The sequence below is a fragment of the Camelus ferus genome, chromosome 7 (genome assembly GCF_009834535.1).
Source record: "Camelus ferus isolate YT-003-E chromosome 7, BCGSAC_Cfer_1.0, whole genome shotgun sequence".
NCBI classification, from domain to species: Eukaryota; Metazoa; Chordata; class Mammalia; order Artiodactyla; family Camelidae; genus Camelus; species Camelus ferus.
Window position 1 is genome coordinate 32,169,018 of NC_045702.1, and position 72,089 is coordinate 32,241,106.

At 34.8% G+C, this 72,089-nt stretch overlaps 1 long non-coding RNA gene across 1 annotated transcript; it reads left to right on the forward strand.

Annotated features, from left to right (window-relative positions):
* The first annotated feature begins 22,914 nt into the window (after positions 1 to 22,914).
* Positions 22,915 to 47,569, forward strand: LOC116664876. The gene is made up of 3 exons (XR_004321376.1): positions 22,915 to 22,929; positions 23,155 to 23,157; positions 47,507 to 47,569. It is a non-coding gene; the product is annotated as an uncharacterized LOC116664876 (long non-coding RNA).
* Positions 47,570 to 72,089: the final 24,520 nt, after the last annotated feature.

The following is a 72,089-nucleotide window of genomic DNA, read 5'->3' on the forward strand; positions in this document are numbered from 1 at the left end:
TCGGGCAGCTCAAATTTTTCACCCTTTGTTCGTGTTCACAAATGACCATGAAATTGTTACCTCTATTGATTTTGCTGCCACAAATAAATTTTAACAAGAAGAAGAATTCACAAACACAGAATTCACAGATAATAAAGATCAACTGTGGTGATTTAGCTGTATTCCCTCAGTTCTAATAATATTTTTAAAATTTTAGAATATACAATAGTGAGTACAATTGTGAATGATGATAGTATTTTTGATCTTTCCAGTCTATTAAGTTTTATTTCTTTATCTTTTACCTTACTTCACTAGATAGGAACTCTTGTGCAGTGTTAAGTACAGGTAGTAAGAGCAGGCATCCTCTTCTCAGTTCTAAACTCAGAGGGAAAACTTTTAATATTTTACAGAAAGTAGTGTTTTCTGTAGGGTTTGTTGTATGTCCTTTTACCAGTTTAGAAAAGTTCCCAAGTTCCCTTTTACTTTTAGTTTAGAATTTTGTTATGAATGAGTGTTAAACACTATCATATTTTCTGCAACTGAAGAAATTATATATGTGCAACTGTACATATGTATGTATATGTGTGTATATAAAAATATATATATTTCACCTCTGGAATAAACCAATTTGGTTGTAATGTATAACTTTTCTTCATATAACTTTGGATTTCACTTGCTAGTAACCTCTTTAGAATTGATTTACAATGTTGTGTTAGTTTCTGGTGTACAGCACAGTGATTCAGTTATACACATATATTTTCTTTTCATATTCTTTTTCATCTACATGTGACTGTCCAGCTTTCCCAACACCATTTGCTGAAGAGACTATCTTTTCTCCATTGTATTTTCTTGCCTCCTTTGTCAAAGATTGATTGACTGTAGGTGTGGGAGTTTATTTCTGGGCTCTCTATTCTGTTCCATGTCACTGTTTTTGTGCCAATACCACACTGTTTTGATTACTGTAGCTCTGTAGTATTGTCTGAAGTCTGGAATGGTTATGCCTCTAGCTTCTTTCTTTTTCTTTGCTACTGCTTTGGCAATTTGGGGTATTTTGTGGTTCCATATAAATTTTAGGATTATCTGTTTTAGTTCTATGAAAAAATGTCCTGGGTAACTTGATAGGGATCACATTAAATCTGTAGATTGCTTTCAGTGGTATGGCCATTTTAACAATATTATTTCTTCCAATCCAAGAGCATGGGACTCTTTCCATTTCTTTAAATCACTTTTAATTTCCTTTATCCATGTTATATAGTTCTCAGTGTGTAAGTCTTTCATCTCCTTGGTCACATTTACTCCTAAGTGTTTAAGTTTTTTGGATGTGATTTTAAAAGGGATTGTTTTGTTTTTACTTTCCTTTTCTGATATTTCACTGTTAGTGTAAAGAAAATTGCAACAGATTTCTGTATGTTAATCTTGTATCCTGCTACCTTGTTGAATTCTTTTATCAGCTTTAGTAGTTTTTGTGTATATTGAATATATAAAATAGTAATAATATCTGTAGGATTTTTAAAACAGTAATTCATATATCATGATAAAAAGACTCCAAATATCAATACATATCTGAATATTTCTAATTGCAACAAAATTTCCTATTCAAGCAGACACTTTCAGCAGAGTATTACAAACATATGTTGCAGCACCATCTAGCAAACTCCTAATGTATTTACCATATCACAAACATTTTGTCCTTTTTCCAGTAGTGAACATATTTTTCTGAATATCTGCAGGGTCATGGAAATTTACAGATTTTATGAAACATGGAAAAAAAGAAAAACCTCAAGTATAATACAAAAAATACCCCATATTTACACTTTTAAATTCTGTTTATTTTACATATATATGTATATGTATAAAATATACATATATATGCTTGTGGGTTAAAATAAAATTTATGTGCTTTTATTCTTTTAAACAAAACTCTTTGGATGTAATTTTAAAATATGCCACAATTTGACATTTTTCAGTTGTTTATTTCATTGGTGGATAGACAAAATAAAATTAAGGCTTGGTTTATTATCTAGGTAATAATAATAATAGTAAGGTACATAAATAAACTTCAAAAAAATCACCATTTCTGATGGCAGTACAGACAGATTAGTAAATGGAAGATAGAATTGCAAGTGGGAAAGCATGAGATTAGAGATAAATCAACTTACTATTTTTATGACCCTAAGCAAATTATATAACCCCCTGAATCTTAGTTTCCTAAACTTCAGTGTGCCAATGAGGAAAACAACATTAATAATAGGGTTATTGAGAAGTGCTGTATACAGCATATAATTCAATAGATTATTTTTCATAATTTATCTCCCAATAAGTTTATTTTCAACTATCTGACAAGTTAATCAGTTAAGAGAGTAAACTGAAAAATAACATTTACCAATTACCCAGTTTGTCTTGGCTGGCTTGACTCACTTTGCCTGATCTCAGACAAAAGTTCAACATATTTTGCACATCAATACCCCAACATAATCATGGCAAAACAGACATTTCTGACAGTTCAGTGAATTATTTGCAGGTCTTTGTCTAAAAAAAGAAACTATTTGATTAATTGAATTTTTCCAGCTTTTCAACTGGTCTGAGTCTAAAATTATATCTAGATGAACAAGTCACTTGGAAACAAAAAAAGTTGCATTCCAACAGAACATACTGAAAATTGCCAGAACTCCATGAACCTGTTTGAGTGGCCTGATTTGTAGACATGTAACTAGCTACTAGGTTAAAGAATTTTTTCCACTAAGCAAACATACAAATAAAATAACCGCCAGGTTTTTATGTATAGAAACTGTTCTCATTGTGTAGATTGAGAGCCGATTTGAAGCTTGGGTCACAAGCATCGTAATGTCAGCCTGCCAACTATCACATTTCTCAAACACAGCATCCGGTTACTTTGGACAGGGACTGGCCTGCTGGAACCTGACAGTTCAGTCACTGCCAGCAGTTTTAATAGCTGAAGGAAACTGCAAACAGTAACCTTTTCATTTAGCACTGACAAAAATTCTGCCCCAAAACCCAAAGCCTGAGAGACACCAAAAAAAATTTAGCTCAAGTCAAAGTTAAAGTTCTCGTTTAATTTTATCTTATTTTTTGGTCTTTTTTCTTTTTTAAAATTAATGGTTGTTTGCAACCAAGGGGACTGTTTACAAACAAAACCACTAGGAACACTGAAACCATGAGTCTTTATGATTAAAAGTCTTGTGTCACCTGCTTTGCCTCCGGCATTAACATCTAAATAACACTATTCTGATGACATAGGAATGAAAGGGTACCCTTTTATCACTGGACTATATAAAAGTGACAGAAAGAAATTAGCAGTAAAGGCTTTTCGGAGAAGGTTAGCCTCCTGGGTATAACTAAGCAACCTCTGAGAAACAGACAGTGGTATTTCAACACTTGAGTACCATGCTTTGCTAGGTGATTTCAGACATTACAAGTAATGTATTGTTTAGTTGTACGCATGTACACCATTAAATGCATCACAGTGTGGCATGGATTCAGCAAGTTTTAGTCATAACATGCCAGCTGGAGAATATTAAGGGGGGAAAAATCCGTTTCCAATTTCTGCTTAATGTTCTGGTGAAAATAATGTAAGTCACTTCTGTGAATGTATTTACCTTCCAAACACTTTAACTACTCTTCAATACATAGGTACTAAAAGAGAATTTTCAGTAATGCGGTGTTTGCTCACCCCCTCTTCCTTTCTCAGTTTTTGCATTCCTTTCTTACTCTTCATTGATGCATATAAATTTCAACATGTTTCTTTTACTTCTAGAGTTAATTAACCTTAACGCTAGACTGACATTGGCAAGTTTACGGAGCAACAAAAGTGTCTTTGTAGGCAAGAATTATACAAACACCGTGACTGTATTTTGCAATCGTTTTCCTGAACTTTTTTATGGCTATTAAAGCCTTATGGTGGTCTTCCACAATAAGTACTGTGGACTATGAAAAAAGATGTGTAATTTTCACTTTTGCTGTTAAAAATAATTTTCATTTGCTTTGCTGCCCCAATCACTAAAATCTACCCAGAGGATTCCTCCTTTTTTCTGAGCATGTCTACTAAGTACTGCTCCATATTTAACTCGCTCTTAGATCACACCATGGCTTGAGAATTCTTTTAATCTCTTTTCCATTTATAACTGTACTGCTTGACCTTTTTTCAGCAAGGTGTCTTGTATATAAAATGTCAGTGAGAGGATTACAGACATGGGACAAAGATATAGTTTAATTAAAAAAGGTCCTGTGAGATTGAAAAAGGTTACTGGCCTAGATCACAAATATTTAATGCCAGATGACTATTTATGAGGCTAAAATTAAAAAAAAAAAAAAAAGATTTACTGGCTATTTGTAATTGACCAACTATTAAATTTACAATAATTATATTATACTTCTGATGAAAACTTTTGCTTTGTATTTATAGTAAATTAAAACATTTAAACTATGAACTATGCCAGTTACAAAATAAAAATTAATTCAATTTCCCTGTAAGTGAGACAATATAACAGAGGTTTATAGACCTGGTTATTTTTAATGTCAAGGTTTGAATATTATAAAAATTTATTCATTGTTCAGAAGCCACTATATGAAGCTATGTATGGACTGATTAAACCAAATGCATCCATGCAACAAATGGCTTTCCCACTCATTTATCCTTCCAACCAACCTCATGTATATGCACATGTATAGAAGTCAAAATATTGAACACTAAGCTATTTAACCACTGATTTGACAAAGATGCCAGTTATTCAGAAGGGATACCCAAACAATCAAAAAAGAATACTATTATTAAAATCTAGTGACTAAAATGTGTGAGACCAGCAGAACACACACACACACACACACACACACACACACACACACACCTATCAACATAAAGCTGAAGCTGATATGTCAACAACTAGGAATCCAGCAAGGAGGAGCCTTCTTTGACTCCAGAATTTGGTACCTAAATTTATACCCCTTCATTACTATCATAGTATGTGGGGATGTCAAAAAATGTTAGAGAGAGATACTAGAAGTTTCATTTAAACCATACAGTTAACAGTCTCACGATGTTCTAAAACCAAATATGGAAACTTCTATTTGTTATTTCTCTGAAACCCCAAAGCTTCCAAGTACCAGACATCTTACCTGAGCATTAAGAAAATCCTGGGCTGCGTCTTCCAGCTTGAAATAAAGATTAGGTTTCCTAAAGCCATGAATTAGGGATCTCATTCTTTGCAACCATCTCATGGTATTCACTCTGATCAAACATTTCTTCAGGTGGAGGAGAGTTTACCATTCTTCTATTAAAGATATTCAAATGCTTTGTGGACTTATAAAAGGCAACTTTTGGTGTTTTTACATGACTTCAAATTCAAAACTTCAAAAACTCCGATGAAACTCTGTAATTAGCATTACATCTGTATCTGGATGTTTCAGGTACTTTAATGTTTTAGCCATAGCAGCACCAACAATAGCAACTGTAGGAGAAAACAAAAAAAATTTCAATAAATCTGATCCATTCAGTATCTGCATGAAATACATCCAGGAGGAAATTTCTCATGCTAGGCAGGATAAAAGAATGTATCTAGTCATTCATTTATTCAACAAACAGATACTAAATTTAATTGGTAACTACTATGTGTCTGACACTGTGCCAAGTGTTAGGGATAAAACAGTGAACTGCAACGTATGTATTTCCTGTTCTCATGGAGCTAAGAGTCTATTGAGGGTAAAGGAGTGACAGATTGTTGTCAAATAATCATAGTAACAAAAACATAATTACGAACTCAGGTAAATGACATCAAATAAAAAGTACTCTATGAAATCCTGTGATAAAGGAAGTTGATTTATATATGGTGTGAGGGGAGTGCAGGGAGTCAGTGGTCAAAGACGGCTCAAGGGTAAGACATTTATCTGAAAACCATGGAAATTCTTAAGACTTCAGGAGGAGCAACCTTTGCACAGATATTTTTACAACTTAAGAATCCCAAGTCTTCCCCACCATGATGAAGTTAGCAGGGGCAGCACACAAGAAAGTTAGCTCCCCCAAATCTGGATATGATAAACAACCTTAAATGTTGTAAAATAAGTATTTTTAAATAATTTTAAAATATCAAAACAGAAACAGAAACCATAATGTATATAATAGGATACTATGGCCATAGGCAGGAAAATTTGGCCAAAAAAAAAAAGGATCAAAATTTTTTAATTCTTTAAAGAAATAAAATAATTTAATGGAAGATTAAACAGATTAGGAGCTGCTCAAATGCTGTTAGTAAACAGGAATCTGGAGCTGAAGAAATCATTTATTAGATTATAAAAGGCAGCAATTGTGGGGGCTAGTGAATCCCAAATACACAGGGTAGGCTGGCAGGCTTACAGACTTAGGGAAGAATTGAATTGCAGTCTTAAGTGAGAAGGCAGTCTGAAGGCAGAATCTCTTCCTCCTCAAATAATCTCAGTTTTGTCTAGAGTCCCTCAGCTGATTGAATGAGGTCCATACACGTTAGGAAGGGTGATTTGCTCTACTCAAAGTTTACTGATTTAAATGTTATCACACTAAAAAATACATGACAGCAACATTTAAACTGGTGTTTGACAAAACAACTGGGTACCTTAGCACAGCTAAGCTGACACATGAAATTACTCATCACAATGAATATTGAGAGATGCGGAGAGTAAAGTGAGAAAGCCTCATCTGTCTGAAAGGTGGTCTATAAGGAGAGATAGGGACTAGAAGTGAGTCAATATTCAAAGCAATATTGCCTGAACGTTTGTCAAAATTGAAAGAAGACATGAGATTTTTCAGATTGAAGTGTCACACAAACTTAGAGCAAGAAAATAAAATTAAATCCACAACTAGTCTGTTGGGGTGAAACTGCAGAACGTAAAAGATAAAAAGAAAATATTTAAAGGTTTTAGAAGAAAAGACCGACCATCTAGTAAAGAAAGGTAATTAGAATGAGAACAGACTGTTTATTGGCGTCAAGAGCTACACGGGGTAATGGAAAGATACTTTTCAAAGGCTCAGAAGAAATCAGTGAACAAATTGGCTTTTATACCCAGCTGAATGACTGGTTAAGAGAGAAGGTAAAATAAAAGCATTTATGCAAGGTCTGAGAGCTTTTTTAATCTTTGGACTTTGCTGAAAGAAATATTAAATGATGCATTTCAGTACAAAAAAAAAATGCTAAAGGAAAAGACTAGGATGCAAGAAGCAATTCTCCCAAAGTAATTTTAAATATTTTGATAAAACTAAGTAAGTTTTAACTGAAAATTTTGACCTTATTTTTAAGATTTTAAAAACAAGTAGCATTGAAAATATTAGACAACTAATATAAAAGAGGGGAGGGATGTGTTAGAAATTAATTTTCTAATCTTTTTGAGAGGTTATTATTTAATATTACTTATGATAGTATGTATTGTTAAACTTTGTTCTGTCAAGGAAAAATGTTAAAAATAAAAGGACAACTGCTATAAAAATGAAAATAGAACACATTTCTAAACTAGTAGAGGAATAAGAAGAAAATTAGAAAACTTGAGCAGAAAAATTAAGCAACAAAAGTATGTAAAATACAAACAAAATAAGGTGATGGAAATAAGTCCAAATACATCATAATATCAAAAATGTAACTAGATTGATAAAATATTAATTTTTATTATTCATATTGGATTTGTTTAATCTAGCTTTGCCTCATGAGAATATCTAAGCATGAAAACACAGAAACGCTAAAAGTAAAGAGATTGTAAAAGATACAGGGAAAAATAGTAAACAGAGAAAGCCATGGTTGCTATGCTAACTTCAAATAAAGCAAATGTTAAGTTTAGCCCCTGGAATAAACTAGCCCCTTGAATAATCCCAAGCCACTGTATTTATATTTGCTGGGAGAAAATTAGTAACTTAATTTATTAAGCTGCCAAATTTTGGAAACTCTGACAGGTTCTTAGGAAACGTTCAGGACAGCATCTTAGGGAATGTCAATCTGTTCTGAAACATTTTTATACAGGTAGAGTGTTGTTCTGGGACAGTGTGATATATTTGGATGCCTTCTCAGCTCTTTGAAACTCCTTCTTACTGGTTTATAGGACCCAGTGCTTACTCTCCGGTTTAGAAAAATAATATTTAAAATGTATAATTAAAAATAAAAGTTAAAAATAAAAAATAAAAATAAAATAAGAAAACAATTTTTGTTATAGAATGAGAGCAACATCCTCTGTATCTGAGACATTCGTATTAGTGCCTGGATGATGGGTTTAGCTGTTAGGCTCTCTGTGTGACTTCTGACTGCAATTCAGGCTACCTACCACTGGATGGCATGTTGCTTATTTGCAAAGAGCAAGCCTCTCAGATGGATCTAACAAGTAGCCACAAGAAGGCAAGTTGTTTAATAGATGGAAGGGTAATGATCATAAATATCAGAGAGATAGATAGATGATAGAGATACTCTACCTCTGTTAATAGAATAAATATGAATTAAATATTAGTTACATACTTAGAGTTAAAATCAATTATACTAATAATGGTATCAATATACTCAATTATAAGAGACTGGACTGGAGAATGTAGGCTCTAGACTCTGCAACACTACAAATGTGATTTTTTTAGATGAGTCATGTGACCACTCTGGACTTCTATGTCCTATTAAGTGAAGAACGAGGTGATTTCTAAGATATTTTTCCAGTGCTGCAATTCCACAATTTGAGGCAATATATAAAAGAAAGCAATTCAATTTATCCAGATATCTCATGAAATTTATATTTGCTTTTAAAATGCGTTTTACTTACTGTTCTAGAAAAACTATTTTAATTTTTAGAAATTCCAGATATTTGGCAACCACAGTCCAGGCTAGTCTCATCTGTGCTTGGATTCTATAAACTCTTATTTTATCTCCAAATGCCAAGACCTGCTCAAAGTCTTGTCTGAGGATGAGCTCCAGTGAGCAGCTTGATAGCTGCTGCTGTGAGATAAAAATCCTACCCTGTATTTGTGGACCCGTGGGGTGCCCTGAGGCTGTCCCTTCTCTGCAAAGATTGTGCCTTCACTGCAGTTTCCCAGGCTAGGATGTTATGCATCAACCATCTCTGCTTGGCATATGTCTGTCCTTGCCTCTTCCATTTCTGGCACTTCTGCCCTCACTGCAAGTCTTGACCTGGACAAGTCTCTTGGTTCTGCTGTATCTCTGTTCCCTCATCGGCAAACTGGAAATAACAGAACTTGCCTCTAATGGTTATGTGAGAATTAAAAGATGAAATATATGTAAAGTATCTAATGCATGGATATAGGTTGACATATACTTTATAGAATTAATTTGTTTGACTTTTTAGAGAAAAAAAATATTCAGAGATAACATGAAATCCTGATGACACAATCTCAAACAAGCCTGATTAGGAATAAAGAAGGGGATAAGTCTACTCAACTTGCTCTCAGAGGAGCCCAGAAATGAAATGGACAAGGAAAACTTGTTTCGGTGATCTTTCAAGATAAAATGAAGTTTGAAAAGAAAACAAGGAGTAAAATATCATTCAGGTGAACATAGGAAAAAGACAAAACTATTTAGGTGAAGATCAGTATTAGTTACCAGTGCGATAAAGGCTGCCCAATAGGCTGATGCCGCCTTTGACCCTGTTAACAGAAGTGAGTCTGCAATGAAGGAAGTGCTAGTCTTATTCTCTTTGGCTCAGGGTCATATCTCCAGTACAGGACTGTGTTCAGTTTAAGTATTAACACCATCAAAAGTTTATGGGCTGTCATACCTTAGAACATAGACATCCACGACCTGGATGAATAGGAGGTGAGGGGGTCCCAAAGAAACAGACCAACTGTGTTTGAGAGAGAAAGTCCACTTTGGTGGTCATGGTTTACTATGTGAAGGTCACAGTCAAGATTAGTAGACAAAATTGTGGGTAGGTGAGGTTGCCAGATAATGTTCAGAACACCCAGTTAAATTTGAACTTCTCATAAGCAAGAAATATTTTTGCATGGGACATACTTGTACTAAAATAATTTGTTGTTTATCTGAAATTCAAATTTAGCTGGGCATTTTGTATTTTAATTTGCTAACTCTGATGAACCTAGGGGTATGATATAAGGAAAGGGGTGTTCAATGGGCAGGAAACACAATGACAAGGATTTCAGAGGGGCGACAGTTAAAATCCATATTAGTGAATGAAATACTGTAGCAAAATGACAGTCTGTCAGTATTTAATTGATATTACTATAAACATTTTAATAAAATTTATTGACAATGGTCAGAATTTATAAAATTAAAAATCACTGACATTTAATATAGCTTATGTACTAAAACTTTTGGAAAAGTTCCTCTGCTGGTATCAGCCTGGCTGTGTTCATATATTCTTCAGTTTCCTGTGCCAGGGGTCTATTCCAGCTGGGTATCTGCAGAGCACAACTGTTGGGCTCAGGTCCTTCGCACCCTCTTAAGCTCCCTTGAGAGCCTTTGGGAACACTGCGCAGGAACAGCCAGTACTCTCTGACGCCTACTCAGCTGCCTGTCTGACAGCCTATCTAGCCTGGGACCTTTCTCCTTCCCTTTGCTAGAGGAGACTGGAGGGATCTTGGAGCTCAGGGTTGGCAGTCCCCAACTGAGTGACAAAGGGAGACTAGGGGAGGACGATGCTCTGTGATTAAGGTGACAGTGCCGGAATGAATGCAGAAGGGCAGGGAAAGGGGATGAGAAAGAGAGTGTAGTGAACATCTAAAGGTGAATGAAACTGCTGACTGATGCCTGGAATAAAGATTCATGCTAATAAAAGTAAGCACTACACTATTATAATATGTATGAAATCCTGAGATACCAGAGAACCAAAAACAGATAGAAATTCAGCATCAGGAAATTTTCAGCAAAGTATAAGATACTGGCAATAGCAACTGACAGCTCTATTGTTCAGAAATTTTATAGCTAAAGATAAGTGAGATAACTACACCAATAATTGCACATATCAGTTGTAGGTGATTGTATTAGTCAGGCTTCTCCAGATAAACATAACCAATCTTTATGTAAAGAGATTTATTATAAGGAATTGGCTAATGTGATTATGGAGGCTGAGAAGTCCAAAATCTGCAATGTGGGCTGATATGTTCAAGACTCAGGAGAACCAGTGGTGTGAATCCAGTTCTAAGGTTGGCAGACTGGAGACTGAGGAGAATCAATGGTATAGTTCCAGTCTGAAGGTCAACATGAGGAGACCCAGGAGAGCTGATGGTGCAGATGAAGACAGAAGGCAGTTTTCTGGAGAATTCCCTCTTGCTTGGAGAGGCCAGTCTTTTTGTTCTATAGTTTCTTCAACTGCTTGGATGAGGCCCACCCATATTATGGAGGACCATCTGCTTACTCAAAGTTTACCAATCTAAATGTTAATCTCATCCAAAAATATCCTCCAAGTTGACAAATTAAACTAACTGTCACAGTAGGTACATATCACGTTTTGTTTATCCATTCATCTATGGATGGACATGTGGATTGTTTCTATCTTTTGGTTGTTGTGAAAAACACTGCCATGAACATGGGTGTAAAAATACCTGTTTGAGTCCCTGCTTTCACTTATTTTGGACACACACCCATAAATGGGTTTGCTGGATCATATGTAATTCTGTTTGATTTTTTGAGGAACTGGCATACTGTTTTCCACAGAATCTGCACAATTCTACATTACAACCAGCAGTGCAGAAGTATTCCAATTTCTCCACATCCTGGTCAACACTTATTTACCTATTTTGTTCATTTGTGGTTTTCTTGTTTTTCGTTTTTATTTTAGAATAGCCATTTTAATGGGCTTGAAGTGGTATATTATTGTGGTTTTTATTTTCATTTCCCTAACATTGGTCATGTTGAGCATCTTTTCAGGTGCTTATTAGCCATTTGTATATCTTCTTTGGAGAAATGTCTATTCAAGTTCTTTGTCCATTTTATAATCAGGTTGTTTGTTTTTTGTTGTTGAGTTGTAGGAGTTCTTTATATTTTTTGAATATTCATCCCTTATCAGATATATGAATTACAAATGTTTTCTCCCATCCCATGGATTGACTTTTTGCTCACTTAATAGTGTCTTTTGATGCACAAAAGTTTTATTTTTTATTAAGTCCAAATTTATCTAGTTCTTCTGTTGTTGTCTGTGCTTTGATATCATACCCAAAAATGTCATGAAGTTTCCCCACTCTGTCTTCTGAGAGTTTTGTAGTTTTGGGTCTTATGTTTATGTCTTTGATCTGTTTTGAATTAATTTTTGTATATGGTGTAAGGTAAAGGCCAACTTTATTATTCTGCATGTGGCTATCCAGTTTTCCTAGTGCTGTTTCTTGAAAAGACTGTCCTTTCCCAAGGTTGGATTTTAGGAAGTGGGAAAATTAGGAATAAACTTAACATGAGGTTAAGTAAAACCAATCTCCAAATGATAAAAGATCCAACTTCTCAATTATATCAGAAAACTTTCTGTTAATTGCTTTTCTCAGTCAAAAACAATCATATATATAATTTAAATTAGTGCCAGTTTTATATTGAATATTATACTTCTGTCTTGTTCTAAAATAGCTGCAGGTGATATTCTGCATAGATTTTCCTCAATTATTGTTGTCTATTTCATACTTAACTGAATACTCTTAACTGTTCTTTTCAGAGGATTATATTTTTCAGCTTATTTTTTCAATGAATTTTTTTCTATCAAAACCATTATTTTATTTTAACTTTTTTCTAATTGAGTTATAGTCATTTTACAATGTTGTGTCAAATTCCAGTGTAGAGCACAATTTTTCAGTTATACATGAACATACATATATTCATTGGCACATTTTTGCTGTGAGCTACCACAAGATCTTGTATATACTTCCCTGTGCTATACAGTATAATCTTGTTTATCTATTCTACATATGCCTGTCAGTATCTACAAATTTTGAAATCCCAGTCTGTCCCTTCCCACCCCTCGCCCCCTTGGCAACCACAAGTTTGTATTCTATGTCTATGAGTCTGTTTCTGTTTTGTATTTATGTTCTTTTCTTTTTTTTTTTTTTTTTTTTTTTTAGATTCCACATATGAGCGATCTCATATGGTATTTTTCTTTCTCTTTCTGGCTTACTTCACTTAGAATGACAAAACCATTATTTTAAACTCTCAAGGTCAATTAGAATAGTTTTCTCATTTTAAGTAACATGCACTGAAACTCCTACCTTTAGATCATCTGCAAAAATGCATTAGTGGGTTATACTTCCTCTCTAGAGCCATTAATGAAGGTGCTAAAATCATTAGCTTAAGAGATAGATAATTCTAATGAGTGATGGATGTACAACAGCTCTTTATGCTGATGACACCTAACTTTAGCAGAAATTCTATAAAGCCACTGACCAAAAGTTGAAACTGCCTCAAATGTAATGACTGGAGAGATGTAGATTGCTTAAGATTAGTTAAATAAATTTATGCTTCAGATATTTATATACAACTTCCTTCTACAAATGAAGTTCAATTGGACTACCAGACTATGTTTGCTCCCATAACTTTATCCTCAGAAGACAAAATGATTTGCCTTATCATTAACAATGGAGTCCCACCGTGGTTAGGAAAACAAATGATTTTACAGCATTTTGCATTTTGCTATGTTTATTGGTGTTCGTGTATTAGAAAGGACAGTGAAACAAATGGAAACCTTAAATTATGTATACTTTTCCAGCTGCCTAGTTTTTTAAATATACATCCAATAAGCCCCTACACAGGAATCTTCCAAGCTCAGTTCAATATGATCCACTTGTATTTATGTTTCCAGGGTATCTATGCTTTAAACAGTTAACAAAATGTATATTTAACCAAGAAGGTTGAGGGGCAGATACACGTGTGAATCTAATGCTGCAACTGAACGAGAAGTTTAGCAATAAGAAAGGGGGCAAATTTCATCTATTCTGGTTTTTAAAATCTGTCCAATACAGAGAACAACTTAAAATTATACCAATGCAATTAGAGTTGACACTTGTATGTCAGTCTTCAGGAATGAGGATTAAAATATATTTTGGGGATAGGTGTGACCATATTTGCAAGATTTCTATTATAGTGATAAATCAGCAAGTAAGAAATTCTATACGCACATATTTAGAAGTCAGCATTACTACATGCCAAGTACATGTTTTTACCAACCTCAAAATCTTTCTTTAAAATTTTATTTTAAAAATTAGCACAGAAAGGCAAAATCTTACCCTAAAAGTTTAAGCAGCAAGAAAACTCAATAGACACATAGATAAGACTCTGAAATATGCTGTAACCCCTCTGGGAATCATAAAAAATATAAATAAATCAAATATATAGCTAGATTAATTCAGGTTATGGTTATTAACAGATAAAGTATACGAATATTGGGTTATAAAATTATTGGCACAAACATTAAAATATTTCAATAGTCAGAGTGGGATTAAAGTTAATCTGCAATTGGTGGTAATAAGGTCAGAATTAGCCTTATCACGAAAAAGCTAAAATGCACTAGAAAGGCAATGCAATATAATGAAATAGTGACACAGGGACTCCCTGCCTTAATAAATGAATTGAAGTGAAATCCTACAGGGAGAGTGAGCATTTATTATAAAAGGCTTTACCCAGAAGTAAAAGGATAAACATACCCTAAAGGTTTGTTAAATAAATAATAATTTTTTATGATTTATGGAAAAAAACTGAAAATTAAGTATTACCTTTTATCTGATTTTGACTTATATAAACTTGTTATTTCCATTGGAATGTTGAAATACGTATTTTAAGTAGATATTGACATTAAGTAGATACTGAAGTGGAGAAAGAATCAATGAATAGAGATTTAAAGTCCCATATTTAAAAGCACAAGATTATCTATTTTATTTCCATTTAAAATAATCAAGGGGAATAGCACTGTAACTTGCACATTACAGCACCATAATTTGCATATAGTTGACACTCAATAAACAAATATGTATTAATTAAATAAATGGATAAATTAAAAGCAGTACTTTTTTTCTAACACAATTTTGTAGCTTTCAGGTTGTTAATTTAGGAATTAACATGTTTTCTTAATATCTGGCTATCCCAGTAAAATAAGTAAAATTTAAAAGCGTGAACCTCTCCCCTCTCTTTTTTTGCCTCACTCCCTTCTTTCTCTTAAATCTCAACACAAGCATGCAATGTCATTTGGAAATGGATTCTCATGTTTTGATTAATTTCTATTAACTGACCATTTGACTTGAACTTATTATTATAGCTGAAAACCGAATAGAAACTGACCTATTTGCTTTTAGATCCTGACACTTGACAATGTGGAGTCGTTTTTAGGCAATAGAAGTACAGCTATGAGAGACACGTAACATTTACTATTTAGTTCCATTTTTTGGTCACCCATCCCTATTTGAACTGGCAGCTCTGAAGTGTTAGATAAGGATTACCCATGTGGGGCTTTACTTAGCAATCTGAGGTCACACAGATAGATGCATTTTCTTTGGTTGAAAAATCCAGACCAGATTAGAAAAGGAAAATAGTAGAAATCCCACCCAACGATTCCTACTTTCTCTTTTAACCCTTCCACACTCCTTGTAGTGAAATTAGTCTAGTTCTCAGGCCAAAGATACTAGCACCCCACTACTGCCAAATATTAGGTATCTAGCCTGCAGTCAAAAAGAAAAGCAGAAAGTAACTTTTCTTATATCAACTGCACGCAGAACAAAGAAGGTTAGACAATAATACAGGATAATCATGGACAAACTGTGGTAACTATGCAATTTTTTACAAATTCTGTCTCATGAAGTTTATCCTGAATTTCATTCGGTGGCAGTCTTTTTTTTTTTTAAATAATGATTTTCAAAGTTTAAGAAAGATCTTAAAGTCATTTAGATATGCTTAAAATATTTCTCCATCTTTCTTTCCTGGTATCATTGATTTTTATCAGTCAACTCAACAGAGTTACCTTCCACAGAAATATCTTAATAGCTTATTTTTTATAACCCAACCAACCAGTTTTCATGCACATGTACACTGTGAAGGACTAACTTTTGATTTTGTATGAAACTCAATGGCAAGTAAACAAAAAGACATACCTATTCTTTAAACAGGAAATCCTATGTACATTCAAAACAAAAGGGGTAAACTAATTATCAGGAACGTAAATTTGATTGACTCAGAATATGAATATTAATGTACACAAAATATGGAAAAATTTAGATTCATTTTAAAGCCAACCAAGAGAGGTACATAATTAAAGGAGTATTGTTAAAAGACTTTAATAACTTGTTATAGAAATTAAAATACTTGGAATGAAAAAAACTACTCAGTAATGCCAACTGAAATATTAGCATAAATTATCATTTTTAATTTTTATATTATACTCTAGTACTATTGTTATGAATCAAACATTCTTGAAGCACAGTTTGTCCTTATGGAGTCCTAGATTTTAAAAAAATTATAATGCATGTGCTATGATGAATTCTGTCCTCCAGAGGGCAGTGCAGTACAAATTCAGAGGGTAAAAAGTGCATGGAAAGAACAAACATTATTTTATTCCAGTGGTAAGGACAATATAGCAAATTTCTTAGTATCTTCTATCATGCCAAAACTCCTGGCTACAATATTGATAGTGTTGCCAACCATCCAATTAGTCTGACCACATGTCAATCAATTCAATTACTTTAATGGAAATTGTTGTATTTTTAAAGTAAATTAATTGACTAAATTGATCCTCTGTTGATTGAACACAGTATTGTAGATTTTTTTAAAAGAAGATAGTTGATAAAAATAGTCTTTGGACTCTGTAAGACTTTGCTTCAGGTTGTATAAGCACCTTAAAAAAGAACTATTCCTCTACTTCCTCCACACAGTGGAAGGTACACACTTGATTTTATGGACTTATTTTTTCCTGCTTATGGCTCTCCAAAAGCCTTTTCAAAGTTACAAGTTAAACCTACTCACAGCAAATTATAAAGCAAATATAATTTTTATACTCTCAACGACAGTTCTTGCAAAAACCTTTGCACCAATATTGAGAATTGTTCAGCAAATCAGGTAAGGACATTAACCAACCTCTAATATCATGCTAAAGAACTGAAATACTTGCCAGGTGTTTGTATACATTATTCCATCTAATCGTTACAAAAGTCATATGATTGGGTATTACTACTTCTCATTTCACAGATGACAGAACTGGGTCATAAAATTAAGCAACATGGTTAATGTTTCATTGCACTTTGGAGGGAGAATTAGAAACGAAATTCTGCTTATTCTGGTGCCAAGCTTTTAACCATTATGTCCTTTTGTCTCTCAGTTTGGTGTGATTAGTAGTGTACGCTAATCAGTTTTGGTAAGTCCACTGTCATATAAATTTTAAAGAGGATATGTCACTTTAGAAGTGTCTGAGTCACACGTGCTACACAAATCTGTGGTCAGAGAAATTTGTAACAGTGGTTCACAAAGGGCCATTTCAGATCCACGGCATCCTGGGGACTCATTAGAAAGGCAATTTCCCAGGCCCCATCTCATACCTGCTGATTCAGAAACTGGAGGAGGGGACTGCCTGGCAATTTGTGCTTTAATAATCCCTCCAGGTGATTCTTACGTATACAAAGTCTGAGAAACGCTAGTATATCCATACTGGTTAAGAGGGCTTTCTCTCTTAACCATATCTATGTGGATTTAAACCCTGATAATACCACTTTTAGCGATGTGACCTAGAGTAAGTATCTTAATGTTTTTGTACCTCAGTTTCCTCATTTGTAAAATGGGGTTAATAATAGTCAACTCTTATGGTTGTTAAGAATGTTGTATTCAATGGATAACACAAATAAAGCACTAGTGTCCAGCACACAGAAGGGACTCCATAAGTGTTAGTTATGGTTATTATTTAAATATAGATATATAGATAGGTAGATAGATAGATAATAGAGCGAGCTTGAAAAGACATATATGTATATCTAGCTATATATGTATACTTACACAGACAGATCATGAAAAACAAAATCCCTAAATGTCTTAGTTCCTTCCATTCATTGTATTTTTCATACATCAATTAAATAACTAACTTAGGTTTGCAGTAAACAGTTTGACTCTATTTCTGATATTTGATTTTAACAGTTTCCAAGCCCCACCCCGTCTCTTCCTCTCTTGCTCTGCATCTGGAAAGCCAATAAGAAAGCCCAGATGTAGCAAGTACAAATTACACAAGAGGAATCCTCACCCCATTGCCACCCCCTGACTACAATACAATCAAAGTTAGTGTCCTTCCTTACTACTGCAAGCCATTTTCAGACCTGCTGGAGAACTTGCTCCATTGTCCCGAGAAAGCCCCGTTATGGGCATAATAAACCCCTTCGTCATACCCTGTTGGTGTGCGTGTGCTGTGAGGCATTATCAATCTCCACATTCAGACCAAATTTTGGGTGGACAATTGACCCCATTCCCTATGGAGCAATCACAGACCAAGTCTGTGATCTGTCTTTCTGATGCACTTCTCCAAATTCATTCATGCATTTATTTGCTCCCTATGAACTAGTCCATCTGAGAGATACGGAAATTCATTTTTGATTATTGTTTTAACATAATTTTCTCCCAAACTATGAAAATCATAAAAACTAGAGAGAATTAAAAATTATAAGGCAGACTTCCTCTTTCAGTAAGAATATTTAGAAAATGTCTCACAGGAATCCATTTTCACATTTAGTCCTTCAGTAAGGTCCAATTATTCTTTGACAGAGGACTTCCACTATGATTTGCTTCCATTTTCAGAGATGTGCTTTATGAAGAAGGACTTTCAAATGCTATGCAATAGCAGGACTTAGAACCACAATGTGGAATTCTTGCTAAAACAGCTAAGAACTCAGAAAAGTAAAAGAAAATTTATTTTTCCTCCCCATACACTAAAATAGTCAAAGACGTGGAAGCAGAGTGTAATGGTGGTTGCCAGGACCTGGAGGGGAGGAGGAAATGGGGAGATGCTATTCAATGGGTATAAAGTTTCAATTACTCTGGCTGATTGAATTACAGAGATTGCTCATTGCGTCTACTGTTAAAAACACTGTGTTGTACACTTAAAATTTTGTTAAAAGGGTAGATCTCACGTTAAGTGTTTCTATCACAATTTAAAAAAAATTTTAGAGAATACAAAAAATAGATATATTTTAAGAGTTATATCAAATAAATGCAATTTGTACCTTGCTTGGATTTGAGTCAAAACCAGACAACTGTACAAAGATAATATGGAGATAGCCAGGAAAAATGGAAAAGCAACTGAATATTAGATAATCTAAAGAAATTATTACTGTGATAATGGTATTGTTCTGTTTTTTAAAGACCTTATGTATTAGAGATTCATAGTGAAGTGCTTATGGATGAAAAAATAGTACGGTGGAATTTGGCTTCAAATACTCCATTTAAATAACAAAGAGAGATGAAATAAGGATGTTAATCATTTTTAAAGGTGAGTGATAGGTATGTGGATTTTTACAGTTCTTTCTCTATTTTTCAGTATGTTTGAAAATTTCCAAAATAAAAGATTTAATGCAACAAATAAAAAAAGGCCTCTGTTTGCCAGAACTCTTTGCAAATACTGGGGAAATATTTCTACTAAAGAATGAACTATGAGTATGAAATTCATCAACAAAATATTTTCAGTATATTGTAACATACCATTCATAATGGGTAGTGAATTAAAATAATATGAAGGTGCAGGTAATTCAAAACTTAAAGCAGACTTTGTTCACAAGACAATGTAACTGAGCAAAGTACACGGAATTAGACTTAGTAAAGTAATAGTTTATTTACAAGCCATATATGATTTGAGAACTGTATTGGGAAGGACTGTTGAGTCCAAAGTCAGAAGCCATCATTGCCACAGGCAGTCTGCCCCTTCTCTTAAAAAAAAAAATGTTGGGATCACACAGCCATCTGCTCATGTCCCAAGCTGTTTACCTGGCTGTTTGCTATGCTTGTCAGAAAAGTATTTGGATATTCCCACCATGGCATGAGGGCCAGGCTACCCACCTGGTGCTAGTGACCCCAGGGTTATTTTTCTTCTGCAGCTAAATTTTTAGCTCATATCAGCTTGGGACTTGGAGAATTTGGCTGCCCAGCCTCAGCATCTGAGCCAACCAATCCCTCAGGGAGGCTTCTTCTGTGTCCCAAGTCCAGCGCTGGTACTCTTGCCAATTTAGAACTGACAGTACAAAATGTTGATTGGCATTTTACTCATAAATAACTTAGCTGGGACGTGTAATGTTTACTGACTGGCATCAGCATTTTCCTTACATCAGCCTGACTTGAAAGAACTGAAACTGGTTCTAGCTATGCAAGATTTTACTGCTGTTATAGTTACTGTTCCTGTTTACTATTTCTTTTTTGACGGGATGAACACTAATGGATATTATCTAAGACAACGTGACATTAAATTTAATCCCATGCTTCACGAAGTCTTATTAAAATGAATACCGCTGGGTTTATTTTTTGCAAGTTCAATTCAGTGAAACTACATAGAGTACCTCATACATGCCAAACTTGGTACTAGGTATATGGGAAAACAAAGATCATTCAGACATGATCTCTCTCTTGAGAGGCTTACAATTAACCTTCTTGGGGCTGGATTGATGGTGGGACACGGTGGATAACAGCCATGTAAACAAATAACTACAGTGGAATATATAAATACATCCCAGGAATAGTGCAGATGATACATAAATAAATAAACACTCAGAAGTATTAGTGTATTATAAGGGCCTATGACTTACAAAGGCAAATGATGTAAAAAGAACAAATGCCCCAAAGCCACAGAAGTCACATGTTATTCTCTTAAATACATTTGAATAAAATGTTAAAGCTCCAATGTATAATATGGTAGTCACTGGCCATCTGTGGCTATTTAAATTTGAATTAATTAAAACTACATAAAATATAGAGATCAGTTCTTTATCAGCATTAGCCATATTTGAAGAAGCTTAATAGCTGTATGTGGTTACTGGTTACTGTATTGGATGGCACAGGGCATTTCCATCATTATATAAAGTTCTATTGAACAGCACTAATTTACATTATCAAGGTCTTTAACAGTCCCTCTCAGACTTTAATGTGCATAGGAATTCCTCAGGTATCTTTTCCACACGTTAATTCTGATTCAGAAGGTCTAGGGTGGGCTCTGAGATCCTGCATTGCTAACAAGCTCCTGGATGATACTGACTGACTTTGCTGGTCCATAGACCATACTTGGCGTAGCAAAGGTCTGTACTATTGCACTAACACTAGTGAAAAGACAACGTGTCAAAGGGATTTTTCTGCCCGCTTTGCTCTGGAGGAATACTTCTTTTAATTGAGGCATGGTTAAAGTTAGATGGTTACTATGCTTTTAGTAGAAAGAGTTTTTCCTCTAAAATCTTTGAAGTTATATTCTACAATTCAGTCATATTCATAACAAGGTCTAGAAGTCTCTACATTTCAAAAACTTTAGCCTCAAATATAAAGTATAACAAAATATTTTTGCTCTACCCTTGTGCAGTCCACATCCCTCCCCCTCTGCTTTGTGGCAGTCACGAGTCTATAAAAAAGCCAAACAAGTCTCAAATCACTGTTAAATTAAATTGGGTTGAAATTCATTTATCCATCTTAAGTCTAATTCTTATGTATTTCACTACTCCTCTAATAAGGCCTCACGCAGTTGTCTCCTTTGATTACTTCATTTCAAAGCCTTACTTTTCTCAATATATATTTTTTCTAGTTATTAAAACTATAAGGGATTTCATACACACATGAAAATATTCAACTTAAATAGGGGATTCATTTTTGTTCCCAAAAAACAGGCTATTATTATTTAGGAGGGAATGAGAAATGAAAATAACCCTAATTCCTTGTCACTAACCACTTTTATTCCTGCTCCCATTCACTGTCTCATTTAAACTCAGTGAGGATGTACCATTCCAAATGTCAATTCAAAACATCCATTTCCCCAAAACAGATCAAGGATAGTATCAGTTTTTCAGTTCAGATAGGGCTCTCTGGAAAGCTTTTAATTATGTTTTGATGTTGCATAGCGCTTATCGGTGTAGCCTCTAATTCCATGATAAAAAACAAACAAACAAACAAAAAAACCCCAGAAATAAATAACACACCAAAATAAAACAGGACAAAGTGAACAAAAACTGGGCTCTTTTCATTTTTCTTTTATTTTGGAAGTGAGTAGACATTTAATTCTTCCTAAATCTCTTGGAGACATTCTAGTTTCCTCAGATTGTGCCTTATGATATGATAATATGAATTTAAATAACCTGTGTAATAACATATGCCTAAGGGTAATGGTTTTACTAACCACAGAGTCATAGGAAACTTATTAAGTCGTATTATGTGTTTCTCATCTCTACTGAAATTATCCAAATTAAAAAGTTAAAACAAGTCAGAATCATGTTTCCCACTAACAAACAAAACAGTCCATCAGCCGCTCTTTATAAGCTGCTAACTGTGACTTACTCAGAATCTTTTCAATCCTATGATTTACTGACTTGCATAGAACAATAAGAAGAGGGAAGAGTGAGTCTTTAGGGGATAGAGCCAACTATGCTAGACTGGGGAAGGTTATGGTTAGGACCTTAATGAGAGACAAAATGCTTGAGGGTATGGAGAGTACTGTTGCTACTAGGTCTTCTTACCTACTGAAGCTTGAACCATCCTGCTCTTTAGCATTCTTTCAATGGTCTAGGTCAGAAGTAGATGTGGACCAAATTTCCCATGTTTCTATTTGCCCTTCTGAAGCCATTCACAAAGAGTTCCGTTGTATTTGTTTCTCACTGTAATCAACGGACACAGGCCATGTTAGACTGAAAATAAGGATGAACAGGAATAAAGGGAAGCAAGGTGTAAAGGAAAATAGAGATCAGAAGCAAGCAAGCAAACAAACAAAAACCCAGGAAGAATCTGTCTTTACAGGTGGGAAAGAAAAAAAAAAAAAAAAAACCAGAACGAAGGTAAGGGAAAGGTGACATTAATTTAGGTTCCCTGAGTAGTCCGCTTTTTCCCTTGGGAATAGGTAGGAGAGACGGTCTGAGATCAGTAGGATTCCCCTTCTCTTAACTATGTTTGCTTACTGTTATTTTAATCTATGTTAATCATTTTATGGAACAAGAATAATTCCTCAAAGAGTACAATTTTCAAAATGATTAACTGTAATTTACAATGTAGAGAGAGATGCTCTGTCAAGTTGACTGACTCATTAAAGAAGGTAATTGTTCTTTACAATAAATTGTTATCAGAAAACTGAACCAATGTCAATATAATGTCTATTTCTTCAAGTCCTCAATAAATGCAATAAAATGCTTCCCCTCTCCTTCAATGAATGACCAGGTTTGACATCCAGATAAAACAGAACATGTGTGGATCAGCAAGTAGGATTTCCAGTATGACCTAGTAATTTTTATATTAAGGCTACCTATAAGTTACATTACAATACTGATGATTCAGGGATTGCAAATGTATTTTTCTCTCAAGAGCATGCCAGCTAGTGGGATTCATAGTGGTTCTCCTTATGCAAGTAGGTATCTACACACACACTTTGACTTGAAGGGTTTCTCAAGCATCCAGCTATCCAATATAGTTTTCTGTTGATCTATCAAGGTGCCACTGTACTTCAGTACTTTAGGGTTTCAATGATTAAAAAAACACAAATTACTTAGAAGAGAAGGAGAGAGGCCCTTCATAGATAGGATGAGACAGCCAAGATATTTGGCCAAGATCCTGAAGCCAAAATTTATATTTTTGAGGAAGATATGAAAAGGGTGGATGAAAAATCTTCCTCTTTACTATTAGCAAAGGCTTTAACCCCAACTCCCATAAGTAGATAGCTGGGTTAGATCACTTGAGAGACATATAGTTTAGATTGATTGATATTTGTTTGTTTTAAATTCATTTATTTTTGCCTGAGAGAACTAGATGGTGCTAATCTGAGTCCTGCACAACTTTCTGAAAACAGCCCCTCCCAAAAGGGAAGTAGCCCTAGTCCAGTTTACCTTCCTCTACCAAAATTGTGTATGAGAAATCTAATACGTAAAGCTTCTATGAACACTCATGGATAAATATTTTTATGGACATGTATTTTAACTTATTTAGATAAATATCTAGGAAAGGAGTTGCTGGGTCATATGGTATGCATACATTTAACTTTATAAGATACTGACAAACTGCTTTCTAAAGTGGTTGTACCATTTGATTGGCCCTACCAGCAGTGAGGTGAGTTCTAATTGTCCCACATATTCAATAACATTTGTTATGGTAAGTGATAGTTGGCAACGGATGAATTGTTATTCTATGTTAACATAATTTCCATATTAATATAATGAATAATATTCAGCGTCAAAAAGGAATAAACTACTGAAACAAAACAACATGGATATATCTAAAAAACATCCCGCTAAATGGAAGAAGCCAGACACAAAAGGATACGTATAGCACATGACTCCACATTTTTTTTCCCTTAATTAAGGTACAGGGGGTTGAACCCAGCACCTTGTACATGCTAAGCTAGTGCTCTACCACTGAGTATACCCTCCCCTCAACAGTTTTGAAGTTTCAGAAAAGCCAGAACTAAGCTGTAGAGACCAAAGCTTATCAGTGGTTGCCTGAGGCAGAAGGTGTGAGGTGATGGTGGGGGACTGACTGGGAAGGGCACGATGGAACTTACGTTTGCGTTGATAGAAATATTCTATATCTTGAATAAGATGATACTTACATAGGTATGCACCTGTTAAAATTTATCAAATTGTACAGTATTTAAATAGGTGTATTTATTTTATTGTATATATATATAAATTACATCTCAATAAAGTTTTAAAAAATGTAAAGAAAATCAATCTAGATTTGAAAGTTAAAGAAAGGGAGAAGCCAGAGAAAGGTGAATCCAAAAAAGACCAATGTCCAAAAAAAAGGCTTCACTTTGTAGCAGACTGGCCCCAAGGACTCTTGAACTCCTCCTGCTCCTTGAATGTGGTGTGGAGAGTGACACCTAAGCTCTCACTAGAAGCCGGCTGTTAGTATCAGCTGACAAGATGGGTGTCTGGCTGCTAAGGTAGGGAAGACTCTGTGAAGGGGAGGAGGGACGGCTCCGGAATCAACTTCCCCTCATTCACACACTGGCTTTGTCTGAACCTCGTGGTATTAACCTCTTCGACTGTCTTTGTTTCTTGGTTCTCTCTGGTTCTAAATATTTGAAAAGTTACACTACTTGGATCACATGCTGCTTGCATTCTTTTGACTGATTTCCTTAACCAGCCTCTCTCTTTGGTCCTGGTTTCTGTGTGAAATTTTCTAATTTTGTCTTCTGGGATATGACAACAGACCTTTGAATATCTTTCTGCCATTGGTATATTCAAATACCCATTTTCTTTGGATGCCTAATTATGCAATTCTAGTAATACCCTTTTTTTTTTAACTATGATTCATAACATCAAAATTAGGGCTTGAGTTAGAGGGGTTTTATAGTTGTAATCTTAGAATCATTTTTATGGTACCAGCTAGAAAATATTGAGAAACAAATATTTAGTTGTATACTTTTCAGAAATAAATCCTGACTATAGTGTAAAAATAGAGTTAAATAGATTTATATTTATTCTATAAGAAAATAAATGTAAATATTGACTGTATATTTATATTTACACCTAGAGAATACTATTTTTTCTATAATCATTTGTGGCTTATTTACTCAAAGCACATGTGTACATGTGCATAAATATTAAGCACACAGGAACATGTGTATAAATATTCTTTTTTGCATTTGTAAAGATAGTTCTAAAGCTTCTTTATATTTTTCTCTTGTAAATATCTTATTTCTTATATTTTTATTTTTATGTATGTGCAAGAGTGATATGTAATAAAAAAAATCTATGTTTAGTTAAATCTAAAAGGGCTCTTTCCTTAAGTAGAAACTTAAAAATTTAAATTATAAGAAAACATTCTGAGATAACTTAATTGGCAGTATTTTTTTCTTTCTTTCTTAAAATGATGGCCTGTTAGAGTCAAAGAATATCATAATTCTACAAATTTACAGAGAGTCATTATATGCTCTACCCTTTGGTACTGACTGTTGTGGGTCATCTTTCTGACGATACCAGCCTTCACACACATGGTAGGGCCACTTCCCAAGGGCTGTGCCTCTAATAATGGCACTTTGTATTTGGGGAGCCACAAAGCAGAGTTGATATCAAGTCACGGCATAAGGAAACTTTTACTGGAATCTTGCAGATGTGAGAAAAAAATGTAATACTATACAGAAAATTTTAACCTGGAATATTTGATAGCATTGTGTTTAGAGTACTTCTCCCTGATTCTCCACAGAGAGGTCTTTTCTAGATTTCTCCTTGGTCTTGTTTCTCTCTATTGTTGCAAGAAACAGCTTGCCTAGATAAAAAGGGAATATCTTCAGCCAATATTGAAAGCTCACTGATGCTTAAAAACTTGCCAAGTTTTCTCTCAGGTCAAAATAAAGGTGGCCTTTCACATTACTATGGAGAGTTAATTTTCTTATTGACCCAAGTTTCTCCCTTCTAGAATAGCATTTTTGCTTTACTATTTCATGACTAAAAAGCCTATTAAAATGTCTCCCTGTAAGGTGTGTGTATGTTTTCCAAAACCAAAGAACAGTATACTCTTAAAGATAAATTCTGCTTATATTACTAAAACAATAGCGAAAAATATGAGGCAGCTTGTTAAAATAGGAGCATGTCCCTGATATATAAAAAATTCCCTGGAAGAAATATAACCAAAAAAACCCCACTAAAATATCAGAGACCACTCTGATGATCTGAACTTTGATGCTATATTTGCACTAAAAGCTTAATAACACAAATGAATGGATATTAATAGATACTGATATCCTCTGAAACCACAAGAGAGTGAGACAGATTTACAAATGGGATATTGATGAGACTTGAGCGTAAGTCTCCAGAATGGAATAGACTGAAGTTAGGCAAAGTCACCAATTTTTCAATGTGATCTATAAATACTGCAAAAAAAATATGAGCTACAAAGTAGAGCTGTAGTTTTCACATTTTAGTGTATCAAACTTTAGAGACGTAAGCTTCACCAAAGGAGTTTTAAAAACTGGAGAGTTCTAGCTCCTAGCCTCTAATTATTCTGAATTGGTAGGTCTGCAGAAGGTCTAGAAATTTACACTTTTGTTACAAACATATTAAGTGATTCTGATGCAATGGTTCAAGGCATCACATTAAAGAAAACAAAAAAATAAACTGCTATAAAGCCTGTATCTCAAATAGAAAAAAAAAAAACCCAACCAATAACATGTTACAGTAACATGCCCAAATGGTTTGACCATTTGCCCAGATGTCTGGATACACAGTCCAACAATTAGCAGATTCATGACAAAAAATCTTACAACACTTTTAGGCATCACATAGACAAATCAGCCCTTAATATTTAATAATCTTCACAGAGAAAAAAACCTTAGTATGATCATTTAATTACATTACTTGGAAAAGTGTTAGTTTTTAAAATACATGTACACAGAACATCACAGTCTTGGTCTTGAACACTATATTTGTTCAGTAGAAAGTAAATTTCAATAATTATTATCATTATACACTAGCTCCCTCATGCAAGCACGTGACCCATATAACAGCCCCAGAGTCACAAGCAAATTCAAGTTTCTGTGTGACTTCCCCAACAGCCCTTGTGATCATCAGCCTTCTATGTACACTCCTTAGATAAGAACATCCTGCTCTTTTGGTTGGAATTGACCAGTTCAACTTAAGGCCAGGAACCTCAAAGCGTTCCATCCACAGACACTAAAATGTGTGTCCAAGATCCTACTCTCTGTCTGCCCTCTGCTTTGACCTTTCCACGTGCCCCTTGAAGCATGTCCTGTATGTACTTCCTCCAGGACCTGTGAGTAATAAGCTGCTCTATTTCAATTTCTCTTGTGGTCTGTTGTTGAACTTCCATTCACCATCTGGCACCCTGTGCTCCATTTGACAAGTGTTAATTTAACAAAGTCACAACACAAGGCAAGGGTTTTATCATTTCAGGAATCCTCCAGAATATACTCTTGAATAAGTATAAATTTACCTTAATCTATTGCACCACATGTATTTATACCATAATCGCTAAACTTCGTCTCTCTGAAGGTTAATAAATTTTCCTTAACACATGACTCGAAGACCATGGTCTCTGTTTGATGGTGGAAACGTATGTGATTAGCAGTTGAACCAAGTGAAAGTATAATGCTCTGGGCAATTAACATTTTATTTTTTCCCCAAAGTTTTACTTCATAATATTCTTACTCTGGATCAGAATTAAATCAAGGGTAGGATGCATGACCTTTTAAATTTCCTCCCAACCTAATGATTCATGAATATTAAAGAAATTGACTATTCTTATGATGCAGTGGTATGCAAATAACTCTACCCTTAAAACATAAAAAAAAAAAGAAAACAAATACTTTCTCTTTTTTAGATTTAGGTCCAATTCTTGTTTGCTCCAATGCTCCCGAACTCCTTGGGGTTGTTCCAAGGTTGTAAGAGGAGACTTACTGATGGGTGCACAATGTAATTATACTGTAGCCAAGCGCCTGCCCTCCCACTGCCTGAAAAGCAGAGGAACGTCAAGAATATGCATAAGAGAATTCAACTCATAACTATTCATGGACCTAGAAATATAAAGTTCCATATACATAGCATGACAGAGCTCATGTAAATCAATAACCGTAACAGAGCTACAAAAAGAAGGAATTCATGTCCTTTCTAAGGAGGGGTCTTTTCATTCCCACTCCCAGCCCGTCAACCCCCACTACTTAGACTTAAGCCTCGATTTTGCTGATTTGATGGATATAGAAGAAAGAAAACTAAAAGAACACGAGAGCTGTAATTGCTCTACGTTAGAAAAGGCACAGAGGTATCACTGAGGAAGAGGAGGGAGTGAGAAGGTGGGAGGACAGGCATCAAAGAGGGGGTGGAGTAGAGAGAGTGCACTTGACTCTAAGCGTGAGGAAGAGAGCAAAACAGAGGAAATTTTAGAGTTGCCAAGGGAAATGGAATTCGAGTGGAGAGAAATGTAAAGGCGTATTTTGTGAAGCTCTGAGCTGTATTTTTGTTATTCTACTTCTTGTTTCTCCCTTGTTAAGAAACTTTAGTGAAGACTTCTTACTCAAAATAAAAATATTATCTAAGATTTTGCAATTTGGTTTGATTTTTTTTTTAATGCAATGAAAAGGGCCTTGAAGCAAGACAATAAGACTCGTATTTTCAAGTTATGTCAGAAACAGGTATTATTTAAGTAAAATTTCAGATAACACAAAAGCCAAGAACTTTGTCTTCCACAACAAGTGCAAACCTAATGAATATATCATTAGGGAGAGGGACTTGCCTCCAGGTGGATTCTGAGTTCTGGGTTCTGAGTTCTGAGTAATCAACCTGTCTGAGACACCAAACCTACTAATTATTTAGAGATGAACTCAGGAAAGAGGAAAGAATGAAGAAGTGTGTGTGTGTGTGTATGTGTGTGTGTGTGTGTGTGTGCGCGTGCGCGTGCGCTTGTACCTAAAAAGACTTCCTCTCTGGCTCGTCAAGTATGATGGTTCACACTGACAGTAGATCTCCTCAAAATGCTCAGTTATTGCTTTGAGTTACTGAACTCTTGAGATAGACTGGCATGTATCCCCTCGCCTCTGGCAACCACTAGTTTGTTTTTCCTACCTGTGAGTCTGTTTCTGTTTCGTTATATTTGTTCATTTGTTTTCTTTTTTAACACTCCACATATAAGTGAAACATACAGTATTTCACTAGGCGTAATACTTTACAGATCTATTCACGTTGTTGCAAACGGCAAGATTTCATTCTTTATTACGGCTAAGGAATATTCCACTGTATGTATATTATTTTCTATAGTGGCTGCACTAATGTATATTCCCAGCAACAGTACATAAGGGTTTCCTTTCCTCCACATCCTCACCAATACTTGTTTCTTGTCTTTTGGACGATAGCCATTCTGACAGGTGTGAGGATGTATCTCATTGCGGTTTTGATTTGCATTTCCCTGATGATTAGTGACGTTGAGCATCTTTTCACGTGCCTGGTGGCCATCTGTATGTCTTCTTTGGAAAAACGCCTATTTAGGTCCTCTGCCCATTTTTTAATTGAATTGTTTGTATTTTTGATATTGAGTTGTATGAATTATTTATATACTTTGTATATTTATGCTATATAAGACGTATCATTTGCAAATATCTTCTACCTTTCAGTAGGCAGTCTTTCCATTTTACTGACGACTTCCTTCACTGTGAAAAAGGTTTTTTGTTTGATGTGGTCCCATTTGTTTGTTTTTGCTTTTGTTGGCCTTGCGTGAGGAAACAGATCCCCAGAAAATTGCTAAGTCTGATGTCAAAGAGTGTACTGCCTATGTTTTCTTCTAAAACCTTCGTCTTACATTTAAGTCTTTAATCCATTTTGAGTTTATTTTTGTATATGGTATAAGAAAACGTTCTAATTTCATTCTTTTACATGTAGCTGTCCAGTTTTCCCAACACAACTTGTTGAAGAGACTGTTATTTACCCATTGTATATTTTTGCCTCCTTTGTTGTAGATTAATTGACCATATGTGTGTAGGTTCATTTCTGGGCTTTCTATTCTGTTCCATTGATCTATGTGCCTTTTTTTGTGACAGTACCATACTGTTTTTATTGCTGTAGCTTTAAAGTATAGTTTGGCATCAGGGGTGTGATACCTCAAGTTTTGTTCTTTTTCTTCCTCAAAATTACTTTGGCTATTCAGGGTCTTTTGTGGTTCCATACAAATTTTAGGATTATTCTTTCTAGTTGTGTGAAAAATGCCATTGATATTTTGATAGAGATTGCACTGAATCTGTAGATGGCTTTGAGCAGTATGGACATTTTAACAATATTAATTTTTCCAATCCATGAACAAGAAATACCTTTCCATTTTGTTGTGTTGTCTTCAATTTCTTTAATCCATGTCACATTTTTCAGAGTACAGGTCTTTTATTCCTTGATTTATTCCTAGGTATTTTATTCTTTTTGATTTAATTGTAAATGGAATTGTTTTCTTGATTTCTTTCTGATATTTCATTATTGCTATATAAAAATGCAACATATTTCTGAATATTAATTTTGTATCCTGCAAATTTATGATTTTATTTATCAGTTCCAATAGTGTTTTGGTTGATTCTTTACAGTTTTCTATATATAGTATCATGTCATCTGCAAATAGTGATAGTTTACGTCTTCTCTTCCAATTTGGATGCCTTTTATTATGATTTTTTTTCCATCTGATTGCTGTGGCTAGGACTTCCAACACTATGTTGAATAAAACTGGTAAGAGTGGCATCTTTATCTTGCTCCTGTTCTTGGAAGAAAAGGTTTCACTTTTTCACCATTAAGTATGGTTAACTGTGAATGTTAAATGGTCTTTATATACTGCGGTATGTTTGCTCTATACCAACTTTGTTGAGAGTTTGTATCATAAGCAGATGTTGAACTTTGTCAAATGCTTTTTCTACATCTATAAGGACAACCATGTGATTTTTATCCTTTGTTTTGTTAATATAGTGTATCATGTGGATTGATTTGCGGATACTAGTATCTCTTGCATCCCTGAAATAAATCCCACTTCATCATAGTGTATGATTCTTTTAATGTATTGTTGAATTGGGTTTGCTAATACTTTGTGAGGATTTTTGCATCTATGTTCATCAAGGATGTTGGCTTGTAATTTTCTTTTATTTTAGTGTTTTTGCCTGGTTTTAGTATCAGGGTAATGCTGTCCTCATAGAACGAGTTTAGAAGTGTTCCCTCCTCTTCACTGTTTTTGAATAGTTTGAGAAGGATAGGTACTAACTCTTCTCCAAATGCTTGGTAGAATTTCCCTGTGAAGCTAACTGGTCCTAGACTTTTGTTTAGTGGGAATTTTGGGGTCATGGATTCAGTTTCATTACCAGTAATCAGTTTGTTCAGACTTCTTATTTTCTCCTGATTCAGTCTGGGAAGATTGTATGTTTCTAGGAATTTATCAGTTTCTTCTATATTGTTCAATTTGTTGGCATATAATTGTTCATAGTATTCTCTTAGGATTGTGTGTATTTCATGATATCAGAATGAGAAGTTGTAACTTCTCTTTCATGTCTAATTTTATTTATTTGGTACCTCTTTCTTTTTTTTTTTTGATTAATTTGACTAAAAGTTTATCAGTTTTGTTGATCTTTTAAAAAAATCAATTCTTAGCTTCATTGATCTTTTCTATTTTCTTGGTCTTTCATTTATTTCTACTCTGATTTTTATTATTTCCTTCTACTAAATCTGGGCTTTGTTTTTTCTTCTTTTAATTCCTTTAGTTGTAAAGTTAGGTTCTTGTTTCTTGAGGAAGGCCTGATTCCATAAACCTCCCTCTTAGAACTGCTTTTGCTGCATCCAGTAGATTTTGGAAAATTATGTTTCTATATGAATTCACCTCAAGGTACTTTTAATTTCCTCTTTGATTTCTTCCTTGACCCATTGGTAGCATGGTGTTTATTAGTCTCTGTGTATTTATTTTTTATAGCTTTCTTCCTGTAGTTGATTTCTAGTTTCATGTTGCTCTGGTTGGAAAATATGCTTGATATTATTTCAATCATCTTAAATGTGTTGTGACTTGTTTTGTGACCTAGTATGGAATCCATCCAAGAGAATGTTCCATGTGTGCTTGTAAAAATAAATATATTCTTCTGTTTTTGGGTAAAATGTTCTATACATATATATTAAGTCCATTCACTCCAATGTGTAATTTAAGGCCACTGCTTCCTTATGCATTTTCTGTCTCAGTGATGTGTCCACCGGTACAAGTGGGGGTGTTAAAGTCCCCTAATATTATTGTATTACTGGCAATTTCTCCCTTTATGTCTGTTAATATTTGCTTTATGTATTTAAGGTTCTCCTATGTTGGGTACATATATATTTATAACTGTTATGTCTTCTTTTTGAATTGATCCCTTTATTCTTATGTAATGCCCTTATTTGTCTTTTGTTACAGACTTTGTTTTAAAGTCTATTTTGTCTGATATTGCCACCCTAGTTTTCTTTTCATTTCCATGGAATATCTTTTTCAATCCCTTCACTTTCACTCTCTGTGTAACTTTAGCTCTGAAATTAGTCTCTTGTAGGAAGTGTGTAGAGGGGTCTTGTTCTATGTCTATTTAGCAACCCCATGTCTTTTGACTAGAGTACTTAGTCCATTTACATTCAAAGTGATTATTGCCAGGTACATACTTATTGCCATCTTGTTATTTGTTTTCTGGTTATTTTTGTAGTTATTCTTTATTCTTTTCTTCTCCTTTAGTTTCTTCCCTTGTGGTTTGGTGACTTTCTTTAGTGTTATGCTTGGGTTCCTTCCTCTTTGTTTTGTGTGTGTGTGTGTGTGTGTGTGTGTTTGTTTTAAACTGGGAGTCACTTAAGTTCAAACACATCCTAGAAGCTTTACGTTTTTTATTCTCCGCACACCTTTTTTTGGTTTGGATATCATATTTTACATCTTTATGCATATTTCTTTTAAGTTACAGTAATTTTATGACTTTTATCTTTTAACCTTTATACTAGTTTGAGTGGTTGATCCACTGCCTTTGCTATATAATTGTCTTTACCAGTGAAATTTCTTTCCTTCATGTATTTTCTTATTTCTTGCTATAGCCTTTTCCTTTTCACTTAGAGAAGAATCTTTAATATTTCTTGGAAAGTGGTTCAGTGGTAATAAACTCTTTCAAGTTTTGCTTGTCTGAGAAACTCTTTCCCTCTCCTCCAATTCTAAATGATCTCTTGCTAGGTAGATTATCCTTGGGTGTAGATTCTTTCCTTTTAGCACTTTAAATATATCATGCCTCTTCCTTCTGGGCTGCAGTGTTTCCGCTGAAAAATTAGCTGACAGCCTTATGAGGGGTTCTCTTGCATGTGGCTCTGTTTTTCTCTTGCTGCCTTTAAAATCCTCTCTTTAAATTTTGCCATTTTAATTATAATAGATCTTTATATAGATTTTTATCGGTTCTTCTTGTCTGGGACTCTCTGTGAATCCTGGACCTAGGTATCTGTTTCCTGGTTTAGGTGAGGGAAGTTTTCAGTTGTTATTTCATCTAGTACATCTTCCACCCCTTTCTCTTTTCTCCTTCTGGGACTGTTATATGCAAATGTTAGTATGCTTGATGTTGTTCCAGAGGTCCCTTAAACTGTTGTTGTTGTTGTTGTTGTTGTTATTATTATTTTTTTTTCTTTTTGCTGTTCTGATTTGGTGATTTCCACTACTCTATCTCCAGGTCACTTATGCATTCTTCTGTATTACCAAATCTGTTGTTGATTCCCTTTAGGGTATTTTTCATCTCAGTTATTGTATTCTTCAGCTCTGACTGGTTCTTTTTTCATATTTTCTAATTCTTTGTTGAAGTTTTCAATGTGTCCCTCCACTGTTTTTCCAACTTCAGTGAACATTTTTATGACAATTGCTTTGAACACCTCATTAAGTAAATTACTTGTCTCCTTTTCCTTACTTTTTTTTTTTTTCTTCTCCTGGAGTTTATCTTTTTCTTTTGTTTGGAACATATTCCTCTGTCTTTTCATTTTGTTTGACTTCCTCTGTTTGTCTCTATGAAATTAGGCAAAATTTTCCTATCCTGGTCTTGAAGGTGTGTCCCTGTGGAAGAACATCCCTCTGCAGCCTGCATGTTCCCTGTAGCTCTGGCAAAAGAGCTCAAGCTGAAGTGGGAGGGGACCAGGGCTTTTTCCAGGGCACACCAGTGCTGTCACCTTGGAGCTGGGGGTAGGGGGTGGTGGCTACTGCCAGTGGTTGGTGCAAACTGGGCTCTTTCCAGGAGTGCACTGGTGACTGTGAAATTTTGAGGGGTGGGTGGTTAGAGCAAGAGGGACTGGAGCTGGAGCCTGAAATGGGCCAAGGATTCTTCCAGGATGTGCTGGCAGCCACTAACTTGGCAGGGCTGGGTGGGGGCTTCTCTGGGGATGCACCAGTGGCCATCATCTTGGTGGCAGGGCTGGAATTTTAGTGGCAAAAAGGGAACTCAGTGCAAGCTGTGGTTTCTCCTAAGGCACACTGATGGCTGCCACCTTGGTGGGAAGGCTGGAGCCGGAGGGGCCAGAGTGCAGAGTCTGGTCCAGGCTGGGGCTTCCCCTGGAGTGTGTGAGGGCTGATGCCTTCCTTGAGGTGTAGTTGAAGCTGGAGCCTGATGTGGGCTGGGGGGTGTGTTTGGATGGTATTGGCAGGCTGGCTAGAATACCAGGAGTTTTTCAATCTTCTGTCTCTGTGTTGAGACTCGGAGCAAGTAAGTTTGTGCACATGTTCATTAAGAGTGGAGTCTTGGTTTCCTACATCTTTCTGGTTCTCTTAGCATTAAGCCCCACTGGTTTTCAAAACCTGTTAAGAGGGCTCATTTTCCCAGGGCTGGATGCCAGGGCTGGGGTGCCCAATGTAGGACTTGAACTCCTCACTCCTTAGGGAGGATCTTCGACTTTGTGATATCCTCTTCCACTTTTGGGTCACCCGCCTGGGGTATCAGTCCTGACTAGACCACTTCTCTACCCCAATCAGTGATTTTTTTCCCTTATATCTTAGTTGTAGAAGAGTCATTCTCCTAGTCTTTAGGTTGCTTTCAGAGAGAGTTGCTCTATAGAGTTGAAGTTTTGCTATGTTCATGGAAGGAAGTGAGCTCAGGGTCTTTCTCTCTGCCATCTTGATCCTGCCTCCTATGATGGCAGTTTCAAAGTCCCTGTCCATTAATTCTAAACTCTGACTTTGTTTACTTGTTTATTTTTCTATTAACTGCTTTTTATCTTGATTACAAGGCACTGTTTCCTGCTTCTTTTGTATATTTGATCATTCTGGAATTTATTTTATATTTGAAAGAGTCTGGATTATGTACTTTTTTTTAAGTGTTTTGAATTTTATTTTGACTTACAGTTAGTTTACTAGCAGAATTTTTTTAATTCTGCCAAGCTTATTTTTATGCTTATTAAGGTGAGTCTATTTTGCATTTTCCCTTAATCCTGAGGTGTAGTCCTTACGTTAAGCATGGCCTCCTAGGATTTTACTTGAACATGCAGAGAGCTCAGCAGTATTTCGCCACTCTAGCTGGGCTGGTGCTCCAATGTCTCTCAGGATTGTAAGACTTCTGATATCTCTGATAAAATCTCCTCCATTCCCCATCAGCTGTTTGCAGTACTTCATGATATCTCATTCTGTATATGACCCCGGAAAACATCCTTGTGTAAGAACTGTTTTACTTACTTTTGTACAGTCTTAAGTGTCTTGTACACTGCTTGGCATATGGTTACACTCAGGAAATATGATTTTAAATGAATTAAATTGAATGTTTATTCAAGAATATATCAAGAATTTGTAAAACTGCAGACAAGGTGAGGATCCTTTTTAAGGACTTAAATAATATTTTGTCCTTAGTACAGAGAAATAAAATATTTCAAAATAATTTGCAATACTTTGTTCAGAAAGATCACACAATATGAAAAGAATCATAGAAAAGAAAATTTGCATTTACTATTTTGGAATTTGTCTTTTCTTACTATTAAGCTCAGAGTTTATTCATTTCAGTTTGCTAATGCCAGTTGTACTGTCCAAAAACGTTGACGATGGAGAGGTAAAAGTTTGTAAAAATTGCTCACTGGTATATCTTCATCTATAGTTTCATCAAAATATTAAAATTTTAGTTATTTATTACAATTTTGAAAACCATTTTATGTAAGAAAATCTGATTCTAGTTCTTACTTTGACTTTTAACAGCCATTATACCCTTGTCAAATCATTTAGCTAGGTAGGTTCTCAGATTTCACATTGCTAAAATTGAACGTTGTTATTATTTCTTAGAGTTGTTTTGGGGGTTAATTGTTCTCACATGCAAAACTTTTTTGTAATGTGATTTCTTACATGGTAGACACTCATTAGTATTAATCAATTTGGGTTAGAAGTGAATCCCAATCAAAACACTACTTAAATTTGTAATGTCATAATCAAGCTGACTTCTATATGTAGTTATAGAAATACTGAAGAGTTTTTAATAATATTTTCAATTAAACTAAGAAGTTAATATAATACATTTAACTTTCTCCAGTTGTTATAATTTTCTATATTAAAATGCATACATTTTACAGTAATTTTAAACTAAAAATAAGACATACTTTATTTTTATTTCATTGGTTAGCAACCCATTTCAAAAATGATCAAAGAAGATCAATTTATTTTAAAATTTCAGCTACATTTCTAAATATCAACCACAATTTAAAAACATTAATAGATATATTTTCAAAGGAAAACTTATTATTTGAAATGCTTGTGTTCATTTTCATTTTAATCTAAGTTTTCTCTTTTGCTGTATTGATTTGCAATTGAGAAGCAGTGGCTCCCAGTGCTACAGAAGACTATGTAAATTACTTCCTGGCAGGCCTTGGTAGCACATATGCTTCTTTCAAGAATAAACTAAGAAGCAATCTGCTGATTAGTATACTTTATATCCTTGCTTCCAAGTCCTTCAGGAACACTGAATATCTGTGCCACCTAAATAGAACAAATACTCTGACTCCAAGCAAGGTACTCATTCTCATTTTTCCTGTATAACATTCAAAATCTGTTGGGCATAGATACATTCACAAATCAAAACAAAGTAACCGTTCTTGTTTTATATCACACTATAATTTAAAAACAAGAGTGTAAGTGCTTTTCAAATATCCACAGAGAAATATCTTAACGATAAAACTTAACAATAAAGCTACTAATGTTTTCTCTTCACTTTGAAATTAAGCAAAAACTGAATGAAAATATTCATCTGATAAAACTGAAAGAAAATCAGTTACCATAACCTTCAATGTGAATATCATCTTAATTTATGTTCATCTTAACAATTAAAGTAATAAAATTAAGGAGAAAATGTGGTTATGTGTCTCTTAAAACCATTTGATGAACAAATGTCAATATTTGTTCAGGTGAATTAAGGTTATTTTAGTCAACATATTTAACTATGTGTCACTACATGGCATTTTCAAAATTACAAGAGGAGACAGTATTTTATTTATGTTTTCCTTAGGATAAAAATTCAGGTATTTGAAATACTTTACACATAAGTGCTGTGTCTATCGCTCATTTTCTTTCATTTCTAAAGATTTTATAACTTTAGAGAAGAAAAAGTCTAGAATTTTAGAGACTAAAACATTTCCCAGCACACCTTCTAGACTCTCCGTTTGTATTGGTGAAATCAAGTTGTCACTGGCTTCTGCAAAAATAACTACAAATATAATATTACTAGTTCTTATTCTTAGTGCTTCCAGTTGCTTGGCCAATCCTATAAAGAGTTCCCTGCCTACTTAAATATTGAAAAGCCATGCTTATATAAATCTAAGAATCAGTCCTGGCTATTGCTCATCTCCTGGGACACCAATCTGGGACACACCCCAGACTTCACCAAATCCACTGGTCAAGAGGCTCTACCTCTGGTCTTTCCAACTTCTCTCACCACAGCAGGACAGGACAACTGCTGCCCCTGATGTAAAGTATGTCTTGAGTTGCTCATAAGTATCCTGGCAAAGTAGGAAGGAGAACACTCCTATTTTGATATGATCAGTTGAAAGCCCCACAGCAAATCTGAGTGAAATACATGAACGTGATTGAGAAAAAGCTCTTTCGTCTGCTGTGACTTACAAAGCTAAGGTTTAACAGCTTCAGGACCCAAAAACTTCACCGGTCACTTCCATTAAGAGGTGGGATGAACAATCTCATTTTTTTTTTTTTTACAGGTGGAGTTATATGAATTAAAATTTAAGGTCATACCAAAGCTTATCTAAATTCTCTAGTAGTTTAGAATTTGAAGACTGATTTGGAATTTTCCTTGATTTCCTGTGTAATATCTGGCACATTTATTTTGAGTTCTAGTGTGAACCACTTGTGTTATTTTGTCCATAAGTATTTAGAAATTTCACTGCTAAAGTCAGGTGTGTGTGTATTATATTGTTTCTTCTCATGACAGTTTTAATAAGACTTTTTATAAGTTTTATCTAAAACTTCAAATTTACTTTTATGAAGTAGGTCATAATGTCTTTTTATTAGCATTTAAATGTAGGTAGGATAAACAGTTATGTCCTCTTTTTTATTCCTAATATTAAGAATTTGTACCATCTTCTCATAAATTTTTCTTCACTATCTCTGCCAAGCATTTATAAATTGTATCAGTTTCTCTAAGGAGGAACATTTTGACTTTAAAATCTTTAAATTACATATTTTTTTCCTATTTTTTAATTACAATTGTAATGAGATAGTAATTGAAGTACACTATAAGTGTATATATTTAAAACACAAAATCTGATCAGTTTGGGTATATGTATACACTGGTAAAACAACTGCCACATTCAAAATAACCATTTCCCTCATCTCTACAAATTTCCTCACGGTCCTTTGTAATCCATCTTTTCCTCTACCCCCATCCCGTGCAACCACTGTTCTAATTTCTGTTAATACAGAGTCATCTGCATTTTCTAGAATTTTTTATAAATCAAATAATACAGCATATACTTTTTTGGGGAGTGGGCTTGGTTTCTTTCACACAGAATGTATTTTGAGATTCATCCATGTTGTTGCTTCTATCAATAGTTCATTCCTCTTTGATGCCAAATAGTATTTCATTGCATAGGTGTTTCACAGCTTATTCCCTCAATGTATGTTCTTATATTTAAGGTTGTCTCTTATAACTAATACAGATTTGGATTTCTTTTATTCCAATATTACAATCTTGTTATTTACTACTATTGCTTTTGGTTTTTAAAATTTACCATTTTCCTATTTGTTTTCTAATTGACCCACGTTGTTGCATTTTCCTTTCTTTTCTTCTTGGTTTTTTTTTTTTTTTTTTTTTGGTCTGCTTTTGGATAGATTAAGAACTTTTTATTATTCCATGTGTCCTTTCTTTTGGTTTTCTAGTTTCACATTTGAAAACTCTTATTAGTAGGCTCTCTAGAGATTATACCGTGTATGTTTGCTCTATTGAAGTCACTATGGTTAATATTTTTTCAGCTACTTAGATATTCACCCCTTCTTGATTATGTGTACATTTAAAATTGTATCTCTGAGCTTCCTTCTGGTATCCTTTTCCTTCTACTTGAATAATGTCATTTAGTAGATCCTTTGGTGTGGGTCTGCTGGTGAGGAATAGTTGAGTTATCATTTTTGAAAATGTCTTTATTTCCCCTTCATTTGGAAAAGTATTTTCACCAATTATTGAGTTTTAGGTTGGCAGTTATTTTCTTTCAATCTTTAAAAATATCATTCTGTTATCATTGACTTCATTTGTGTTCTTCTATTGACAAATCAGCTGTCAATCTTATTGCATTTTTACAGGTAAGATGATTCATTATTGTCAGATTTGATATTGCTTTATAGATTGTGTCTTTGTCTTTTATTTTCAGCAGTTTCACAGTGATGTGCCTGGATGTGGTATTATTTATAGTCACAGGGCTTTGATTCTTTAGCATCTGTGATTTGATCTGTTAATTGCTTTTAGAAAATTCTTTGCCATTATCTTTTCAAATATTGCTTCTTCTGCAAGCCCCTTCTACCTTCTTGTTTTAAACTACACATATATCCTATAAGTACTACATGTCCCTTTCTCTGTTTTTCATTTTTTGTCTCTTTGCTTCCATCTAGATATTCTCTTCTGACCTATCCTTTGTTCATTATTTTTCTTTTCAATACTGTCTACTGGTGAACATTTCATCACTCTTTATTTTAATTACCACATTTTTTAGTTCTATATCCTTTGTTTGCTTTTTAGTTACCAGTTTTCCATAAAAACTTGCCTTCCATCTTGGCTTTTAATCCAGTGAATAGACACACTAACCATAGTTATTTTAAAGTACATATCTGCATCCTTACTTGCTTAAAATCCTTGTGTTTTCCTATTATATTTTAAAAAGATTGCCAGTGTCCTTCCCCGAGCTTAGATGGCCATGTGGGGTTTGACTGCTGCTAGATTCTTCAACTGCATCTATTGTAATGATCCTCACCCCCTACTCTTTATGCTGTGTTTGACTCTGTGGCTGCTCTAAGCTTTTCCTCAAGCCAAAGTCTTTCTCTTCATCAGGATTTTTGCATCTTTCATGTATCATCTTCTTGATGAACCCCCCAAATTACTCTCAGTATTTGCTTTTTCCTCCTTTCCAGCCTACTCCTCACCTATAATGGCAGTGACTATGTTATCTTCCTATTATAAATCCAATTTGTAGCACATTATTGGCACATGATAGGCATCAAATATCTGTGAATGAATGATTCGGTGAATGACAGCTATACTTCTCCTGTTTATTAATTCTCCTAATAGTAAAAAAACATTCATCTTATTCATCTTTTTATCTCTCAGAGCACCTAGAGTATATTAGATGATTGTTTAATACCTTTGACAAGTTCAGGTGAATTGTAAAACGCTCATGGATATGAAATTTGTAGACAGTATGCGTACCAGTATGATATAGATATATGTATATTATATATCCCTCCAAATCTATATGTCTATATCTATGTAAATGATATTGACCATACCTATTACTATGACAATACCTATTAGTAACATTCTTAAACACTTGCATAATTTTAATGAACTAGTGAATTTGACCTTTCACAGATTTTCACCAATAATTTTTCCACAACTTTGAATGTCTGGAGTTATAGTAACAAAAACATAATTGGCCATGATTCAAATATACAAGCAGAGAGGAGATATTTGATTTGTAGGAATTATTTTCAAATGCTGTTTTCACACCAGTTTATTTTTAATACACATCAACTATTTTTTTAAACACATGTAGAATTACTTGATAATTAATAATTTCCCTTTATTGTTCTAGAGGGGTCAAACTGGCAATCTCTGACTTAGACTCTCCCTATGTTTCCTGTGAACTCATAGAAGAAAATGAAACCAGAATGCTGAAATCCAGAAGGAATTTCTATTTTAACAATAAGACCAAGGAGTTAATTAAAAAGCACAAATTTGGCTTGCACATTCTCTGAAACATAGCAGTCTGCTAGCCAAGAAGTAGGTAGATGGAAATTTTAGCTATTCTATTTTCTCTGGAATTCATCTTAGGATAGATATATTTGGCATATAGCTAAAGAGGTGATTGGCTCACCTACTTAAAACTGCATGAGTACTGCTTCCATAAAGATTTGGTTTACCCTTGCACTCATCCACACCCCATTGTTACTTATCTTTCTATATCTATTCAGATACTCTATTTGCCAATGAATGGTGTGGAAGTTGGCTAGAAATGGCATGCTACGCTTTCAGATGAGTAGTCTCCTTAGGTGAGAGAAAGACAGAAACCCGAGAACAAAATGGCATAATGGGAATGGGAGATTTTCACCTGCTGTACTGGTTCAAAGTGCCCAAAAACTTTGTCATGTGGAAAACAGGATTCCATCTAGTCAGTCAGGGTATGGCAGCAAATGCCACAAGTCACTGGGAAATTTGGGTACTATAAGCCACTTTCCAGTCCATTTCTGGACTGGGGATCTAGGAGAAAGGTGCTCATAGCAACCAAAAGGAGACTAGGCAGGAGTAAGAGTATTATTAACACAATACTGCCACCAGGTTATTTGGGAAACACCAGAGCTGAGATGCAAAGGCTGGCATAAGTATAAGACAAACTTTCAAAGATAGTAAGATAATGTTTCAAGGATACAAGAATACAATCTCAATATTAAAACTTGTTTGGAGGTAATAAACAGCAATACTGACATAGGGGAAAAAATAAAGTGATATAGAATATGAACATGAGATGCTCAACCAGAAGATGGAGAACAGAAGTAATGAGTTAAAATAGTAATAAAGACTACTGTCCATTGCTTAATAGAATAGAAATACAACCTAAAATTAATTACTTATAGTCTTAAGAAATCAAAATACTTAAATAGAATAAATATTTGAAATAGAATCAAAGAAAACATCCTGGAGAGAAAACAGATCAAGCTGCACGTACTACAGATTCAATGTGATCCCTATCAAATGACACAGGACATTTCTCACAAAACTAGAACAAATAATCCTAAAATTTACATGGAATCACAAAACACCCAGAATTGCCAAAGCAATACTGAAGAAAACAAGAATGAAGTTGGAGGAATAACTCTCCCAGACTTTAGATAATACTACAGAGCTAGAGTAATCAAAATAGCATGGTGTTGGTGCAAAAACAGACATATAGATCAATGGAACAGAATAAAGAGCCCAGAAATAAACCTACACACCTATGGTCAATTGATCTTTAACAAAGGAGAAATGAATATACAATGGAGAGAAGACAGTCTCCTCAGCAAGTGGTGTTGAAAAAGCTGGACAGCCATATATAAGTCAATGAAGTTAGAACACACCCTCACAACATACACAAAAATAAACTCAAAATAGCTTAATGACTTAAACATAAGACAAGACACTATAAACCTCCTAGAAGAACACATAGGCAAATCATTCTCTGACAGAAATCTTAGCAATGTTTTCCTAGGGCAGTCTACCTAGGCAATAGAAATAAAAGCAAAAATAAATGGGACCTAATTAAACTTGTTAAGTCTTTGCACAGCAAAGGAAACTATGAACAAAACAAAAAGATAACCTACAGAATGGGAGAAAATATTTGCAAATGATGTGACTGACAGGGGCTTAATTTCCAGAATATACAAACAGCTCATACAACTTAACAAACAGACAAAAAACCAAAAAACAACCCAATCTAAAAATGGGCAGAAGACCCAAACAAGTATTTCTCTCATGAAAACATACAATTGGTCAATAGGCACATGAAAAAATGTTCAATATCATTAATTATTAGATAAATGCAAACCAAAACTACAATGAGGTATCACCTCACACCAGTCAGAATGGCCATCATTTAAAAGTCCACAAACGATAAATGCTGGAGAGGGTGTGGAGAAAAGGGAATCCTCCTACACTGCTGGTGGAAATATAGTTTGGTGCAGCCATTGTAGAAAACAGTATGAAGATTTCTTAAAAAACTAAAAATAGACTTACCATACTATCCAGCAATCCTACTCCTGGACATATATCCAAAGGAAACCCTAATTCAAAAAGATACATGCACTGACTGCAATGTTCATATCAGCACTATTTACTATAGCCAAGACATGAAAACAACCTAACTGTCAATTGACAGATGACTGGAGAAAGAAGTTGTGGTATATATATATAATGGAATACTACTCAGTCATAAAAAAGAATCAAATAATGCCATTTGTAGCAACATCAGTGGACCTTTAGATTGTCATACTAAGTGAAGTCAGAAAGAGAAAGAAAAATACCATATGATATCACTTATATGTGGAACCAAGAAAAATGACACAAATTAACTTATTTACAAACCAGAAACAGACTTTTAGACATAGAAAAACAAAAAACTTACCAAGAGGAGAAGGGGATAGGAAAAAAGTAGGGGTAGGAAGGGATAAATTGGGAGTTTGAGATTTGCAGATACTAACTACTATACACAAAATAAACAAGTTTATACTTGCTGTGGTTTAGGCAAAATTAATATAGAACTAATGACAACCCAGGAACATTTTTTTAAATTGAAAAATAAGAGAACATAAACTATTAGTTGCAGACAAAAAACAAACTAAGAATTTGACTAAGAAACAGAAATCAGACTGGCTTAATGGTTTTTGGTAACCCTAAATGTTAGTCAACAATTGTCAACATGTACATCTTTAAGAGAAAGCACCTTAACCCATGAATAATATATCTAGTCAAATTCCTGTTCATGTAAGAAAGAAAGTAAGATACTTTCATAAATGCAAGGACTTAGAAAATACACCACCTGTGAATTCTTCCAGAAAATAAACTCATCAAAAATTATCAGCTGTTCATTAATCATATCAAAATTGAAAACTGATGAATAGAGAACCTACAGTACACAATTGCTAGTGGCAGTCACTAAAACCATTTAAACAGTTGTGTAACAGATTGTAAATATTTTTTAAAAGTTTTTGAAAGGAAACCTCAAGCTGTAAAAAAGCATCATTTAATGAGAATAATTTCCATCTAAAATTCAGGATTTAAAACAAAGACTAAAGTTGAAAATGGAGGGAAGGTAGATAACTTTTTAAAAAATGGCCACTAATTTTGTTCTATCATATAGGGAGATGTTAGAAGATAGTTTTTATTTTTTATTTTGATGATTAAATTTTTTCGTATTAAAGCATTTTAAAACCACTGAAATACAAACATTCAGCACAGCATAGAGAGTAATAAAACATCCACATGTCTATCACTCAGATTAAAGAGATTTTGTTATAACTGTTTCACATCTATTCTTCTTCTGCTTCACTTTATTTATTTTAAATAAAACATTAAAGCAGCAGTTCATGACACTTTGTATCCCTTCCCTATTTGTTCACTCACCTCCCTTTCCAATTTCCACCACAATCCTGAAGTGTATCTTGCCTGCATTGTTTCTATGGTTACCAAACATGTTTCCATCCTTCACCAAAGTAGAAAACTGATTTACGTGTTTTAAAATTCTACAGAATTTATCATGATTTATGTATTATTTTAAAACAATACTGAGTGAAAAATGCAAACTGCAGAATTATGGAAATCCTTTGCAGTTAAAATGAATGAACTTGAGGTATATATACTAACATAAGTGAATCTTAGAAATGTATTATACAGTATCAAAGCTGGCCTTTGTAATAATCTAGTGTTGATATATATAAATCAAATTTAATAATTCTTGCAGCTGTGTGGTTCTCTGCTATATAAATATACCACAAGTTATTTATACATTTTTATTTGATTAAAGGATATTTAGCTTGTTTCCAGCTATTTTTCATTACAGGTGATTGATTACATAATGGACATCTTTGCACATATCTCTGTGTGATTACATGAAATATTCTTTAGTGTATATACCTAGTAGGAGATATGTTGGAACATTGATTATGTGCATTTTCAACTTTTATGCGTATTTTCAAATTATGCTTCAGAAGTGCTGTACTGGTTTACACCAGTTATATATATAAGAAATCCTACATATGGGTCTCTCTCTCTCTCTCTCTCTCTCCATATATATATATATATATATACACACACATATCCCTTTCGCTACAAATATATTTATAATATATGTATGTATTTCTCATTTTTAATTGGTGTATTGGTATATTTGGTTGTTTTGAGTTTTTTTTTTTTTTTTAATGTAGGTTGCAGGACTTTTTATACGACCTGGATACCACAAATTTATCTGTTATATATTTTGAAAATATCTTTATGCTGTCTGTCATATTTTCACTATTTCTTTTGTGTCTGTTTTATTTTTGTCAGTAATTCTTTTTATTATTTGCACTTTCCTGTCTTGTTTGATAAATTTGTCTATACTCCAAAGTCAGAGATTTTTAAAAATATTTTCTTTAAGAATTTTTAATTTATACTTTACATTTAGGTCTTTAATTAGAGAGACCACATGTCCCATTTTGCCAAGCAGGGTCTCAAGTGTTTCAGAATTTATCCCAGATATTTCATTGCATAATGAAGTATTATGATTAATCGTTACATTCAAATAACCCATTACTTCTTTGGCAGTCCTCCTCTTTAGATTTCCAGCTTCTGCCAGTGTGTTGTCTGGTACGTCTCTTCTGGTATAATGGTAAGAATTCAAACTTCAAGTCATGATTAACTTCAGACATGGTCAGAGATAACTCTCTCCCCTTTCCTAACCTTTTCTAGGTACAATGATATCAAATTCAAGGATAGCATGGCAATGAAGTGCTCTCTGACATTAGGAATGAGGAAAAGCTGGCTTCTTCTGGTGTTTTGTGTTTGTAAAATATTATACTGTATTGTCCTTGCCAGCCACTTGGCGCACCAGCCAGTTGTTCTGTATCCTGTGAGATGCACAGTGTCCCCAGGCTGTCAATCACTGGGTTCAGTGGAGATTATATTGTAGGTGTTTGTAAAATATATGTATGGGAGACAGAGGCAGAGCAATCCTTCTCTAGTGTATATAGAGAGTAGTCTGCACTCTCTTGCTTGAGTAGCTTTGTAATTTATTACACGGTATAAATCTACAACTGTTTATTGTTTGGCTTTTAAATTTTGCAATAACCCCCTTTTGCATCCATAAGCCCAAATAAAAAGTATATATTTAATAAAAAATTAAGTATTACATTTCTATTTCTCAGTAAATTTGATGAAGAAATATGTGATTTGTAGGATAAGCGTGTTAACATTCACCATTCACAACAGAAACTGTAGTAACAGCACCAATCACAAGAAGACCAGAGATTTAAATCTGCTGAAGAAGTATCAAAGTCTACTTCAAAACTGAGTGATTAATCAGGGAAGACCAAAGATGACAATTTAAGATGTGTAGATGCAGAAGGTGGATTATGTATCGCTATGAATACTGACTTTTTCATTTAGATCAAATGGCTATTCTTCTAAATTAATTTCACTCATTTTCAAGTCAAGTTTTTTCATGTATGTGTAAAAAGTGCATCAATAGCTGTTAAAATGTAACTTTAATTGGCAGAACTAAAATTTTGTGGGAGTTTTTTCTTTCTAGTGTTATCAAATGCATCAAACAGAAGCTTATTTAATTTAATTTGAATAACATCTTAATTTTTATCTTATTATTGAAATCAAATTGAGTTTCTGGAAATTTATTCTGTCTGAGGCAAAGCACCAGATCTTATTTTTATAGCTATTATAAATTCAGTTAAAATAAATCAAGAGTGAATAGAAATAATATTACTCATTTCTGGTAATAATATGAATACACATTTTTGTGAAGCACAGAATAATGTAGACAATGTTCTTAATAAATTAAGCATGCTGTTGTGGGAATGTAAAATGGTGAGGTCTCTATGGAAAACAATATAGAAGTTCCCCCACATTAAAAACAGAACTTCTCTATGATCCAGCAATTCCACCTCTGAGTATTTATCTGAAGAATGAAAACACTAACTTGAGAAGGTATCTATACCCCATGTTCACTGCAGCACTACTCACACTAACCAAGATATAAAAACAACTGAAACAACAGTCCACTGACAGATGAATGGATGAAGAAAATGTGGTACATAGATACTGACGGAACATTATTCAGCCTTAAAAAGGAAGGAAATCCTACCATATGTGACAACATGGATGAACCTGGAGGACACTATGCTAAGTGAAATAGGCCAGTCACAGAAGGACAAACACTGCACGATTCCACTTATATGAAGTACCTGAAGTCTTCAAACTCACAGAAACTGCACGGTGGTGGCTGCCAGGGGTTGAAGGGAGGGGGAAGCAGGGAGCTGATTTACAACTGGGTTAGTTTCAGTTACACAAGATGAGTAAGTTCTAGAGATATGCTGTGCAGCACTGCGCCTATAGTCAATAATTCTCTATTGCACTTAAAAAGCAAATATTTCTTACCAGAATAAAGACAGAAGCTTATAAAAACATTAAAAATAGACCACAATTAGTTACAGAGCAAAAAATAACTAAACAAAATGTGATTATGCTGATATTGAATAAAATAATACTTCAGACTGTCATTACATGATTTCTCTCTGTTGACCAACATCAAATGGATGTTAGAAGGATGAAAGCCTTTGAATATCTATTTCAATCAAACTAGATGTCCTAAAACATATTTAACTTTAACATGAATTTGTCTTATAAAGCTTGATTATATTTTATTCAAAATCTTTTGGAAATCTTTCATCAACGTATTCCACAAAGGGATTGCTAAGGAACTTCAGGTTATGGGACCGGGGCAAATAGAAACTAGTAAAAACAGAGCTTTCAAATAAGCTCATCTTTATAAAATTTATGGAGGACCAGAATAAATGAGACCTCAGAGGGCATACAAGATTTATTTTTGAAATATCTTTAACTATTTTGATTTATGGGAAGAGTATTTTGATGAGGCTTCTTTTTAAGTTGGATATACAGTTGTCTCAGTATCCACGGGGTTACTGGTTCCAAGACCTGCCCTGGACACCAAAATCTGCAGATGCTCAAGGCTCATAGTCGGTCCTTGGTATCCAAGGACCCCAATTCATGGGTTTAAGCAACCTCAGATCAGTGTATTACTGTATGTATTTACTGAAAAATAATCTGAGTATAATTGGACCCATGCAGTTCAAACCCCTGTTGTTCAAGGGCCAACTATATTTATATTACCTGGGAATGGAATACAATGGATAATTTCTACAATTTTGCAATATCTTCATTTGCTGAAAATTTCAAAATGTCCTTAAGTTGAAACAACTTATTCTATAATTAAAAAAAATTGACAAACAAAAATATTCCCAATGGAGGAAAAAGGTAACATTCAAGAAAATACTCAAGCTAAAAGTAGTAAAAAGAAAAAACAAAAGAGAAAGAAAATGAGCAAATTTAGTTCTCTGGTTGATCCATTAGGTAAACTGTTAAATATACCAAACTGGGCTTATTAAACATGCTGAGCCAGGGACATCATTTTGATAGAGTTTTAGTCTGATTCAAAAAGTGGGGCAGTTAAAGAAGGACTTATTTTATTTATAATATAAGGGTTATCATATTTCAGGAACTGGAGTTAGTCATGGATGGTTTTATGGCAGAAGTTAGTAAGCATGGTCTGGGCAGAGATTTGTCAGACTCAGAAACTCGGTGACTTGCTAAAATCATCAGTGGTCTTTGAAACATATGGATCTGTGTTGTGTTAGTGTTACCTTAGCTTGACCCATTAATTCTAAAATGAGTTACAACATTTTATTTGTGCTTAGTTTGTGCTGCAGGTTTGATACAGTTTATCTGTTTGCAAGGTACAGTGTTGTTTTTTTTCCCCTTCCTTTATCAGGTTGTTATTTTCTGCTTTAAGTCTCATTTCTACATCAATGAGTACATATCTACACAAAAATTTTAATAAAAGAATAATATTCCAAATATTTGAATGAACCATACTTTTTAAAACTAATCCACTATTGTTTTGTACATAGGCGACTTTCATTTTAATGTAAGATATCACTTATCCTTGTACATCTATCAGTGAGCACTTGTCCAGTTATTTCCTTCAGTTAAATTCCTAGAGTTGAAATTTCTGGGTCAAATAAAAGGAAATTTTTTAAAAAGGTCTCTGATAAAAATGATCAAAGGACAGTTGGCCCTCCATATCTGTGAATGAGAAAGACTGACTGGACCGCACTGTTTTCTATGAGGGACATGAGCATCTTCAGCTTTTGGTGTTTGTGGATACTGAGGGACAACTGTACTCTCAGAGACTCTGCATCGGCTGAGCATAAGTTTCTTTGATTTACCTCTATCAGATCAAGGTGAATTCATTTATGTATTTATTCAACAAATATTGATTTAATGTCTATGATGTGTCAGGTGCTGAGTAACACCAGTTATGTTTTACGAACCATTGCGGTAGAGAAGTTGGAAGAGCTTAATGTGTGCCCTCAGAGCCGGGTGGCTCCATCTCGCCCAGAGAAGTGCAAAGGAGAGAGTCTGCCAAGAGCTGCCTACTGAGCAGGAGGAGGAGACAGTCACAGGGGGAGCGGCTGGCACTGCTCATACTGGCTAGGACAGGGTGTTTGATATTTCCTGTGAGCCACACAGACCCTGAAGAAGGCCCAGAACTGTCTTGAGGGTTGCCTGCAGCACTGAAAGGGCCCTAACAAAAAAAAGACTGAAGACAAACTATAGGAGGAAGGGACAAAGCCAAGAGGGAAGTGGGAGTTGTACACGAGCAGTAGGAGAGTGGTGGACTCGTATTTCAGGGAATGATGTAGTACGGTACCGAAGTCTGCAAAGGGAGTCTCAAAAGAACCCACGGAAACGCCTCTTGGGTGACAGCTGGCATGTGGATGCCTGACCTAACAAAAAGCACCACAGCCAAGACACAATAGCATCAGTCTCATTAAGTCTCTATCTTTTCTCTTTCAACTCTTCTTTCTCTAAGGAGGGAAGAACAATGGGAGAAGTGAAGTCAAACTGACCATGTTTCCATTCCTCACTGTGTGTCCTCCAACTGAAAGTCAGACCTGAGCCAGGAGAGGGAAACAGCTTTGAACTGGATGCAAGTTTGAAATTTTAATTTAGTTTAAGCTAGAATTTTTGTTACCTGAACTTGAGGTGATTCCTATTGCTGGGAATGAATGCAAAGCTACAGGATCTGCCTGAGACACAGCCAAGGCACAGCTGAAGAGATCTAGCAGAGAGGACACTGAAGACAGCAAATAGGTAGAAATAAAGCTGTTTCATAACTGTACTTTAACAAGTTTGCTCTGTGCAATAAACTGGCTAAACAGGAAGATCAACAACTGCTATTGAAGTAAGGTCAGCTATGTCAGCTATATGAGAAGAGTGCTAACCTACTAACCTAGACTTCAAAGCCCATGAAGGCTTCCTGTAGAAGCCTTCTACAATTCTGCAATTTAGTTGAAAGTTGAAAATGCAATTGAAGGAACCCTGACTGTAAGAACTGGCCATATATTGTAGGCAGTGAGCAACCAGCAATGCAGGGGGTAAGAAATGCACTCCTTCAATGCATTATCTTACTTCCAAGAATTTCCAGGTGTACAACAACCCTGAGAAGTGCCCAGGTGAAGGAATGGTCAACTGTGGCATACTCAGCAAGAAGTATAGGAGCACAAGAGGTCCATGTCACACTGCCTCTCAACACCTAAAGGTCCAGTAACAGAATAAATTAGGTCATCTACCTTCTTTGTTACCCTGACAGTTGTCTTACAGTAAAAAGAGTAAATGCATCATAGGCCACCTGCTTCTTTAATTCCTTCCTCCTGGTGGAAATAGAATATGTGCAAGGAGTTACCACCTCCTCCCCCTCTAAAGAGGCCATAGAAGTGAACAGCAACTGGATGTTGATGGGCATTGCAACCCATATTTAGAGAATGCAGATTCAGTCTTGAGGGCAACAAGAGCTGATAGAAGATTTTAAGCATGAGAGCTGCTCTGATTGCAATGAGAAAATTGAATTGGAGGAAATTGCAGAGACAGAATGACCACTTAGGAGGTTGTAGCAGTAATCTGGCTGAGAAGTTGGGAGAACCTGATCTAAGGTACTAGCATTTAAGGACGCAAATACCTGGACACATAACTGGAAGTAGACTAGCCAGGATGTAAGTGGCCAACTGGGTATAGACAAAATAAGAGAATGCTCGGTGGCAGGGCGCCAAGGGGGCCATACTACACTTTATTCATCCTGTGGCACACAGTCAACAGAAATCATAAGGAGGAGGGCACACATACATTTTTAAAATAGCAACTTCTTCCACTTGTAAATATAGCCATATGGTGCCTTGGAGCCTGATACAACAGAATAGCACCCTTCTTCTGTTGGGAGGATTAAGAAGAGGAAAAAGGGAAGATCTCTGAGGGCAGGGGCAGGGAGGATTTTTCTGGGAGTGTAACTGACAGGGAGGGGTTGTTTGGGAATATTATTTTCCCTGTAATTCTTTGTCAGTCCTTTTTAGATTACCTGCTGAAAGGTATATAACAAGCTGAAAGCAGTGGCTTTGTCCAGGAATCATGTCATGGCCAAGTTTGCATTAAGTTATTCACTAGAATTTCTTGAACCCTGTAAGACAGCTTTCAGAAAGGGGGTGGGCAGGGCTCCACACACTGTGGGTGTGATATGGTCATGTTGCCAGAAAAGACCTCAGAGTAGAGTTCACAGTAGTCCCAGGTGCTGGTATCCGTCAGCAGTGACCTGTGATGCTCTGGAAGTCTGTGGTATGGGAGGAAGGAAGATGGTTAAAGGCATCAATAAAAGAAGTTTGTTCTCTGATCCAAATGCTAGCACTAGGATACATGCTTTATAAGTTTTGATTCTAATGCCAGTAGCCACTTGATGATAATCTCTTTGGAGACAGCATGAATTAAGCAGAGATGGGGTGTGGGAAGTGTAGTTTAGGGTCCCTGAAAGCTGACTACTCTCATTGATGAAAAGCAGACTCTGGTCACCTCAGCTCCAAATGCTTCAGCTCATTTTAGGATGAAGGGCCAAATTTAGGCTGGAGATAGTTAGGTTATCTCCTTAGCTTGTGGTGAGACTGTAAGGAATATCTGAAGAGATACCATGTGTTAGTTGCTCAGGGTGCCTGACAGCAGTAACAGCAGATTGATGCTGGCCCTGGGATAAAGAAATGCTCTTTTACTTTTTACTCATATAGTTGATTGGCTTTGATTTGTTCTTTTGATTTTCATGTGCTAAATAAATAAATAAATAAATAAATAAATAAATAAATAAATAGTTAAAACATGTTTATGGCTCATTTTTAATGAATGGGAGTGATGAACTTAAGTATTTTTCTCCCTACTTTTAAATTAGATTTTAAAATTATACATTTACACAAACATGGATAAGATTTTTTTTGTACTGTGAGTTTTAAATTAGATAAAAGAAGGAATCAAAATCTTTTTATTCTGCAAAGATGATTACAAGAGCATGAGATTAAATTTAGAATTGTATTATTTGCAAAGAAGCAGCTCACCCCGAAGCTCCTATTCTTCTTATGTCTCTGCCTATAAGTGAACAGGGTCTGAAATTATTTTTAGGTGCAATTTGCACATCCTCAAAAACACAATGACTAAGCAAAAACACACATGAATAAGCAAATAACAACAAACGCACATAAAATAAGTCTTCAATATTCCAGAAGTAAATTATCTTACATGTCTTGGTTTATGAACTTCAAATCATCATCTCTGCCAATAAGATCTTTTAGTCATTATAGTTATGTAATATTTCTTCAAATATGAATAGTTTTAAAGTCTCTGAACTCTGTCCTTCGCATTGTACATATTACTTTCTTTGGGGAATCATGGCATTTACTTCAAGAGTAATTTTGAATTTTTTTATGAGGCACACTGAAATGATCTGTGATTTGTGATTCATGATCTAAAATTCTAGCATCCTCTGACTATATTGCACAAAATCTTAAAATACCCAAATATCATATCATATGTTGCCAATTGCTTGAGGAGCACCACCCTCTGATATTTTCATTCTACTGCCCTTTGCAATGCTGAAATTTGTTACTGAAGTCTTTTGTAGACACCTACATATAATAGAAAAACATATAGAATTTGGAAGAGATGGTAATGTAACTCCTAGGTATCTTTTATGATTGATCACAGATTCCTATCTGTCTGTAAATGTTACTGTAGGCTTATTACACTCTCAGTCATTCACCAGTAATACGTATGTGCATAAGAAATTAAAGGCATGAGATTGAGCCTTCAGTTGTTTAATATTTTATTTGGAAAATAGACTAACACAGACAGACAACTGTGTACAATGTCAGATGTTATACCCATATAGTTTGAAAATTGTGCATTGCAAGTGTAGGCACTGAAAAGAGAGGATGGTCAATGAGGGCAAGAGAAAGGAAGGAGGCTCCTTAAGAAAGTAGGCTTAAAATTGACTTTGAGAAATGAATAGAATTTATGTAAGGAGAGGGACAATGGCTTATGAAGAAAGGAACTGAACAAGTGCAACGTACGCTTGTGGACAGGTGAAGAAACAAGTCTAACCAGATTTCAGGAGTAACAGTTGTAGGCATAGTAGGAAATAAGATGAAAGAGGTAGACTGAGGCCACATGGTCACACTGTTGCTGGCTCTGGGAAACAGAACTCTATATATTCTTCTCATCACTCAATTCAATAGACATTACGTATCTACGTGGCAGGCAAAGGGAATATGTGAGAGGCAGTGTGGGAAAAATGATAAACAGACTAGAAAAATCAAAATGGTGTATAGAACAGTTATTTCAGCATTACTCTGCAGAAAATAGGTATTTATTAAGAAACAGTCATGGAGAACAAGTTTCTAGAAGGAACAGAAACATTTTAGGGTCCCAAATAATGCATTGTACTAACCAGGGTGATTTGTCATTTTTAGACCATTTGCAGGTTCTCTAACAAATTATTCTCAGTTCTGAATCAGCAGTGTTGCTCTCAGACTGCTCTCAGTTGCTGATTTGTATGGTGAGTTATGCTTGCAAATATATGTTAGTTTCCTTCTAGGGAAGGCTCCCTGGCCAGCTATTTCTTTATCTTTAATTGCTCAGCTGCCATATCCTTTCATTCTTTAGTTTATTTCCTCAAAAAAGAGAGAGAGAGAGAGAGAGAGAGAGAGAGAGAAGATTCTCTTTCTATCACTGAGCTAACTGGAAGCTTCAATTATGTCCAGGAATGCTTCTTTTTCATATAATATTACAAAGCTTTTCAAAAGCAAAATACAATGTAAGCAAATGTATTTTCCACAATTGGTTAGTGTGAGGATGAGGAGAGAGTAGAAAGGGCTAGAGAATATATTTATGCAGTAAAGCAGAAGTTTGAGATTCTCAAAAGATAAAGCAACAATTCAATCTGCCTTCAATTACTCTTGTTAATATCTTTTTCTTTTCCTATGAATAAAACAAGGAATAGAACAAAAGGTTATAAAAAGTAATGTAGCTATGCAACTGCACATGTTTTGGATGAAAGTAGTTTAAAGTATCATGTCTGAAAAAATTTGCTCTGGCATTCTTCAACAGTGCAAATATGCCCTGTATTAGGGATCAATATTTCTTGGTATTATAGTGACCAACTGGGCATTTGGGGGTTAATTATAAGAAAATAATTTTTAAATGCAAGCAAAATAGCTCCTGAGATACAGTCTCAGAGGCTAGCAGGTGATGGGCTAATTTCTTACAGGAAGGAACTGCTTTCCATTTTCATTCACCTAGGGAGATGGGTCAGAGTAATTGGACAAGTCTAAAGTCCCTGGGCTTTGCAAGGGGTGTAGGTGAAAATATAACTTGTGAAAATTGGAAGCTAATTATCTTTCAGCTGTGAAATAGTGGCCAGATGTTTTCTTCTGCATAAAGTGAGAATTAGGGGATGGCTTAACAGAATTGATAGTAAATACATTTTTAAGAATTTATTGAATCCTTGGATTATGCTAATTTGGGTTATAATCTCTAATTTGATGGTAGATGTTCTTGTAAAATAAAAAAATTGGTAAATTGAAATGTGTGGAAACAATGCACTTGCTTTAAAAAGACTCTTCAGCTTTTGGTAATTTAGTAATCTCTGCATGAATAAACTATGTAAACTGGTGCCATTTTCATAGACTGTTATAGATTATTCACTACATTGGATACTGCAAAAAGGAAATAATTTTTGCTACCACTCCTCAGGATATTCTATAGGCAAGAAGCAAAAGATGGTGCATCATTTTCATTTAATGTTTGGCTAAAGAAGCACTTAATGCAGCATTATTATAGATTTTAAGAAACTGAGTAAGTGAACTTTACAGCATAGTGTGATGAGGAGACTTAAAGCAGCTTGGAAATTCTGTTTCTAGTCATGTTGATCATCTTACATGCGCAGAGAACTAATGAAGGCTTTTAAGGATGAAAGTTTCATTTAGGATGACAGAGAGGGTAGAAAAAGTTGACACAAAAAATATCCTAAAATTAATCTAAGTTTTACAATTACATTTCTTTTATGATGAGAAAAATAGTTAAATGTACTTTGAGATAATTTGGCTTGAAAGTGTCTAATTTGGGTATAGTTAATAACTTTGTCCTATACCCATCAAAGCAGTGACGTATCATTTAAAAAAGCATAATTTGTTCCTGGAACCATAAAGGCCACCATGTCTGTTATTGATTGCTTCTCTATTTAGAATTATCTTTTCTTCTAATTTCTCTGTGTTATTTACTGAGGTTTTCTGACATTCACATAATTAAAATATTATCCATAAAGGTAAATATTTTTAGAAAGCATGTTCCCATCAGTATAAACCAAAATTTGATATCTGAAATGATTGATTAGCACAGAGGGTCAGCAATTGAAAAGTATATCAAAATTCTCAAAGAATAGAGAATTTCAAGATTCTCAATCTAAATTTTGCATGACATAAAAAGTCACATGATAGTGTCACTTCTTCATTTGGTTTTCTAATGTGTAAAATCTATATAAATGTTATTATCACTATTTTTCACCTATCTGATTGAATGTGATAAGATTAATTTAGGGAGGATTCAGCTTAATCATCAGTTCCCTGGATCCCATGGCCTGCCAGTCCACACCTGCTTCAGTCTTTGACCCCTAAGTAGAGGAAATCTAAAGATCTCCAGTTTGTAGCTGAGCATTAAGTCACAACTCTGTTGCAAGTTTTGTTCTGACTTTCTTCTTCAGTTACAATAGTAGATTCTCTATTTTATTCCTTGCAGGTCTGCTCAAAACTTTGAATTCTTAAACGATTCTGTATAATTCTAATTTTACATTATATATCCAATGTTCCTTTATCTATTGAATTTTTTAAAAACTTGTACAATATCATGATAAATACTAATCTTATTATCATAGCTGTCCCTTTATACTAGCATTTTATGCTATTTTCAAATATCTCTGTCTCATCCAGTAAAGAGAACATATAATAAATAAGCAAAATCCAGTTTTCCTGTATGCTGCACAATAGCTAATTAAAATATTGATGAAATAGGTTAGAATATATTCATTCGATTAAATAATAGCTTATTATCATTAATATATAAAAAGAACACTAATATTTTTAAGATGCCCAATTAAAAACAGACAAAGAATAGTAAACATAATTGATACAGAAAAATATAAAACCACTAAAGATACATTCAACTGTGAATCCTTAGGGTTTTTTAAATGAACAATCTAATGTATTGCTTATAAAAATGTAAATTGAGAAAAATATTTTCAAAGGTGATTTCCAAAATGCAACTAAAAATCTTGACAAGATCCATAAAATTTGATGAACTAATTCAATTTATGGATATTTTTTGCTAAGGAAAACCACGAATGTATACAAAGATTTCTATACAAAGAAAGTAGAAAAGTGTAAAAGTCTAAACACCAACAAAGGAGCGCAGAATGAATAAGTAATACTGTAGTACAGGCTAGTAGGAAACAGTAAAGGGCACAGAACCAGAATGCCTGAATATAAATCACAGCTTCTCACCTATGGACTGTGCAGCTTTGAGTGTTAATCTCTCTTTATCTTGGATATCTCATTTATGAAACATGGGTAATAATAGTACCTATCTCAAAATATTAAGAGAATTAATGAGATATAATGATTTGGGACAGTGTCTAGCATGTAGAAGCACTCGGTAAAATTTATCTCTTGTTTGATAAAATATTATGATGTCATAACATCATGTTAAATATTAGTAATGTGAAAATTATGAACATGTTAAGTGAAGAATAATGTATCATATATTTCAGTATAATGTATTCAATATTTTTGTACTACCTCCTAATAATTTTCCCTTCTCAGTATAGTCCAGCTTCTTTCCCTGCAGCCCTTCTACACTTACAGCCTCAGGAAATGGAGAGTGAATGCCACCCAGGGAAATATGAACACAGGCAAGTTCTGATATGCAGGAATTCCAGTTACCATAAGCCCCACACCAAAATGGTTTAAATTTCAATGATCATGGTATATTAACTGTGAATACGTGCATAAAAAATAAACCTTACTACTAGTTCTTCAGTCCACAAATTACTATGGAAGTTAACAGATGTATGTCATGATCAGTGACCAGTCACATCACTTCTTTCAAAGTCTGTGGATGATTGGTCTCTGTGAAACTGTCAGCCAGTTCATGCACAGACAGCAAAGCATGTGTTGCCTCCTCGAACCCTAGTGATAAACAGTCCTAATAGTACGTAAGCTTACACCTGACCTCAGAAGCCACTTTGGAAAAGAGGGAACGAGGTTGGGGAACATTTTAAGAAGGACTGATAGAGAGTTTAAATTTTAAATAGACTATCTACTTGATAAAGACACTTTTAAATCAGGATTGGATGGAAGTTTTGTTTGTTGTGCATATATTTTTGCATATTACATATGTGTAAAATTTGACCTCTCCACAATTATATAAAAAGACCCCCTAACGTTACATAAAAAAGCCAAAGAGATCTTGAGAAAACAGAACAATGCCAGAAGCATTACATTTCCTTATTTCAAAATATATTACCTAGCCACAGTAATTAAAACAGACACATATATTGGTGCAAGAGACACATATAGAACAATGGAACAGGAGGGCCCAGAAATAAACCCAAGCATATACAAATCAAATGATCTTATCAAAGGTATCAAAAATTGGAAAAATTGGATATCCACATGCAAAAGAACGAAACTGGATCCCTATATTAAATTAAACCATACACACACAAAAAATTTCAAAATGGATTAAAACCAATTAGCTAATCTCGATTACCAGGAGAATCTAAGATGCATTATGCGTGAGAAATGGTGCTGTCAAGTCCTCTTACTTGAGGATTAGTTATTCTTTGACATGTAGGTAGGTAATGGTTTCTATCTGTTGGGTTATATAGAAGGGTGAGATTTCTTCCTGTCTTTGAAACTCTGTGGATTGTCTGTGATTTATATCACATTCTGATTTAATGCTTACTCAATAAAAAATAGTGTTCCTTTCTTTACTACCATTGTAGAGTGGTTGTCTGAGTTGAGGAAATATTTATTTTTAATTAGATTTCTCCAACACTACAAAATATTCCCCTCAAAGAGCTATAATTTAATGGTTTTAAAAAATAAATTTAGGTTACTTTCAAAATTTCACTATTAAAAACATCATGATAAAATATATTCTTTCTAGTTTCTTCAAATAGCTTCCTAGAAAGACACTGAGTCAAAGATTAAACTTTATTTAGCTCTTCATATATGTATAATAATCTCATTTAATATATACTCCAGAAAATATATACAGAAGTGAAACACATAAAAATTAATCAATAGATTTACATGTTATAATAGGGATTCTGTTCTCAAATAATTACATATTTCTTATATTTACTTTTTATTCCTAAGAAATAATAAAGATATACCTAGTTATAAAAATATTAAGTCAAGTAAGTATTAAATCTAAGTAGATCAATTTTTCTGAAATAATTTCTTACATTACATTCTAGCTCTTTTAGCTTCCTTGAAGTGACCCTTAACAGATAGAGAATCTTTTTAAATGTGTAGTAGAAAGGCAGGCTGATGGCAATTTTTGTTAAGAACTAAATAGCAGGAGATTATAATGCTGATTTTGATGCTGTTTCATCAATTTTCCTAAAACTTTTCAAGTAAAGATTTAATGAAATGCCTGGTCTTCTCTTGCTAAAAGTGCTGCTGTAACCAGAATTCATGTAAAAGCTCTAGGAAACTATGGAATTTCATCTACATGTAGATCACTGAGTGTTATAATTTTTATCATTTCATTATGAAAAAGCCAATCACACCCAAAAGTAGAGACAACAGTTTAGTGGACTCTCATGTACTAGGCCTCAGCAATAATCAGCTCTCACTTCATCTACATCCCACTCATTAATCACCCCAACACTCATTTATTCACTTACAAGTATTTCAGCATAATCCTCAAAAGATTTTTAAAAAGAAAAGAATCTTTTAACAGTGGAACTGTACTGTCATTTTACTATCTCACGATTTTCACATCTCATAATTTAAAATATAATTTCATAATGTCATTACATTTCTCTGATTGTCTTTTAACTTTTTGGGCAATAGTTCAAATCAGAATCCATATAAAGCCCATATATAAATATATGGTTGGTTAGCACATCTTTTAAGTCACTTTCATCTGCAGATTCTCCCTTTTTTTTTCCCTCCCCTTAAAGTTTATTTTTTGCAAAATCAAGTTCATTTTTTGGTGGATTTTTTTTTCTTACACCCTGGATTTTGCTGATTGCATCCCTGTGTTATCATTTAACATGTCACTCTGCTCCCTGTACATCCTATAAAATGATAGTTAGACCAAGAGGACTATTCAGACTCAAGTTTGATATTTTAGAGAGCTCTATATTTCTATCAAAAGACACATAACGTTGATGTGTGTGTGAATGTGTGATGTCAGTAGCCACTGGTGATCATTACCTAGATCATTCAACTCACTAGAAGTTAAAAAATTAAGATATGCTATTTCTATAATTTCTGCTCATATGTCTTAGCTAGAGATTTCTGTATAGAGAAAGTTTTACCAATTATTTGACTATAGTATCATACAGTTTATACAGGAAAACTGAGCATTGATTCTTTTGCTTTATTTCCCTGGACCAATTATTTGACTCTCTACCACGCTCAAACAGTAATCAATGAACTTTTAGTTTTTATTTTACTTTTTGGTATCATTTTGAACTTATAGATTGAATTACATTAGAAGCATTTCAATATATTGCAATCAATATTCTCACTGATGTTCAATGGTAACCATCTTCGATCAATGGGAGCATTCTGAAGTAGGTTTCTGAGAACATCTGATTTGCACATGTATGCTGTATGTGCAATGTTTCAAACAGGACTTTCCCATTTGTTTTCATCCCAATTTCATACAATTCCACAAGAAAACCATAGTGCTTATAGTTAAAATGGAAATACCATCTCCCTGCTATCATGTAAACATGTGGGACAAACCTTTTTGTCGATTAATCTCATTGCTAAGAATAGAAGTTAAAAGGCAGGAAGATAGTGGTGGTAATTAATCTCATCTGATTTTATAATTCCCTGCGATGATTTTTTAGAGTCTTGTAATTCATTTATTATATATAAAAAAAAATCAATTTAGTCATTTCCCTTGCTGGGGGCAGCTAGAAAGAAAAACTTAAACATTGTTATTAACATTTGGTTTTTGTGACTGTCAGTGCTGTTATCTATTTGTAGGATTGCCTCCCTGATCTATAAGGCAGTGGTGAACATTCTGAAACAATATAATCAACCTAACTTAGCTGAACACAAGGTCTTCCTGCTGAGAGCATCTAGAGTAGAGATACTACTGTGAAATTTCCCTTTACTATTACAGACATATTTTCAACTTCTAAGTTCCTTTCTCATGTGTGATATGGTGATAGAGAACCCACTGTTTATTACACCAGCAATATTATTCTGTAATGACTAGCAACTGCAGAAATGCTGGCAATCACTGTATCAGATCACTGGAAAGTCAATGTACTAATGAACACTGGGAAGTCAATGTACTAATTCCAGGAACCTGGTTTACTTTGCTTTGTTGTAAAATTCCAAGACAACCAGACTCTTGAAAATCATGCTAAAATTAATACATTTCTTTCTATCCTGTTCTTAGATTACACATCTAGTTCCATTTTTTCTTGTTATATTTCTTCAAGTTTACTCAGTTTATCTGTTCGGTCCCATCTTCTATGCTTCTCACCTTTGAGTCTCTGGGCCTGACCTTAGCTGTCACTGAAGTGTAGAGTATGAAGAAAACAGCTCTTCTACCTTATAATCCAAATGGAGATATGACATATCTCTCCTCTGCCAGCTCGAGCCACTTAAATAATCCTGCCAACAACATGATTTTGGACTTCTAGCCTCCAGACTGTGAGAACAAAAAAAGTCTGCTGTTTTAAGCCACCCAGTTTGTTGTACTTTATTTTGATAGCCCTAGGAAATTTATACAATGTCCAAAACAGACTTCTAATTCTGTCTCCCACTCCAAAAAAGCCAGCTGCTCTCCAGTCTCCCCAATCTCAGTGTGTTATCACAATTCACTCAACCTAAACACAAGGAGACACACCTTTGATGTTGCTTTCTCTCATTTCCCATATCCATATCTTAACTAAGATCTATAAGCTCTTCTCATTCATACAACAAATATTTAGTAAGCAACTGAATGTGCCAGACACTATTCTAGGTATGAGGGATACAGCTGGAAATAAGACAAGCTGGCCCTTGCACTTACATGTTATAATCAGGAGTAACAGAAGCAAATCAAGTACAAGTAATTAAGAAAACAAACCAGAAAATATTAAATGGCAATAAATGATGGCATTTAAAACTTAATGATGTGACAAGATAGTGTGGGATAGAAGGTAGCACTGAACTACGATAGGATAAGAATGGCAAGTATTGACACACTGGGATGAGAGTATCAGAGGAATTACAAAGATCCTGAGATGAAAATAATCTTGGCTCTTAAAGAAGGGGACATATTGGTTGGTGGAACTAGAATAGGACAAGCAAATAGAACGGAGTTGCCAGGTGCTGATAAGGTGCCAGACTGTGCCCTTATTTTCCACAGGAAACAATATTTTCTTCTAAAGTGCATTGGGTTATACCTCTAATTTATCTTCTTTTCTTATCATTCCTATCACCTAGTCCAAATCACCATCTTTCTCTCTTTGTTGACTAATAACTTCCTGTCTCTCATTTCCTCTTTTACCCCTTCTAACCTCTGCACAGTTATATTTAAATATGTAAATTGGATTGAGACCCTCTTCTAATTAAAATCACTTGGTGACTTCTTATTGGACTTAGAATACATTCTAACACCCTACTATGATTAGAATAAGGTTGTCAAAAAAAAAAAAAATTACTAAACAAAAACCTCAATTAAACAGAGTCAGGAGACCAGAAGGGGGAGCTCTTATGTCCTGCAATGATAGATTCAACAGGAAAAAGAAATATTCTTCTCTTCTCCTAGAAAGGACTCAACCAATGAAAAATCATGGACTCTTTGTTTACTAGAGACCTCCCAACTTTCTTACCTCTCTAAAAAAGTGTTCTCCTTCCCTTGCCATGTGGGAGACTTGCTTGTGTCTTCAGGTTGGAGAACTTGAATTGTAATTCTCTGCTGATCCCAAATAAACCAGTATTTGCCGGAGAAATATCTGTTTCAGTCTATCTGTTTCAGGTCAACACTTTGGTGACCCACATGAGGACCACAGAAGACCCCAAAAGGCTCTGGGTCTGGTGAGCAAACAAGTGTGGGACCCACAGCTGAGCTCATTATTGCTTACTGCTTTTCTCACTGATCCTGGAGTTTGAAGGTATATCTTTCTTCTGGATCTGAGCTCACACTCTCTTTGCATTTGAAGCTCTCCAGACTTTATTTGGAATCTATTTTAAGATTCTGCCTTTCTGGTTAAAGCCTTGTTCTGTATGTGAGTACTCATTTGGCACTACAATTTCATTTTGAGATGAGATTGTTTAACTGAAGCTGGCTGAGAAGCTATTGATGGGCCCATTCCTTCAGGAACAGGGGCTGCTTCACTGAAACTCTACTGGTTCAACTGTCAGCCCATTCCTTTGGAATACAGTCTGTTCTTTGGAAACTGGCTGAAAAGCCTTTGGCCTGGCTCCTCTAGGACAAAGCTGTTTTCTTAGACTTGGCTGGGATTAGCTTGCAAGCTGTTTGGATTGAGCTGTTTGAGCTGTAAGCTGTTTGAGCTTTTTGAACATTATTTTAAACAGAAAATTGTAGAAGCAACTATAACTACAATAAACAGTTAAGGGAGAAACATGAAGATACAAAATATGCCATCAAAGACACAAAATGTAAGGGAAAGGAGTAGAAAAATGTAGATCTTTTTAGAATACATTTCAACTTCAATGACTACCAATTAAAAACAAGTTGATATAGTTATAGGTCAACATATATGAACCTCATGGTAAGCACAAGTAAAAAACTTACAGTAGATACACAAAATCTAAAACAAAAGCACACTACTAATGAAAATCATCAAACCACAAGAGAAGAAACAAAAAGAAATGAACAAAGAAGAACTACAAAAAACAACTGGAAAACAAGTAATCAAATAGCAGTAACTACATACCTAGTAATAGTTACTTTAAATGTTAATGACTAAATGCTCCTATCAAAAGACACAGGATGGCTCACTAGATAAAGACAAAAAGACCTTTCTATATGCTATGTACAAGAGATCACTTCAGAGCTAAAGACACACATAAAATGAAAGAGAGGGGATGAAAAAAAATGATATTTCATGCAAAGGGAAATGACAAAAAGCTGGGGTAAAAATACTTACATCAGACAAAATAGACTTTAATTCAAAGGCCGTAACAAAAGAAAGCAAAAGGTATTACACAATGATAAAGGGATCAATACAGGAAGAAGGTATTATACTTGTTAACATATATGTACACAGTACAGGAGCACCTAAATATGAAAAGCAAATACTAACAAACATAAAGGGAGAAACTGAAAATAATACAGTAGTATTGGGGACTTTAACACCCCACTGATGTCAATGGACAAATCATCTAGACAGAAAATCAATACGGTAACAGTGGTCTTAAATGACAAATTAGACCAGTGGGACTTAATAGATGTCTCTAGGACATATATATCCAAAAACATTCTTTTCATGTACATCTGGAATGTTCTCTAGGATATATCACATGCTAGGCCACCAAACAAGTCTCAATAAATTTTAGAGGATAGAAATTATATCAAGGATCTTTATTGAACACAATGGTATGAAACTAGAAATGAACTACAGAAAGAAAAATAGGAAAAAAAAAAAGTCAATGATGAAATCAAAAAAGAAATCAGAAAATACTTCCAAGACAAATGAAAATGAAAACAAAACTTTCCAAAATCTATGGGATGCAGCAAAAGCAGTTTTAAAAGGGACATTCACACTGATACAGTTCTTCCTCAAGTAACTAGAAAAATCTCAAAAATCTAACCTATCACCTAAAGGAATTATAAAAAGAAGAAAAAACAAAGCCCAAAGTGTGCAGAAAGAAGGAAATAATAAAGATTAGAGAGGAAAAAAATAAAATAGATATTAAAAATAGAAAAGATCAATAAAACCAAGAGCTTTTTTTTAAAAAAAAGATAAATAAAATTGATAAACCTTCAGTTCGATTCACCAAGAAGAAAAGAGAGAGGACACAAACAAAACAAGAAATCAAAAAAGGAGAAATAACAACTGTTACCACAGAAGTTTTTAAAAAAATCATAAGCAAATACTATAAACAGTCATATGTCAACAAATTGGGCAATCTAGAATAAATGAAGAAATTTTTAGAAACATACAACCTGCCAAGACTGAATCAAGAAGAAATAGGCAATTTGAACAGACAGTTCACTAGCAGTGAAATTGAGTTTGTAATTTAAAAACTACCAGCAAACCAAAGTCCAGGACTGGAAGATTCTATAGGGGAATTCTACCAAACATAAAAAGAGGAGATAATACCTTTCCTTCTCAAACTATTACAAAAAATTGAAGACGATGGAACACTCCCAAAGTCATTGTATGAAGCTACCATTACCCTGATACCAAAACCAGACAAAGATACTACAAAAAAAAGAAAATTAGAGGCCAGTATCTTTGATGATTAAAAATGCAAAAATCCTCAATAAAATACTAGCAAGCCAAATCCAACAATACACCCCGATCAAATTGGATTTATCCCAGGGATGCAAGAATGGTTCAATATTCACAAATCAATAAATGTGTTAACTGCATTAACAAAAAGGACATAAACCACATGATCTTCTCAATAAACACAGAAAAATCACTTGACAAAATTCAAGATCCATTTATGATACAACCTCTCATCAAAGTGCATATGGAGGCACAAATCTCAACATAATAAAGGCCATTTATGACACACCCATAGCTAACATCAGATTCAATAGTGAAAAGCTGAAAGCCTTCCATCTAAATTCAGGAGCAAGACAAGAACGAACACTTTCAACACTTCCATGTAACACAGTATCAGAAACTCTAGCCACAGAAAACAGACAAGAAAAAGAAATAAAAGTCATCCAAACTGAACTGGAAGAGTAAAACTGTCACTGCTTGCAGATGACATGATACTTCATACAGAATACCCTAAAGTTTCCCACCAAAAAACGATTAGAACAAATAAAAGAATTCAGAAAAGCTGCAAGATACAAGATTCCTATACAGAAATCCATTGCTTTTCTATCTACACACTGATAATTCGCTATCAAAAAGTGAAAGTAAAAAAAAAAAAAAAAAATCTGTTTGAAATCACATTAAAAAGAATAAAATACCTTGGAACAAACTTAGCCAAGGAGGTGAAAGACCTATACTCTGAAAATGATGAAACATTGTTGACGGAATCTGAAGATGAAACAAAGAAATGGAAGGACATCCTGTACTCTTGGACTGGAAGAATGTTGTTAAAATAGCCACACTACCCTATGCAATTTACTGATTTAGTGCAATCCCTACCAAATATCCATGACATTTATCACAGAACTAAAAGAAATAATCCTAAAATTCATATGGAACCACAAAAGGCCCTGAATTGCTAAAGCTATCTCGAGAAAAAAGAATAAAGCTGGAGCTATCACCTTCCCCCTGACTTCAGACTATATTACAAAGCTACAGTGATCAAATAGGATGGTATTGGCACATAAACAGATACGTAAATCAAAGGAACAGAACAGAGAAGCTAGGAATAAATTCACATACCCATGTCAATTAATCTATGACAAAAGAAATATGAATATACAATGGAGGGAAAAACAGTCTTCAATAAGTGGTGCTGGGAAAATTGGACAGCTACATGTAAAACAATGAGATTCGAATATTTCCTCACACCATGTACAAAAATAAACTTAAAATGGATTAAAGATCTACAGGTAAGGCCAGAAACCATAAAACTCTTAGAGGAAAATGCATTTAGAACACTCTTTGACATAAATCATAGCAATTTTTTAAAAATCTGTCTTCTAAGGCAAAAAATAAAAGGAAAAATAAATAAATGGGACCAATTTAAATGTAAATGCTTTTTGCACAGCAAAGGAAATCTCTGACAAAACAAAAAGACAACCTATTACGTGGGAGAAAATATTTGCAAATGATATAATTCATAAGAGGTTAATATCTAAAATACATAAACAGCTTATACAACTCAATATAAAAAAAAAACTCCATCACAAAATGAACAGAAGACCTAAATAGACATTTTCCCAAAGAAGTTATACAGATGGCTAATAGGCACATGAAAAGATGCTCAGTATTGCTAAGTGTTAGAGAAATGCAAATCAAAAGAATGATGAGATATCTCCTCACACCTGTCAGAATGGCTATCATCAAAAAGTCTACAAATAACAAATGTTGGTGAAGATGTGGAGAAAAGGGAATCCTTGCACTATTGGTGGGAATGCAAACTAGTGCAGCCACTCTGGAAAACATTATGGAAGTTTCCCAAAAACCTAAAAGTAGAACTACCATATGATCCAGCAATTACACTCCTGGGTACATATCCTGAGACCATGAAAATACTAATTTGAAAAGGTACATTCACCCCAATATTCACAACAGCATTATTTACAGTAGCCAAGATATGGAAACAATCCAAGTGTCCATCAATAAATGACCAGATTAAGATGTAGTATACACATACACTCACACATATACACACTGGCCTATTACTCAGCCATAAAAAAGAATGAAATTCTGCCATTTGTAGCAAAGTGGATGGAACTAGAGGATATTATGCTGAGTGAAAGAAGTCAGAAAGAGAAAAATAAATGCATGATATCTGTTATATGTGGAATCGAAAAGATAAAACAAATAACAGTCCCACAGGCATAGAAAATAAACTAGTGGTTATCAGTGGGGAGAGGGAAGTGGGGAGGGGTAAAATTGGAGTATGGGATTAAGAGATACAAACTACTATGTGTGAAATAGATAAGCAAAAAAGATACATCGCATAGCATAGGGAATTAAAGCCATTATGTGGCACTATCTTCCTCCTTTCCTTCTACACCAGCTATGCCTCTTCTATATCCTCAATTCTCCCATATTCATTCTCTTATTGAATGAACTTCCCCTTTTCTTTGAAACTCTCCCCATTTTCTTTTCCTCTGAACTTTTCAGAACCTGTCACTTTAAAACTAAGCCTTCTGAGAATCCAGAGGCTAAACATTTAATTTTTTTATATTCTCTGAACTAAAGCTTAACTGCAAGTCATAGTCAAAGATTTTCCACAAATAACTGAAAATCTTCACAGATTTGCTGAGGAATTTAATATAGCCATTCAAACGTTACCAACCTGGATTTTCTAAACTATATCAGCTAGTGCATATGCTTGTCAGTGAAGGATAGGCCCTATATTGGATGCACTAACTGGGAAAATCTGAAAGATTTCTAGAATTACAACCAGAAACTAGCTTGCTAACTTATTTGAGCAGGCTCCAGCAGTCTCTGGATGACTTCATCAAGCAATTCCCAGGGCTTTTCCAAAGACTGCTGATTGGAACAAAATTCAGGCTTGCACAAAAATCTGCTGAAACTGTTCATGACTATTACAATAAACCAGATCTAGAAAAAAAAAAAAAGAAAATTCTGGTCTTCCTTCAGATATTGATTCCACATGGGAAGCTTTTAACTCTATGCTTATGAATGGGCTGAAATGAGACCTTTCCATTCTAGTAAAGCACACCAGAATGGAATAGGAAACCACATCTACTCCAGACTTAATCTGGCAAACCAGCACTCTAGATGAGTCACCTAAAAAGAAGACCGACAAAACTCTTCATCTTCAAATCCAGCAAATGAAGGCTCCTAAACTGTAGTAGAGAATAACCTTTGTTTTGTTGGAGGTTTACAGGAACACCATGACCTGGCCCATGGGGATGGCTGCAAGAACAAAGAGTGCCTGCAGCAAGAAGATTACAACAATCAACCACACCCCCTCCCTTATTTTTTTGCGTAAAAAGAGCCTGTGTTCTGACTAGAGCAGGATGGTTCTCCAAGACATTAGTCTGCCATCCTCTAGGTCTGCTGGCTTTCCGAATAAAGTCCTATTCCTTGCCCCAACACCTCACCTCGTCTCTCGATTTATTGGCCTGTCGTGCAGCGAGCAGAACGAGATTGGGCTCGGCAACAAAACAAAACCAAAACTCTCCCAGTTTCTGCGATTTTTGCAAAGAGTCAGGGCACTGGAAAAGGGATTGTTACAAATTTAAGTGTTTTAGGTGCCTTCAGCCCTCTAATTAGATTTTTCCAGACCCTCCCAATTCTCAGTGATGAGGCTCTGAGGAACTACAGGGCCTCTTGCCAATCCTCCCTCTTAACTGGCTTGGGGAAGCATTTCTCCAGACTGGGCATGAATCTCTTCCAGTCCTAATTGACACTGAAGCGACACTGTTGGTGCTCAGCCTCACTCCTGTAAAACGGACCCTGCCTGGGAGTCCCAAAACAGTTCAAATAGTGGGGATCTCTAAGGAACCTCAAGAGTTTCCTGTCTCTGAACCTACCTATTCCATTTTGTGTATATTCTTTGACAGATGCACACTCTTTTCTCCTTAGTTCCTCTGCCCCTATCCATTTAACAGGCAGAGACTTAGAGAAATATCATGCTGGAATTTCTTTCCCCCAAAAGGGGAAATAATTCTAGAATTTGACATCAAAGTAGTCATCAAAGTACAAGTATACCTTGGAGATACTGTGGGTTCAGTTTCAGACCACTGCAATAAAGCAAATATCACAATCAAACGAGTCACATTTTTTTTTGCTTTCCCAGTACGTATAGAAGTTATGTTTATACTACACTGCAGTCTATTAAGTATGAAATACCGTTATGTATAAAAAATGTACATACCTTAATTTAAAAATACCTTACTGCTAAAAAAAATGCTAACCATCATCTGACAACACAGGGTTGCCACAAACTTTCAATTTGTAAAAACACACAGTATCTCAGAGTGAAGCACAATAAAGCAAAGTACAATAAAATGAGGTATACCTGCGACCAACCAGGTGAATTAAATAGCCCTTTGACATCTTTTATTTGTTCCATCTCTGACAGTACTAGAGCAGATTCTGGAAACACTGGTCATTTGTCCCCATTAAATCAGCTACCACTATCCTTATGGGAAAAGTCTCCAGTTGATGTTAGCAAAATTCAGAGCTCCTCCCAGCAAAATTCAAATAGACCCCTTAAAACTTCTTCCCAGAATTAATCAATATCTTAAAAGTAAGGAAGCTCCCGAAGACATAAGGCCCAGAATAGATTACAAGGCTCCAGGCCTCATTACCCTGTGAATAAGCTCTTGTCTAACACTCCCATTTTACCAGGGAGAAAACCCAATTGCCAATGGTGGAGGTTTGTGCAGGATCTCTGAGCAATAAACTGCTTTCCCTGGACACCCTGCTGTTTCTAATCCTCATGTTACTGTGAACGAAATTTACTGCAAACCATACCAGTAAACAAAGGATGCTGAAACCATCAAGTCATCAGTGGCTGCGGCCCCTCACAGTGAAGACAAGCCTGCAGCCCAGCCCCTGCAGCCACTCACAATGGTGCACTCTGAGGGGACTCAGAATAAGAAAGGACAGGATACTGGCCCTAGCTAGCTAGGTGCTTGTCAAAGGAATGAATTCAATGAGCCCAAATGTTTGCTTCCTCCCATACAGAGAAAAGCGCTGAATTCTTTAACTTGAGATGCCTGGTTTTCTTTAGATAACAAGTAATCTTTTACTGTTTCAACTACCTGGTCTTTGTTGTAAAACTCCTAATATATCCTATCTCCACCCCTACCTCCGGGGCAGTCCCTCAAAGCAGTCTGAGAGGCTGAGTCCTCAGAATTGACCACCGAATAAAACATAACTCTCAACTTTTAGGTTGAGTATTTATTTCAGTCGACGTTACTAACATCCATTCCCAAAATAAGTAAATTCTTTACTATAATTATTTATGTAATGCATTGTTTAGTATTATATAGTTGAGGAAGCTAGCCAAAAACTTTCTGCCTCCACTTGAGAAAAAAACAATACACTTGGACAGTAATGCCTCAGGGCAAAAACTGCCTTTTACTGAAAGCCCTTCTTACTTCTCATAAACCCTAAAGGCTGATTGGGATGATATAAAGTTTTCTAGGGGTTCTACTTTGTTGCAACATGTGGATAATGTGCTTCTTTGCTTTCCTTCTCAAGCCTCCTGACAGGAAGACACCATTCACTTGCTAAAGCTTTTAGCCTTGAAGAGACATAAGGTCATCAAAGAAAAATTGCAATCTGTCTAAACCCAGGTTTAATAATTAGGGCATCTGATATCAGAATGAGGGCTACAACTAGATCCAGATAGTCTTCATGGTGTCCCAAGTTGCCCTAAACCCCAAACTAAGCACCAGCTGTGAGGTTTTCCTCAAGCTAGTTGATTATTGCTGAAACTGGATTTCAAATTCCTCTCTTATGGCCAAGCCTCGGTATGTTCTATTCAAGAATAGCAACTCCAACTTTATGGGAAGAACAGATGACAGCCTCAAAGGAGAGTTTAATGAGCCTCTCATTAAAATAGAGTTTGATG